The following is a 72,089-nucleotide window of genomic DNA, read 5'->3' on the forward strand; positions in this document are numbered from 1 at the left end:
TTTTACCCCTACGCTATCCAACGCTTTTCCTACTGTTGCACTCCCTGGAGTGGGAATAGTAAATTTTGCCCCCACGCTAGCCAACGCTTTCCCTACTTTTGCACTCTCTGGAGTGGGAATAGTAATTTTTACCCCTACGCTATCCAACGCTTTCCCTACTGTTGAACTCTCTGGAGTGGGAATAGTAATTTTTACCCCTACGCTATCCAACGCTTTCCCTACTGTTGCACTCTCTGGAGTGATAATAGTAATTTTTACCCCTACGCTATCCAACGCTTTCCCTACTGTTGCACTCTCTGGAGTGGGAATAGTAATTTTTACCCCTAGGCTATCCAACGCTTTCCCTACTGTTGCACTCTCTGGAGTGGGAATAGTAATTTTTACCCCTACGCTATCCAACGCTTTCCCTACTGTTGCACTCTTTGGAGTGGGAATAGTAATTTTTACCCCTACGCTGTCCAACGCTTTTCCTACTGTTGCACTCTTTGGAGTGGGAATAGTCATTTTTACCCCTACGCTATCCAACGATTTCCTTACTGTTGCACTTCCAGGAGTGGGAATGGTAATTTTTACACGCTCGCTATTCTACGGTAATAATATTGTGTATTTTTTATTAATATTATGTTAATATATATATATATATATATATATATATATATATATATATATATATATATATATATATATATATATATATATATATATGTTTTAACAGATATGATTGTATATTTTTTTATAAGGTAAATTAATTAATAATTTTAAGGTAATTTAAGTATTTTAAAGTACATTTTAGCTATTTATTTTTTATATTTTTTAATTTTACATAATTTTTAAGAAATTCGATATTTTTGCAAAGTGTATATATTTAAACGATATTTTGGATTTGATATTTTGGTACTTACCTGTTTGTATATAGGAATTCGATATTTTGTCTGTCGATATTTTGGGATCGATATTTTGGGTAGTATATAGTGTCTGTCGATATTTAGTCAGTGATCCGTTTTTTACCTAGGACAATTAGGCCTGCCACAGTGAAAATAGCTTGTAGGGTATTATCGCTGTAGGGACATGGTAATAATAAATATCTACTTATCTCTTGAGGGCTTCATAGCCTACAAATGGGAGACATAATATTTAAAAGAGAGTTTTTGACTGTTCAAAACAGGTGATTTTGACAGTTCCCAGTGCAGGTTTAACAATGCAGCAGTCAGACTGCGCAGGTTTGTCCGAAAGCCATGTTTGCACTGCTGCTGTAGTGCATGGTACAAAAAGTGCTGTAGTTCACAATAACATTTAACTTCCAGGTCCTGAGTGCGCTTTCTACATTTAAAGACATTTCCCGAAAGATAACACTGAGAAAGACACCTTATGTGGTACGCAAACGGCCTCCACAGTATTGTGTGCAGCAGACTTATAGACAAGTTAAATTTACCAATTAGAAAAGGCAATTAAACCATGTTTACAGGGGGAGCACATATACTTTACTCATGGTTAGCAAGGATAAAGAGCACAGAGCTCTAAAACCAGCAAAATATAGAGTCCAGAAAATCTGAGGTGACCATGAGGAAAAGGTGGATTTCCTAAACAGACAAAATCTAGCCGACAGCGGGATGTGATTTTGTGCAGGAGAGGGGCAAGATGGCGGGCGTCTAGCTGGACGTGAGCAACACTAGCAGGTTGCGGTCCGACAGCATCTATGTCACCCTGTCGGAGAAGGCTTCCGCATGCTAAAGAATATATCTATCCCCCGCCCAGGATGAATGCTGCTCCCCTGTAAGGGAATTCGGCCCAATACCTCGGTACGATCTTCTCCCTCGTGAGGTGGTGTGTGGAGTGGTTTAGTTTTCCAGCTTGCTGGTGAAGAGGCGTTCATGGCGCCGAAAGTGGCTACGGGCGGCGCTGCCTCGCAAGGCTCGAAGTGAGGCACTGGCATTGACCGCAGCCACCGAGATTCGGCTCCCAGGGGAGTGCGACCCGGTATCTGGGGAAGGCTCCCCCGGCCGCCCGCAACGATTACGCCAACCCAATCCGCTGAGGAAAGGAAAGGGCGGGCCGCAGCTGTAACGGCTGGAAGCGAACCGGATGAAAACAGCGGAATTTACCCCGGTAGGGGAGCAGAAGCCAGGTGCATGGTGGTGAGTCCAGGGAATATGGGACTGACATCGCAGTTGGCTAGAAAGGCTCAGAAGGCAATAAGCCCAATGGATATGGGTCTGACTGTGGCAGTTGGTGAGAACTGCAGGGATGTTGCATCTCAGGAACAATATGCTGAGAATGACCCAGAGTTGAAAAATGCACCAATCATTAATATTGAAGACTCTGGTAATACAGTCAGCAGTGACAATAGGGGCAATGGAGATAGGTCTTGTAATGCGCAAATACCTGACCCCACTTGGCCACCTATGATTAATGATGCTATGAATCAGTCCGGGAGGCAAAATGCAAATACTATACTGGCAACTAAGATCCCTTTGGAAGATAAAAATAATGTCAAGACGAAGAAGGATTCCAGCGAATGTTTTTTCTCTGTGTCAGAAGAGGCAGAATGGTGAGAGGACGCATTAAGTACCTCGCAAGGGGCAAGCAGTTTGACATCAGACCCCCAGGAAAGTGAGGAGGACCATCCTTTATCAATTAAGAAAACGTTGGCCCAAAAGGGAAAGGAAAATAGAGAAAAAAGGATCTTTCATGGGACTACTCCGCAACTACTCCACCCTCAGGGTCTTCTGTAAAAACAAATCCAGGACTAATGGTTGAATCTCCCCCTACATTAGAGATTAATCACCAGGCTATCCTTACTCACACGGAAGAGGATCGACAGGATAGTCGCAAAGCACAGGCAGGGAAAAATGTAGGGGGTGGTAAGGAAGCTTTCGAAGGCATTTTCTAATAAGGGAGAAAGAGTGGTAACTCTTGAGGAAAGAATGATGGTCGTAGAAGCCAGCACAGCTAATGTGCTAACCTTGGTGGAGTCTCATGAAGCACAGATTAAGGACATCCAATGGAAATTAGAAGAGTCTGGAAAGAGACAAAGAAGAAACAACTTAAGAGTTCTGGGAGTCCAGGAGGGCTTGGAGGGGTCTGATACTAGGGCCTACATGGTTACCCTCTTCTCGGCAACTTTCCCAGGACTATCCGAGTGGAATTGGGCATCTGAGATTCAGAGAGCACATCGCATTCCCTTCAAACAAAGACTACCAGCAAAGGAGGGTGACAAACCACGTGCTATATTGATCTTTCTTGGAAACTTTTTGCAGCGGCAGACCTATCAGATAAAGCTAGGCCGGATGCTAGGAGGACAATGGGGGGTTTCATTCTTTCTAAGACCAGATTTCTGCCATGTAACGGTAGAAAGGCGATGGAGGTTAAGGCAGCTGTTGAAACCCTTCCAGGATAAAAAGATCCAAGCGTATCTGGTTAATCCGGCACAGCTCAAAATCATCAAACAGGGAACCACTCAATACTTCTCTTCAGAGATTAAGGCAAAGGAATATCTGGACTCCTTAGAACAATAATCTGTCCAAATTCGGACATGATCAAGTGGGGGGATGAGAGGGAAAGGGGGGATGATGGAAGTTATCATTAATGGGTTTAATGAAGAAATAGCGTGTGGGGGTGGTTTCGGGTAGGGAATGGGGAAGGGTAAGCTTTCATTTTTTGAGAAACTTCCATATGTATAGGAGAATTGTTGCTTTACCTCTCCTTTTTTCTTTCAGGTATAATGGGTTCACTGGAATTTTAGTTTTCGACGAGGTTTAAAGGATCCGTAGCCAGCTAGGATTGTGTACATCATATGCACAGACTTAGGTCTGAGTGTCCTGACGGGGAAGGCCGACTCAAGAAGGGGTGGGTTCACGGAGGGGGAAAAGGAGGGCGAGAGGGGGGTGGTGGCAGGGCCTTCAAGGGGTGAGGAGAGGTTAAAGCTGGGGCAAAAAAAAGGAAAAGTAAATTATATCTGGTGCACCGTTGCTATTGGTAAGAGATATGTAGTGTTACTAACTGCCTGTGCTCTGTGCTGGGACCGGCTGCGAGCTTTAAGACAAAAGAACGATGATGAGAAAACTTAAGATATGTACAGTGAATATTGGGGGGATAAATGATTGGCATAAAAGGCAAAGACTAGGGCACTTTGATGAGGTGAACCATTTAGACATTATATGCATACAGGAAACCCATTTGCTCTAATCTAAGAAACATCTCTTAAATGTTAAGGGGTTTGAGGTACTGTATGCTCTACGCAGACAGCCACCGTTAGGGGGGTGGCAATCTTGGCCAGAAATAGCCTGGGTGGTAGCAAGCGCTTTTTAGCAGACACTTTGTTTAGGTGGGAGATTGTGGAATTGAAGATAGGGATAGCACTGTGTACAATTTATGGATCAAATCAAGACAAACCTTATTTATTTGATAAATTAGAGGTGGAATTACTGAATTGCCCGCATCCCCTAATATTCTGTGGGGATTTTAACATCTCTGCAGATTGTATGGGTGGTAATAACAGGCTAGTATATACTGGGCAGAAACCCAAGGTTTTTAGAACTCAGTCTGCTTTAATTAGCTCACACAGCTTGTTGGATGTGTGGGGATATAAGGAACCTTGTAACCCGGTGTTCGACCTGTCAGCCCTTTGGGTGGTCCCTTCTAATTATTATTTTTTTTATTCCCTTTTTGTCTTCTGCATTTTTCTTGTGTGTCCACTACATTTTTTTTCTTTTTGGTGTTGACCCTAGGTCTCTGGGCGCCTCATTATTACCTATTAGTAATGCAGCGCAGGTGCTCTTGTAAAATAGAGAAAGGGCAGGTACCCTCACAAAATTGTAGCCTGCCAACTTTCAAAGTTTTACTTCAGAGCTTGGCCCATAGGTTAGTATTAGAGGGATCTAGAACCTTCCGGCCCATTCTAGTGACCTGGGCCTAGGGTATATAAGGTCAGAACCTGGGCGGCCATTTTGAGCATTGTAGGGCTGGCTGGAGTGCAGGCTGTGGCATCAGGGGGGATAGGGCCCTGAGAGGGTTGACTTCTCTTGAGGGTTGCTTCCTTGCCACTGTCATCGCCCCTCTACCCGTAGACCTGGCCCTGCCTAGATATTTTCCTGTTGAACCCTGCCCCGGTGTCTTCACGAAAAAGGAGGAACTGTCCCTTCACTGAGTGGTTTTGAGTAAAGGTTGGGGCTCGTGCTGAGTGTAAAGTATTGCCCCTTTGATCTGTGGGAAAGAGAGCTGCCCTGAGGACTCTAGATAGCTCCGGGGGTAAAGAAGAGACTGTCAAAACTTGCTCCCCCTCCTTCTTCTCTAGCGATCCCCCCTCCTGTGCTGGCCTGCCCCCTCTCACCTGTGTCGAGGAGCGCTGGGCAGAGGTCACCCCCCTTTTTGGGGCGATTTTGCTGGGGAACCGCTGAGGTGTGGAGGTCGCCCGACCTGCGACATTGGGGCTACAGGTGCCCATGTGGGTGTTGCGACTCCCTCCCAGGGTGAGGAGCCGGTGGTAGATTCGCCACCTGTACTGCTGCCTCTCGCTGAGGTGAATGTTGCTGAAGTGGAGGTGCAGCATTGAGGCATCGTGTCCCTAGCGCAGGCCCAGTGGAGGGCTCGTCATCTTCACTAAGGGGCGGAGTGGCATTGAGGCGCCCCTTCCTACACGCAGGCCCAGAGGAGGGCTTGACGGCTTCCCTGAGGGGGCGGCGCCGCATCGCAGATGCCTCTCTCCCGCGCAGGCCCAGTGGAGCGCGGCTGTTCGAAAGGAAAGCAGTGGCTGTCTTCGTAGGTGGCCGAACCAAGTCAATTTCAGTTGTGCAGTGTAGCGGAAGCGTCCTCTCCTCTGCGCAGGCCCAGCGTGTAAGTCGGCCTTGCCTGCGAAGAAGGAAACGCTGAATCAAGAGACTGCTGGAGATGGTATATTCTTTCCCAGCTGCCTGTGACGGCTGAATCTGAAACTAATACCGTCAAGCCCACAAGTAAGCAGGGATCTGTGGGCTGGTGCGGGACACGAAATTGGAGAAATCTCCACGGGGCTAGTGGATAGCCTACTCTCTTGAACCCTGGTGACAGAGGTCATGTAGGCCAAGGGAGCCTAAACGGACAAAACTACTTTACTGGAACTAGGGATCTGCCATCCATAGAAACTGCTGCTGGCTCAACATTAAAGCTAAACAGAAGCCAGGGCATTACAGGTTACTAGATCAAATGCATGATACTGACTGAATATAATGCCCGTTCTTGTTTTACCAGGAGTATAGAGTTCTGGCACCTGCTACATCAACGCGTAGACCAAATTTACTAAGAGAGATATGCAATAGGGTTTCTTTGCTGTAGTAATGCACAATCTTGCTTCAATGAATAGATGTATTGTGTTTATTTCCTGCTTAATTTTATGTAAAATGCTAATGTAACTGCCTGAAATTTAGAGTATTAAGTGGTTTTGCTGAATTAATTTCCTCTGGGGAACAAGATTCTTGGACTAAATGCAATGTTGGGTTCTAAATAATGAAGGTAATCAAATGTGGAAGTGCTTGATGTGTTTAAGTGATACATGCTTAACAGAATAAGTTAACTTAAGGAATTTTTATAAAGCATTTCTAATTTTTTCTAACAAGGTGAGGTGTCATTTTTGGTAGATGGGCGCTGGGTTACTGTGGTGAGTGTGACACAAGCATAGCACAATTGCCTAAGAGATAGGTCTATCACTCTGTGCCAGGCTACCCTTGGTAGACCGGTGAGCCCGGGTCCAACACCCGATCTTTACCTACTTCTCTTGTCCCTTCAAAAAGTATACCAAGTTAGACTATTTTCTTATATCATCCTCAGAGGCGGGCAAGGTTGGGATCACTAAAATGCCAAAGACAATCTCCAATCATAGCCCCTTAATTTTAGTCTATGAGTATGACTTGGTTAATAATCCCCGGTTTAAATGGACGTTTGAGAGAAGACTGTTACTTGATCATGAATTTGTAGACCACCTTAAGAGCTGGGCTCAAAGCTATTTTGATATGAATAGCCATAGCGCCCCTCAAAACTGTGTGTGGGACTCCTGCTGCTGGGTGAAACAATCAGCTTCTCTGCAAGTCAGAGGAAAAAACACGAAAGGTGCATGAAGTGCTAATGATGCAGTTTGCCCAGGCAGAGGAGCAACATATAAGAGACATTGCAGGAGGGAAAGAGGCTGAGCAGAGCTTATGTAAGATCTTGGCTTTCAAGGCGGACATTTATAAGGCAACAGCTCAGAGAAGTGCTGATGATTATCAGATACAGAAGGGCAGAATGTATGAGACAGGAGAGCAGACAGGAAAGTTATTAGCATTAAGGATTAGGCAGAGTTTTAGCAGAAATATGATAGACAAAATTCAGCTGGCAAACCAGGAGTATACAGAGATAGAAGATATTAGAAGGGTGTTTAAGGACTTCTACCAAAAGCTGTATCAGGAAGAGGATAGGGCAGAACTTTCCAGTCTGGCCTTTGAAGATCTGGGCCATAGTTTGGTCGACAAGGAGAAAGCTGAGTTAGATAATGACTTGGAAGTGGTGCGTGTTTTGGAGGATTTAGCTGCAGGCAAGGCCACAAGGCCGGATAGTATCCCACTGGAAGTACATAAATGCCTTCAGACAGTGATAGCACCTGTTTTAATAGATCTATTCACTGGTATAATATGTTCAGGAGAAGTGCCAGATTCCTGGAAAGAGACGAACCTAGTTGTCTTTCATAAGAAGGGTAAAGTCAGAGAGGACCCCGGGTCGTATCACCCGATATCCCTCATAAACGCAGATACCAAAATATATGCCAAGGTTCTCGCAAACAGGCTGGGATGGGTCATTGGCGGTCTGGTGTCCCCTTAGCAGCATGGTAGCGGAACAACAGACCATATAAGCCGAGCTACCACGCTCTTTTATGCGCATGCTGTCACGGGGGGCCGGATCGCCATGATCCTTCTCGATGCCGAAAAGGCCTTAGATCGTGTTACTTGGTTGTATTTGTGGGGGATGCTGGAGCAAAGGGGCTTTGGACCTAAAATAATAAAGGCTTTCAAGGCAATGTATATGGATCCCTGTGCTAGAATTCAGTTAATGGGTAGGAGGTCGGATAAAATATATATCTCCCGGGGGACGCGTCAAGGGTGCCCCTGTTCCCCAATCCTATGTGCCCTTTATATTGACCCGCTAATTAGGAAGATACTGAGGCATGAGGGAATTAAACCAGTGCTTTGTAACGGATTCAAAACCAAAGTACTGACATATGCTGTTGATCTGGCAATAACAACTCCTGATCCGGAGGCGGCTATGCTCGTCCTGAGGGTAATAACTTATGAGTTTGGACGGTGCTCAGGGTACCGTCTGAATGAAAATAAGACACAAATAATATGTTCCAGTAATATCATAAAACTGGATGGAAGATACACGGACTCAGCAATATACCTCGGGGTCAGGATTAGCCCTATGATGGAGTCTATAATCAAAGAAAATGTTGAGCCATTGGTTGACTCAATGTCAACTGAGCTAAAAGACTCTATTCATCTGTCCATAATAGGGAGAGCTAATGTGCTAAAAATGACCATGCTCCCGAAAGTAATATATCTCTTTTGTTCGATCCCGCTTATGGTGGGTGAAAACATGGTAAAATCTATTGAGTCTGTTTTCATAAAGTTTATCTGGCAGTATAGGAAAACAAGAAGATCTCTTAAATACCTATCTTTACCACAAGACAGAGGAGGACTAGGGGTCCCGAATATTCGGTTGTATCTGGTGGCATGTCTTTTTAGTCAGATGGCGATACTTCTGGATACTGCCACAGATATGACAAATAGTGCACTTGGGAATATTTATCCCCCATCTATCTTTGAACTACTGCTAGGGAAGGAAGCCTTGGGGCTCTTACTACGTAAAACAGAGCGATACTATAATAAAAAAAGATACAAGGTACTGGATAGCGTTTGGAGGGTGTGGAAGGTGATCCAAAAAACTCTAGGAATTCCCAAGTATAACTATTATACACCTCTCTGGAAATCAAATCTCTTCCCTCATTTGAGTAGTGATAGATGGTGGACATCCTGGGAGGTCCAAGCGATCAGAAGAATAGGGAATCTCTGGGAAGGGACTGACCCGTTGAGCTTCGTAGATGTACAGCAGAAATTTGGAATAGAATCAAATCAAAGCTTTAAGTATATACAAATATCCCAAACTCTAGTAAGTATCAGGCCCCGGATCATCCCAGGAGGTAAAATTAATATTGTGGAGTATATTTTGGTGGGTGGTACTAAGATTGGTACGATTTATGGAGGCTTGATCCCTATATTACGGGATGATATGGATAAGGTGGAGGCCTCTTGCGCCCTGAAACAAGGTGACCCTGATATTGATCTTGATAAAGCATTATTGATGGCAGGCAATTTATTTCGCTCCTCAAACCTCAGGGCTCAACATTACAAGACATTATATAATCTATATTATACTCCAGCCAAGCTCTTTGAGTGGGGGAAAAAGATGATGATAAGTGTCCAAGATGTTCCCAGGGGTCTGCAAACTTGGTACATATGTTTTTTCAATGTAGTACGCTTAGGGAGATAGGCACAGAGATTGAAAAATTCTGGGAGGGGCTGCTAGGGGTTAAAATCACCCTATACACGGTTTTAATGATTTTGAGAACTGATTCAAATTTGAGGTTGAAAAAGGAGGAGGAAGCCTTTGTATTTATCTGTGTCTCTGTGTTAAAAATAATATTGGCTGCAGGCTGGAAAGACTCTACGGCTCCCTCATTTCAGACGAGGCTGTCAAGATTGTTGGGGATTCATAATATGGAAGCATCTTTATATTCCCGAAGGGGTAAAAGGATGAAGGAGCTAGGGCAGAACATCTGGGCCCCCCTCAGGGAAGCTAGAGTATAAATTATTTTTATGTCTTTTAATCAGCCTTGGATAATTAGATTCTTTGTATATTGATGTGTATTTTTGTGTTTCTGATTAATTTATCGCTATTTATCTTCAAATGTACTGTATTGTAAACATAGTGTTGTTTAAATGGAATATTGATTACTTATCTAACCTTTGTATTGCCCAGATATTTAATAAAAAAAAAAAGAACAAAAAAATCCAGCCGACAGCTAGGGTAGAATGATCAATACTCTGAAGGACTTTGCCGCTCTGGCATTAGAAAAATGACAATTTGCTGCCTCTGCAGTAGCATTTGTTGAGGGTATGCCTCTCTATGCCCTTCTGTTATTATCTGCCCTAGCCACTAATCCACATTTTGTAGAGCGCGAACAATCACCCGTAAGGGTCTCCAGGCTTTGGGGTCATCAGGAAGATTAGGCAAGCTATTGCCCAGAGTCACATGGTGCTGGGCTAATCTGCCGCTGGCGCCGGGGATCGAACCGTGATCCCCAGATTCCAGCGTCAGTCGCCCTGGCCGCGTCGCCACACCTCTCCCTAACACTCTCCAAGGTGAACCTTTCTTCTCTGGGGGCCTCATAGGGGATATAAATAACCCTAGCTTGCCAACGGATATGTCCCAGTAGGCGAACAGTACCATCATGGCCAACAAAATTATGTTACCCATTCTGCCCCCTAGGTCAGACTTCTGTCCCCAACCCATGGCAAGTTCTGCTCCAGTGTTCAACAACCAAAGAAGGCCACTCAGCACTGACAGTGTCAGGAACCAGGCCTGTGGCACCCACTGCAGGTGAATGCTCCATTATGATGCCTTTGATAGGTCTCACTTTCAGCATTTGAGAAGGCAAGGAGACCCCCACCTGCTCCAGATGTCCCTTATTCCTCTTAGTTTTCTCGGAGTCTGGGCAAAAACGTCAGATTGAGAATACCCTCATTCGACAATTACTCCTTCCCTCTCAGGAATGAGACCAGCCTTCAGTTCAGGGACTGTACCCCAAAGCTGAACATGTGCCTTGCATTACTGAACTTTAAAGGGCAAACACACATTACCCTTAAGGGTAACTCACTCTGATGGCGTCATGTCTGCCTCTTTCTCAGAGACAATGCAGGCAGTGACCTCAGGCCAGATGTGGCCTAACAAAGGTCATTCTTGTTGTTATCTTCTCTCAGAAAAGGTTGCCCCTGACCATTTAGTTGTACCACCATTGATGGCACCCACCTCCTACCCCTTACTATTTGTCTGAGCCTCTATATCCTCGGTTAAAGGACAGTACCCCAAGGAATCACAGTTTTTGGGGGGCCATGAGTGGCCAGCCCTCCCAGCTCATTTATTTTTCACCACTGGGATCTCATTAACAAGGATGCAGTAATTTTTTGCCTAGGAGCTGATATTACACTGAGCTGGGCAAGTACTTTTCCCCATTTAAAGGATACCACAGCATAGGGTGGACAGCTTTGTGTCCATGGGCCTGTGTTGCCCTATATACTTGTCCTGATAGATACTGTTCTGAGGAATCCAGCTTTAATACCACCATGGTCTGGCTGGAGCAGGTATCCTGCCCAGCAGTAACAGCGATCATAGTCACTGTGACCGCTGGAAGTGATATCAGTTTAATACACTGGGCCCACCTCGGGAATTCTAGGCTATGCTCTACCTTCCCCTCCTGAGAATTATATACCTCTAGGGCTACTACGCTAATCACATCCATAGGTGGTGTATGTGTCAATGCAGAGTTCTCCCTCTTATGTCCTGTCTGTAGACAGTTGTGACAATAAACTTGGTGGTATGGCACCATGGGTGTCTATCCATCAAGAGAAGGTTTCTGTGTTATCCTGTCCTCCCTTTGCTCTCTGCACAGAGGAACATGGACCACTCGTGTTGCGATTATTCTTAGGTACCTTTCTGGACACGGTGGTGCTGAGCCAGAGGTACACTTCTTTCCCAAGCTGTCTGGGCACAGTGAGTTTTGATTCCATCAGACATTGATATGTTCTGTAAAGCAATTATTCAAATGTGTTTCTGCATAACTATATTATTACAGCTCATTATAATCCTTAACTTTACTGCCTTTAACCCAACCATCTACTTCTTTACTTCATAGATCTTTAAGATCCTAACAAAGGTTGGTATGTCTTTTTCTGGGCATCCCTGAACTTAATTAAACAACAGGGGGTGGTGATGGACAGAGTTTCTGAATTAAGCAGAATACTCTCACCCAGTCAAGAGATCAGGGCTTAATCCAACACCATTTTTTATCTCACTGCACCATCCCAGCTCAGAACCTGGCTATATGCAAATTAGTCTGTCCCTTACCCAGTGTATCATGGGAACAGGGCAAACCAAACTACCAAGCCAAGTCTTTCACTGGGAAGGAAACAAGCTACCGGGGACCGGTTCCTGGCATTTCAGCCGTCTTCGGCCCGGCTTGCTTGAATCCTGATGGTGCAATGAGCAAGGGACTCACGTCTGAGTATACCATTCCATGCTTATGGTGGACAAAATAATTAAACAACAGGGGGGGTGATGGACAGAGTTTCTGAATTAAGCAGAATACTCTCACCCAGTCAAGAGATCAGGGCTTAATCCAACACCGTTTTTTAGCTCACTGCACCATCCCAGCTCGGAACCTGGCTATATGCAAATTAGTCTGTCCCTGGCCCAGTGTATCATGGGAACAGGGCAAACCAAACTACCAAGCCAATTCTTTCACTGGGAAGGAAACAAGCTACAGGGTATAATTTGCATATAGCCAGGTTCTGAGCTGGGATGGTGCATTGAGCTAAAAAACGGTGTTGGATTAAGCCCTGATCTCTTGACTGGGTGAGAGGATTCTGCTTAATTCAGAAACTCTGTCCATCACCACCCCCTGTTGTTTAAATATTTTGTCCACCATAAGCGTGGAAGGGTATACTCAGACGTGAGTCCCTTGCTCATTGCACCATCAGGATTCAAGCAAGCCGGGCCGAAGACGGCTGAAATGCCAGAAACCGGTCCCGGAAGCTTGTTTCCTTCCTAGTGAAAGAATTGGCTTGGTAGTTTGGTTTGCCCTGTTCCCATGATGCACTGGGCCAGGGACAGACTAATTTGCATATAGCCAGGATCTGAGCTGGGATGGTGCAGTGAGCTCAAAAACGGTGTTGGATTAAGCCCTGATCTCTTGACTGGGTGAGAGTATTCTGCTTAATTCAGAAACTCTGACCATCACCACCCCCTGTTGTTTCATTATTTTGTCCACCATAAGCGTGGAAGGGTGTACTCAGACGTGAGTCCCTTGCTCATTGCACCATCAGGATTCAAGCAAGCCGGGCCGAAGACGGCTGAAATGCCAGAAACCAGTCCCCGGAAGCTTGTTTCCTTCCTAGTGAAAGAATTGGCTTGGCAGTTTGGTTTGCCCTGTTCCCATGATGCACTGGGCCAGGGACAGACTAATTTGCATATAGCCAGGTTCTGAGTTGGGATGGTGCAGTGAGCTAAAAAACGGTGTTGGATTAAGCTCTGATCTCTTGACTGGGTGAGAGTATTCTGCTTAATTCAGAAACTCTGTCCATCACCACCCCCTGTTGTTTAATTATTTTGTCCACCATAAGCGTGGAAGGGTATACTCAGACGTGAGTCCCTTGCTCATTGCACCATCAGGATTCAAGCAAGCCGGGCCGAAGACGGCTGAAATGCCAGAAACCGGTCCCCGGAAGCTTGTTTCCTTCCTAGTGAAAGAATTGGCTTGGTAGTTTGGTTTGCCCTGTTCCCATGATGCACTGGGCCAGGGACAGACTAATTTGCATATAGCCAGGTTCTGAGCTGGGATGGTGCAGTGAGCTAAAAAACGGTGTTGGATTAAGCCCTGATCTCTTGACTGGGTGAGAGTATTCTCCTTAATTCAGAAACTCTGTCCATCACCACCCCCTGTTGTTTAATTATCCCTGAACTTAAGGCAATACTTCTTTGAGGTTAAACCAAATCTTATTATGAGCGTCTCCTTAATGGGGGTATGCGTAACTTTGTCAGCTGCATCTGCGGCCAGTACTGAATCCCTTCAAGCATGTGACATTTACCTCCACAGGGTAACAACCCCAACTACTCTTCTGGCTTTCTATGCACTTATCACTGTCCTTCTCCGCCACATAACTAGGCACCAGGTACTTTGGGATGTGGACTTTTGGTTTACCTCTCCTAGACACCTCTGAATCGCTGCCACTATCATCATTGGACTCGGATGCTGCCCAGTGCCACAAGTCTATCTTGCACTAGCTCATATCAAGGGCCAGCAGAATCTTCTCTTTTTGAGGCCAATGTCAACCATTTCTCTGCATGGAATTTAACCTGACATTTCAAAAATGGACACTAAAAGCAAGGTTTATAGAATACTGCCTAAAAGCCAAACAAGCACAGGATAATTTGCTAATGTAGCTTATTTGGCAAATGATAAATGACCCTGGGTTAACTTGGCATGACTTTTTAACAAATTCTCTTGCTACACTGGCAGCCCGAGGAATACGATCCGCTCCCATACCCATATTGGCGGCAGGTAAACTTTTAACTTAACAAGTGAAAATAATGTTGGCGGACTGCGTTACAACAACCCTGAAAAAAAGTACGGAGGCTGGGCATCAGATCAATACTGCAGTGGGGGCCTGCCATATTACCGGTCTTCTCCCTTAAAGCCAGTAATGAAGTGTCACTTAATGAGGCTACGGTTCAGCCTGTTCCCATTAATGGCATATAAGTGGGGCCAATGGTACAAAGAAATGGCAAGCATACTGTGTCGAGCATGTGGGGAGAAGAGGAAACTCGAATACACATATAGGGGCATATTATGATTGCGGTTTTCCTGCATCCTCCGGGCCGGGGGAAGTCACCGCCGGCCCTGAGGATGCGGGAAAACCGCTGCCGATCCTCCACAGACCCATCGCCAAATTAGGATGGCTGGTGGGTCTGGTATTCCGTCCGCAGATTTTCCGCCGCAGTCGCCTTCCGACCGCGGCGGAAAAGCACTAACATGTCTGGCGGTGTCTATCAGACACTGCCAGGCATATTAGGATGTCTGCACTTCTATGCTTTTCCACGGCGGCTTTTCCACTGTGGAAAAGCATACGGACCTTCACTTCGGGGGCCCGTTGCGGGCCCCCTGGGTGAAGGGGTGGTGGGGGGTACACATCGGGGGTACCTACGGTACCCCCCTGCATTTGCATGCACAAAGAAGCAGGCACCGCATGGTGCCTGCCGCTTTGTGCACGCAAATGTTGTGCATGCATTTTTAACATTGCGGCAGGTGCAGCTTGAAGCTGCACCCGCCGCAATGATAAAGATTGGGGATGTGACCGCCACCCTGGCGGTCACATCCTAATCTGCACAGAGGGAACATCGCAGCCTATGCGGACATTCCCTCATACTCTGGGGTCGCAGACGGACTCAAGTCCGTCCGCGATCCTAATGACCCCCTTAATGTGAGAAATTATGCCCGAGAATATATTGGCTCCTCCCCATTTGGTGTATTTTAAATCTACAGACATGTCATTCAGCCCTGGTAGAGTGCATGAAACCCAACTCAGCACAGCTGGTGGCACGATTTATGAAATTCTTGACAGCCCCAATAGGTACTCTGGTTCACAACAACCCTACAGAACTATGACTCTATACACTGTGCTAATCATTTTAGCTTTCATGCCTTTATAGCTGACAACGTGATGTTTCAATATTTTTTTTTAATAGGATGCCACCCCATATTTTTTACTTTTGGAAATAATGCACTTTACACAGTTTTTTTGTAGTTGGATGGCAAAGATTTTAATTAATTGTGCAATAAATTATCTATCTATCTATCTATCTATCTATCTATCTATCTATCTATCTATCTATCTATCTATCTATCTATCTATCCATCCATCTATCTATCCTCCAGGGAGCTACAGCTGCCTTTCTCTTCTCTCCAGCCAACTTTTCTATTCAGCATTCATTGCCAGCTTCCCCCCTCCAAGGGCAAGGGAAGCCAGCTGCAATTTCAAGGCCCTCTCTGCCTACCTATACTCCAGTTGTAATAGGTATAAATTGTTTTGAGGACACATTGCTCCCTGCCCTGTACAAAGCAGGTGCTGCTGCTCCTGGGGTAGAACACTACCCAGGCACTAGGGACTCCTCAATGTCATCATCAGTTTCCTCTTCAACTTTATCCTCCACTGAGGAGGACTGTAAATGGCAGAACTCTCCCAGGCACTGAGGGCAATGTGGTGATTCTCTTTCTTGGAATGCTTGTTCAGTTCAGCATTAGTTGATTACGCATGCTCGTCCACTCTTCCATGCTAAGGGTCTCCATGTCAGTCAGACCTACCTCGATGTTCCCCAAAATTTAAGGTGCAAATAGTGAATGAAGGAGTCAATTAGTAAAAAATAAAATGGCTCAATAAAGAAACAAAAGCCAATTAAAAATTCAAAAAGTAAATTTTTGCTTCCAATTTAGAAATAGAGTTTTAATTTCTACTGAAATCACTGTGTGGTACTGCAAAACAAATGTAATACTGGAATATTATTTGGCCGGCTGACTGCCCAAATCAAGGAATAATTACAAGTCTTATCAGGATGAATACTCAAAGTCACTAAATTAAACTGAGCTCCTCCCCTTAGTAGGTATGGTACAAAGCAAAGAGGCTTAACGTACAGCAATGTGTAAAGAATTTATGTAGTACCAACCCAGTATTAAGACAAAACATATAGCAATAAAACTTTCAAACCAACTTCAAAAAATTATTAAACGAAAGGACACCAAAATATCAAAGATTCAATAAAGGCAATGGGAGACATGAGTTTCTAAAGTACTACGTTGAAAAAGTACCAAAAAACACAAAGTGCTAATGACAGTCTACAAAAGAGGTAAACCTAGGCGTGATTAGATGGAGACAGCAATGGAGACCTGGTAAAATACAACAAGCAGATTGGTCCAGGTGAAACTCATGAAGCCAAAAATGTAAAAAAATGTTTGAATCCCAATGCAGTGAGTTACTTTGTCACTTTACTGAAGAAAAAAAACATTGACATTTATTGAAAGTCTTAAGCACTCACAGGAGTACACTTCTATGGCCCCTAAGACCTCAGGGTAGGACACTCTCAGTACATCAGTCAGCTGGACACTTTAGGAAAAAGTTCCTTTGAATCTGGAACCACCTAGGAGGCAGGTACTGGCTCTTGAAGTCCACCTCTTTGTCCTGGGTACAAGAGGGAACAGGTCCAGTCCTTCGGGGCTCCTCTCAGGTCATAGAAAGCAGACCCAGTCCTCTTCTGTTATTCCACATGTCCATAAAGAGTTCTGACGGAGTTCCTTGGGGCATACATTTATGCTTGGAATTAGCTAGTTGGAGGATGACTCCACAGCACTCCTTAACCAATAGGGTAAAAGTTTCCAGGAGCAACCCTACCCACTTTTTCAGTAGTTCTTGTTTGCCTTACTGCAAACAGGCCCAAATTACCATATGCCAGAGCATTTTAATAATGGCAAAAGTCTTTGGCCACATTAAACCTAGACTCTGAGAAATTTGCTGTGCAGGGGAGGGCACTGTGGTAATCACCGTTATCTTCTCAATTCTAATGCTAAAACCCAGTTTGAATCACAATCAGTATCCATAATCAATCCAGAGACAGATATCTGCTGTCACAAAAGCATGGTTCTTTAGCAAAGAGACAGGAGATACACAAATATTGTCCTGGCATCCTGTTATCTTTAATTCTAGTGTGTCAAAGTGTTACATATGACTCAACAGACCTACCACTGGGCTGTCAACAGAATGATCATAGCACCAACCATGCATTTTATTTTCTATTGAGCTTAGAGAATCTTTTCTGGCCATTCAACTCAGGCTATTGTGTAATCCTGACAAGAATTTCACCCCTCTTGCTGGCCTGAGCACAGGCTGGGAGTTTTAGAGATTTAAAGCTGGAACTTAATGCAGGGAGAAAGAAACTTCTTAAAAGTTACCTTTCCTTAATTTTTATTAAAAATCCAACTTCACCAATGAACGTTTAATAACTACTAACAATAGTTGTTTCATAACTTTTCTTGCTGGTCCCTTTCATGAGTATTAGAGTTTTAATTATCAGCACTTCGGTATTCTACATAATGAAGCTAGGCCTGCCACAGTGAAAAATTGCTTTTAGGGCCTTAACACTGTAGGAACATGGTAATATTAATGTTCTACTTGTCCCACTTTTAACCACCATGCACCCCGTCTTGTGAACTACAATTTTTCTAGAAGGCATGTTTTACCTGGTGAAAAGGATTATTTTGACGGTTGCACTGCATTTTTTACACTTCAACCGTAGGATTTTACAGGATAGGCCTGCAGTCATGATTGAACTGTCCCTGTGGTGGATGGTATAACAGGTGTTGCAGTCCAAAAGTAGCATTTAACTTCCAGGTCTTGGGTACACTTTCTACAACATACACTACAGAGTTATAGGCAAGTTAAATGTACCAATTAGGAATAACCCAATTTAACCATATTTAGAGGGGGAGTAAAGACAAATTAATCTGGGTTATCAGGGGTAAAGTGCGCAGAGTTCTAAAGCCAGCAAAATGAAGGTCCAGAAAAATGTGAAAAATCTGGGATGACTGCACAAATTTCCTAAACAAGGCTTCTCAAGTTAGTAAGGTAATTGTTAATGGCAGAATTGGGTTGCTCTATAAATTAAACAGTATTTTGCAAATGTTAAAGTTCTAGACAATCAAAGCCATCAGAAGATTGAAACAAATTGCTCTTATATATTATTTCTCATTTATAAATTGTATGGTAGAAGTATATTGTCATGTCTTTAGCTATTTATACATTCAGGGGTTTTATAAATGGATATATTTCAAGAGACTGCATCAACTACATCCAGAGCAAAAATCTATTCTGTTCAAAATACACAGTCGTACATGGATTTGTCACTGAAGCTTTTAACATCTCTTTTCATACAGTGTTCAACTCTTTTCAAAATACAATACAAATATTGACAAAATATGACATTATTTTTATCAGAGTGGCAAAAACTATGTTTCCCAGAAATGACAAACTGAAAGTCTCAGAATGCTTTCAGTATATTTTATTTTCTTGCATATTTTATCATATATCTCTAGTAGCAACCCTATTGGTTTCCTCACATACTAAATGGCAACATTTACAGCATAGTCAAATAAAAAATGTCACTGTTATGTAGATAGAACATCATAACACTCCAATTAGGTGCCCTTTATGTTAACCCTTTATCATGACAGTGGTCTTCAACATCAAAAGGTGGATTGCACATATTCTCTTTGGGAAGGTTCATATTTAATTGCGAACAATTAAGAAAAATCCTACAGCTCATCGAGTTTGTCAGAACATATTAAAGATAGCCTTTCTTTGATTCCCATATCCCAAAGCCCTACACGACCAAGGCCCGAGCTACCTCAACAGCCGAGTCAACTTCTACGCTCCCAAACGCCACCTCCGATCAGCCAACCACGCCCTCGCCGCCGTCCCCCGCATCCGAAGAGCGACTACAGGAGGAAGGTCCTTCTCCTACCTGGCCGCCAAGACCTGGAACTCCCTCCCGTCCGACCTGCGCCTGACCCAAGACCACCTCGCCTTCAGGAAGAAGCTGAAGACCTGGCTGTTCGAGCAGTAGCGGCACCCCCCCCCCCCCCCCAGCGCCTTGAGACCCTACGGGTATGTAGCGCGCTTTATAAGTGTCAATGATTGATTGATTGATATCTATCGCTGAAAGATAAATTGGTTTAGGGTATTCTGTGTGGACAAGAGCTCCTGTAAAGGTTCAGTCAGAGAATGTAAGGCTTATGAAATGTGATGCACAGCGTAATCTTTATTTGTGAATCACCTTCCTTTGAGGAGGAAGAAGTACAAAGAGCACACTATTTGAGATCAAATTCCCTTTGACAAACAAATGTGATTGTAGTTAATCTCCAATATTTTTTTTCCACTGGGCAGTGCCCACTCAAGCCTCAAGACACAAAGACTGAGCAAGTTCATCGCAATGTTCTAGAAAAGATTAGCCTACTCTCTTCCATCCAACTGAACACCTTCTGGATGAGTCGACAAGTGCACCTACATAGCACATTTGCACTTCTGTGGAGAAGTGTGGCTCAATGGTTAGAGCAGCAGACCCTGATGCAGAGGTCTGCCCTGGGACCAGGGTTCAATTCCAGCTTCAGTGGGTCTTGGGCTCAATTTCCTTGGACCTGATCATAATCGCCTCGGTGCCTATTCTAATCATGCGTCCCGTTGTGCAACTTTTGGAAATAGCTTGCTTAATCTCCACAATGGCCTCAACAGCGCTGGGATTTCTGGCTTCACCTTGGGGGTGTCCAGGAGTGGGCATTTCACAGGGAAAAGCCTGGAAGGGTTCCACAGTGGTATGCTTACAGCGCCAAGACACCTCAGGGTATAAGTGAGCTATACAAGTACGAACTCATTTCATTTCTTGCATGTATCTGTACTTTCTAATTTACACCTAAATGAATCAGGCCTAAATGGTGCAGTATACCATTATAATCTATTTCCATGGGGCAAGAGGGTAGGGAAAGGAAAAATATTTCTTGGAAATTATTTCCATAAATAAAGGAATGCAAGCTATGTTTTCCTATCCCTACAAACACATATTTTCAAATTTGACAAAATACACATGTAGAACAACAGGTGTTTACAAAGTTATGCAAGTCTGATGTTTCTTTAATATCTACCTTGTCTTAAAAGAGAATGTTTAACAGGTGTAAAGAACAATAATACCTAGGCTTTCACCTACCCATCCAAGATCTATGCCATTGTTTTATAAATCAAGTTACTGTTTGCACCTGTTCCTCTTATGCCTATTTCATGGCACATGATCATCTGTGTGGCAAGATCAGCTACTACTCAATGTAAAGGATTTGTATATTAATAAGGTCAGTGGATGATTGGTTTGCATACATGCAGGAATACAATGCCTAGCACTAGTGTTCTTCTGCGGAGTTCTACCGCCACACCATTTCTGCAGTTAAACAACACTACCTAATACAGTCTGAGTAGACCCAAATATCTATCTAGGTTGAAGAGGCTTAACAGGAAAGTGTTGTGGAAATTTGACCAATAAAAGACCATCTTGAATAGTGTTTTTCAAGCCCAGTAACATTTCACTAATGTTGAGTGGCATTTGTTTCATACTGGTGTGGAATCATATGGGCTTGTTGCAACATTTGATGTAAATGTCTGCCTAATTGCATGAAGAGCTCACACAGAGTTCCAGAGGTTTCCTGTAATATCCTGTACTTAGTATATCACAATCATGCGCCAAAGACATACTAAGAACGCCACACCTTTTAAAGCATTATACACTACCACGTTTTGTCGGTTGTTGCATTTCAATTTGGGTCACAAAGGATGCCTTGGTTTGCATGGTGATAGTTTGATATATTATTCATGAAAACAGATTGTGTTTTTTAAACATGGTGCTTGGCATGGGTAAGATTATCATCAAAATGCATCTTTATGTGCAATTGATGACTCTTTCTGTGCTGAACAAAATTCCCTTTTGTGAATCAAAAGCAACCACTTTCAATAAGTCCTTTCAGAGCACACCATTTAGTAATTTTGCAGGGTTTCAGCCTCAGACATACTGTGAATGTTGGTAAGCACATTTTCATGGTATGATATCAAATACACGGTCAAATACATATAAACAGTTTCAAAGCTCACTTTGTAAGGAAATGCTGTACAAAGTCCAAACAAGGTACAGTAGAAAATACTATACATTTCAAAGCAAAGGGGCATTTGCTTGGGGTTCCAGACCAACAGTATATGTTTACTGACATGTTCCATTACATACATGTAACATATTTAATTATCATGGAATGTAAGACCATATTCACTGAAGGGTTTCTCCCAATGTGTGTACAGTGTACCAGTGAACAATTCATTGTTCAATTACATAACGTGTATTTTACACTTTCGAAAAGATAGTTCTTAAAAAGTACTTACCATACTTAGATTAACACTTTGAAAAAAGACGTATGGAATCAAAGTCTCCATTTAAAAAAAAATCAAGCAAGTGGACTTAAAAAAAAAAAAAGTATTTCACACTGTTGAGTTAAGGATTTTCTATGTCCTCTGTGCTTCATATCCTTCCACAACATATTGTTTTAATTGCACTCATTTCTAGCTGTGTGATGTAAATGAATCAGTTTTTGTAGTCATTTCATTAAAAGCTTACATATTATGTTGGAATGCCATGTCCTTGTTTTTCACGTTTTCCATGAATTTGCATGTGGCATATTTAGTAACCTACTGCATTCGCACAAAGACAGAACAGTATTGTGCATTGAGTTTCTCATTTAATAGCAGATATCATTAAGGCCAACCATTTGGATGAGTACATTTACTTGTAAATTACATTACAAACAGCTGCTATGAAAGCATGTAGTGAGAAAAGGTGTGTAGGATAACACATTTTGAAATTTAGAAGAAAAGTATGCCCACTTTAAGCACACTGGGACAAATACTATAGGGTAATTGTATCGTAATTTTGCATTTAATTCTCAAGTTCTAGAATTATTTCAAACCAGTAACCAATGTTTAAACTAATCATTAAATAATAACTGAAACTGAAAATTACTGAAACTCTCCCTAAGGTGTCATGATATACAATTCATTCCACAACAGAGGTTAGTGGCAGGATCAAGGAATAGTTTGCATAGCAATAGATTTTGTAAATGTCATAATGCTAGTTGGTAGAAGGTATTAGCACTACTGTCAATATGCACAGCTAGTACTGTTGATTTCGAAGACATTTATAAAATTGCTTTTGCATGCATATCTTTCCCTGGTATAGAGCTTGGCAGCAAAATATAGAAATTGTGCTCACCAAAAGAGTTTCTATTTTCAATTTCAACTATAACACTTTTTTTGTTTTTGAGAAACTGTATGATTCACTTGTCTGGGGATTTACCTAAATGGATTGCCACTTTCTAGTGTTGAAAGGAGCTATGTGATGTGATGAAGAGGTTCGGAGGATCAACTATTAGACTGCAAATTTCTAAGCTGAGCCTTCTTTCATTCTAAGCAGATGCAAATCATTGATTTTCAAAGTCAATTCCATATTTGTCTGGCTTGAGAAATATGCATTGGATTATAAATACAGTGTTTTGCTGGAACAATATTGATATACCACATTTCTCAGCAGAGTTTGCTCATAAATGTATTATCTTTAAAACTTAAAGGCAGACTTTCTTCAAAAACATTCTCATAGTTCCTTGAGGCTACACACTACTTCTATTCAAGCCCTTGTTTTAACTCTCTTCACAAATCAATATGATATTTGTTTGCTGTAGCAAAATGATATCTTCAAGCTATTCATACAGAGAATCACAAGTAGAACACTTATACATATGTCAGATGATATAGACAAAAAACTTCTTGCAATAGTCTTTGGATTGATTTGTGTATTTCCTGTCCCTAGCTCATGAAAAGTGGCTGGATTCTCACAAGAGACGATTTCTGGTACAGTGTGAAGCCACAGCATCCATTAAATGGCCAAAACTCCACTAGTACATATATGTTAATACTCTCAACATCAGTGATGTCTTCATAAAAGATTCTGCATACTGTTGCTGCTGAAGTTTACATAAAAATGTACTTTTCTGACTATGTAGACTGCAAAAGAATATAAATCATTCATGACATATCTGTTGCACTTCTTTACAACTTCTCAACAAAGTCATGTTTGTTGTTGGCATTTCACAGTGCACATAAACTGTGATCTTCCATTTTGATAATTCAATTCAGTCTTAAAGAAACATTGTTTGTTACAAGCTTTTAAACACACATTGCAAAGAAAAAATAAATTGATCCTTGCCTATGGAAACACTGCTTAAGGTCCAAGCCATTTCTGCTCTACTAACCATCACACAACATGTGCCACTTTGCAATTTGTCGCCTTGGATGCTCGCATATTTCTTTCCAGTGCTCTCCACTTGTTCCTTCTGCAGTAGCTCCCAACACTAATCGGCCAACAGTCTCATTTCTAGAGCCCCTCTCGGAATCCAAAACTAAAAATTCAACACTGATGTCTTCCAGACCTTCACATGGAATGTCAAAGACAAACAATTCATTGAACACTGCATTTGGAGTGCATTTCTTGACATGAGTCTTCTTTTTGGAAATTCTTTTCTTGGCATAGTAGAGGTTTACCTTCACATATGGATCTGCAATGAGAGATGAATAAAAAAAATTAGTTTTGCAAATGCTGAACTTTATTTTAGTATTTTGGCAAAGATTAAGCAAACTTTTCTTCTTATAAGACATTAAGAATTGTAAATGTATTTTGGTCAAGGAATCAATTGTTTTCCTTCAAATTAAGACATCACCTTTGCAACTCTAGCATGAAAATCTTTAATAGACAATGATTTCTATTTTCTTGTACTAATCTTTGCAGCAAGCATGTGTAATAGTGAGTTGAGTGAGATAGTACACTTCATCTGGGGTTGTGCCATGCATTTTGGTTCTCCACTGATTTCTGCAACTATTACAAAATGCCACTAAATGGTATGCTTCATATAGAATATTTTATGTGACATGTCAGTTGCAGGTAAAGAGCAATGAGCCCTGGTTGTATAATCAGGACGGAAATGTGTGTCTGTTCCAACTTGAATATTTATTAAGAAATACATAATTCAGTTGCTTCTGTTAGACACAACTTTGACCTCCTGTGAACTCATGATCCTCTTTCTGTTTTCTCATCAATAGCCCATGTAATTCCTGCACAGCAGTCTTGACTATTTAGAGCATCTATGGCAGCGCAATGGGAGATACAATGATGAATTTCATAGTAAGTTATATCACCACGTATTATTTGTTACTGGCATGGAAACATATCAATGACAGTCTCTGACAATATCCCAGATGTTACAATTATGACTGTATCTTCACTAAGATGCTACAAAAGATCATACATAGATCATGTGTAGATCATACATTGACATGCATACTTGCACCCCTACCAATTCAGAAACCCCACCTGTGTGCTAGAATGGGAAAAACCATGAAGCAGTATAGACTCTGTCAATAAACATTCTTTGGTGTAGGAAAAGGCCATGTCTAAAATTTGGGCTTAGGTGACAACCAGTACTTTGTAAAGAACTTTTTATAAGATGATTTTTTTGTGGTGTTGAGTGGTGTTTGCTGGCCTATGCAGTTGGATACTGAATAACATTTTATACCATTGCATTTGGAGAGCTTGAGGCAATTTATATATGAAAATCTGTGCTGTCCAGAGTTGCTTTGATTAAAATTATTGTAGTTGATTTAGCAAAGGTCCCAAAGATATCTGGACAAGGCTTGGTATCTGTTATCTGTAGACATTTTGGAGCTTTGCAAAACATTCAGTTTATGTCACAATTTTTAAGTCCAGTCACTCAGGTTTTTTTTTTACATGACTAAAACGTGGGAGTGATTAGTACTATACCACGTAAATGGTGTTATTGGTTGTGTCGCTATCTATTACGCTTACTGGTATTATGTTTTAAATAGCTAGTAGATAAATAAAAACACGCTAAATGGCATCACAAATTGCTACACTACTATATCATGTTTATTTTACTTTCCAATAATATTTATATATTGAAATAGTAGCATTTAGTTTTACAACCAAATGTCAGTATAGAACATGAACATGAATACTGAATCCTGAATCATAATCTAGACATTAGTATTTTCCCGTCTCTTATGTGACTTGAATTCGCCTTTTAAGATCAGTGAGCCAAATGTGACAAAATAAGGTATAAATTTAAGGGGTCAGAGTTAAGTATAATACAAAATAGGAAATATGCTCTTCTTTTGTGATGTGTCTTTGCTGTGTTTTTGATAGGTTGGTGTCCACTGAAAGCTATATAGGTACTTGTCATACAAAATGTTCTTCATTTACAGAGAGAACAGAATCAGTGACAGAATATCAGAAACACAAATATGGTGTGGACAGAATATTGTGTCAAATAGTATTTAGGGCAAGAATATCGAAAAGGTAAGTCCAAATAGGTAAGTATAAATTTAATTTTCTTAACTCCAGATCTGCATACCTTGAAGTTATGTACCAATGTACATATGTGGAGCTGTACATATAGTAAAACTTTACTTACCCATAGAAAATTGCCTTCACAATATTCTTGTCCTCAATATTTTCGACATGGTGTTCTGTCCATGGGCATTTTTGTTTCTGATATTTTGTTCAAACACCGACAGAATCTACTGACACCTAACCTCGAATTCTTGTACTTCTTCTGGTTCAGCCCACTACATGAAATATATCATACACCAGTGGTTCTTAACCTGTGGTACAAGAACCCCTGGGGGTCCACAAGGACTACTCAGGGAAGTTCACAATTGTGTTACAAAATTAAATAATATTAAAATGACTCCTTTAGAAATATTAAAGTATACCCATGTAAACCAAAATTTAAAAAGGTAAAAGCTTTTTCTACATTTGACTGTAAATTAAACAAACTATTTCAATATTTCAGTTTTTGCTTGGTTTATACTTATTTTTTTATATTGTTTTGAAGTGCAAATCTTAGAGATTGCCTACACTAGGGGTCCTGAGCTTCCAATAATGACTTACTGGAGGTTTCCAGATACCAGTAGTCAGTGGGTGTCAATAGAAGAGACAAAATAAAGAAATGAGGTCATACAATACTATTAAAATTAATACTTTAAAAGGATTAAAGTATAGCCAAGTAAACCAAAATTGAAAAAGTGAAAACATTGTCTATATTTGATAGTGAATTAAACTGAATATTTCAATATTTGAGTATTTGTTTGGTGTATACTTATGTTTGCAGTACAATTCTTAGAGATTGCCTAGGGGTCCTGAGCTTCCAATAATGACTTAGAGGGGGTGTCCGGATTACAGGAAGGATTCAGTGAGGGTCAACAGAAGACACAAGGATACCAACCACCGTAATACAATATTTATATGTCTCCACAACTGCCCATTACCTTTAATGACTTTCCAAACTTTATATGTTTAATAAATCACCTAAGCTCTAGTTTTCAACCGTATGACTCTCATCTAACAAATTTTTGGTCATTGTATTCCAGCTCCAATAGTCCACTCCACATAAACATTTACTTAGAGGTACAGTGATAGCCAAAACATGGTTTCTTCAAATATTTTGAACAATACCTTTTTTTTAGAAGTTATTAATCATAGAATAAAGTAATTCCTTTGGCAAAGTTACATACAAATTAAAACAAATATAAATACAAAAGAAAATTTGTTAGGAGCCTGTCAATGGGGGTAAATATTACTTATCAACATTAATCCAACTGGCCCTTAGATCAATCTTTTATTCAATATAGTTTGATACCTAATGAATATATAGGCCACAGGAAGCTTAAAACTCATGTTTCTCAGGCAATAAGCCATGTTTTGAGTAAACCTAGCCCATCCCTTCAGAACTACAAAATCATAGCTGGTCATTAGTTCACACTTTGCTCTGTTGTTTTAATGTCTTAAAACAGCTCATCAGTAGGATAATTAATACATAAAAATATCCTCTGATTCTGACTTTATTACTGTTTGTAAAAGAAAAGAGTCATTAAGAAACTGTATTAAAACATAGTACAACGAAATACTCTGAACGTGTTTTGTGACCCCAGAAAAGCCTTTTTGAAGCTAACATAATGTTTAAGTTCACCAACCAAATAAAGCTCATTGTATTGACTTCAAAAGGCTTACACAATGGAGAATCTGCAATCTTATGTACCAACGTTACAGTTAAATTCATCCCCTTTAAATACTCAGGGATTTTAGTTAGTGCTGTCATATAATTGCTTAATACAAATATGATGGAATAGTCTGAAGTTGAATGAATACAGACTGCCTGTGCCATGGATGCACCTTCTTAAGGCAGATTCAGATGGTTTGAGGTGTATTGTTGTAAATTTGATTCATGGTGTTGTGCAAAGGAATTCTCAGCAAATTAAAATCAAGTCATAAGACAAATGCAAAAAAAAATTTAAAAACTGCACTGACTGCCTCATCAATTTACCCAAAAAATGGCAGTACTAGAGTCATACTGGACCACTGAAAAGTCCTACTTAGTTGTTTCTAAAATAAGCACTGTTGATGATGTACTCATTAACAATCACCAACCTTTTCAAAGAATACTCTACTTTACTCAATGAGGTATTTTAGGACAATCATTTTGAACCCAGACTTAACACTCAAAGACACATTATGAAGTTTAACAATTAGATGTTAAGAAAAGAACACTATAATCAAAATATTGTCCACTAGAAATTTTGTCAACTAAAAACTTATTAAAAAAACAACACTCCTTTGGATGTAATTTACACCCAATGGAATTATATTTTTGTAAACAATATGTAGGTCAAAATAGTTCAGTCAGATGATATTTTTGCTAATAATATTCGCGTTGCAATTTAAGAGATTCGGTCCTTCCTTTCTTAGCCAGTATAAAAATGTCTACATTTACAATGAGGAATATTTGATAGAATGATGTACAAATGTAGCTAGTTGTTGACAGTCTTAGAACAAGGAAGTGAAGGATTCTAGAACACTGTAAGATCATGTAGCACCCTATAATTCATAGATATAGTACCATTAACAAAAACATTTATGAGTACCTGAATATAACTTCTGGTGTTCTACTTGGGGAACTGAAAAATGCCTTTATGAATACGCTCCATAATTGTCATGCTACATTTTGATAAGGAAGAATATCCATGTTGTGGTGGATTACTTTAGAACCCTCAAGGTAAAGAGAAGTGTTTTGTTAATTTCAATATTTAAATGTATTTGGAAAAATGTATTGAATTACTGACCCCACATGAACACCGGCTAAGGTTAGATTTGCATATCCTGCACATCACAAGTGTAAGTAACGGAAGGTACCCCTCTTCTATTCGAATGTCAATCAGTATCACCAAATCTGAGTTAGGTATTATAATGCTTAATACTGAGTGTCAGAAAAAAAAAGGCAGCAAATCACTTTCTTTGGGTGGCTAATATTTTTTTGATACTTGAGTTTTAATGTTTTTTCCAGTTCAATTTTATACGATTTCAAATAATGCAATACTGATAATATTAGAGTGCAAATGACCATCAATCAACAGCATATGTAGAAACCAATTTATGGTTTTAAATATTCTTATGTAATACTTGTTTTCTCAATCTGAAACTAAGTCAATGTTGGTAAAATAAGTATTTCTTTGTATAAAGCATTTTCAAAAACTACTGCACGAACAGAATGTTGCCACATAAAAAAAATCTTTTCCAATGAGCATGGATGTTATTGAAGGGTTTCTGGTGGATGAAATCACCAGCACTAAGATGATTTGTCTACTGGTGCCTACGAGTGGAGAGGCAAACTTTTTTGTCCAGTACCAATATTTTGTAGTTTACTGTTTGTCTATTTCCTGCCATTTTATGTAGCTCATATACATATCAATGTTTATTTGAGAACACATTTTCTCATTGAGTAGTTCAAGTAATTAATTGTAAGGTGCAGAAACTTATGATGCTGCTCTGATGCCAATTAGGGGCTCCCTCATCAAGTTTTACTTCACCAGGGAGTACATGCATCTTTTTATTGTTGCTAGAATTGGGATATATGCTATTTAAAAGATATCTAGGAGAACAACAAAGTCATGTCTTAAGTTTTTTATAGCGTAAACTAGACCCAAAGGTATCAAAGCACTTCACATGAGCACCAGTTGCATCACAGACAGACACATTCATTTTTTTTAGTTTGTTAAATATGGGGATATTAAGTGATTCGCTCAGAATAGCAGGATGTTGAGTGTCCCCCAGGAGACTGGAACCCGGTTCCCCAGCTTCAAGGTTGAGCGCTCTAGCCAGTAGGCCACATCCTCTCCCCCAAACTGTATTATTCTTGTGTAAGAGACATGTTGCTTTCTTATGATTCGGTTAGGCCATAGACGTTTTGTGAATGGATGAATGAATGAATGAAATAATGAGTGAATAGGAGGATGGATGAATTAATGAATCTTAAAGCATCTCCATTAACACATTTATAAAGGCAAGAAAAGGGATTATAGAGTATCTTACGTTGAAAAACTGACAAAGCCTACGAAAGGAGCTTACAGAAGATCTTGCAGAAGAAGTAAGTCCTACACGGGTTATTTATCTACATTCAAGCAGTAAATAACGTTTAAATGCATAGATGTCTCGCTGAGTCTAATGTCCACTTCTAGCATCTGCAGTGATGTAGGCCATATATTAGAAACAATACATTTCTCACAAATAAGGGCAGGCACTCTTTCCTACATAACATCTGGGAGTGTAAGTAGAATACAGTAATGAGGATTCTGAGACCAAACAAGTTTCTTATTTAATTTATACATGCCACTCAACCACAAATGAACACAGCTTAAAACATAGTGGCATATTATATATGTTGAAACTTCATTCTATTGGGAAAGGACTGTGATTCTGTCTTAATGATTCTACAATAAATGTCTGTGGTCGGTATATCAATTATCACCTCTATTGTTTTTTTTGTAGTCAATATAATATATGACTGCATTTTAGAGATATATAAGTGCGTTTGTGGCAGGGGACTGCATAAATTTAAAACAGTCACTGAATTTAAGAGCATAATGTTACATAGCTTCACTCACTTAATTAGATGATTTATTGTGCAAGTTCCTTCTGTGATGGAAATCATTTGTGGTTGTCACATAACATATACATATTAAAGAAAATATGGAGAATCCACCTGCTTTAGGAACCCTGACTTGTCGGTGTAGAAACAGCTGAAGTGCAGTATAAAACCCTACATTAAAATCACATTAATTGATTAGGGAAAATCAGAGCTACCCTTCACTCTAAAATGGAAAACATATAGAATGAGAATGAGTATGTGCCATATGGAAAACTATTTCAAAACACTGAATCTACTATTCCACAGCACATGATAATTCCACAGAAATTTCTGGAAATCAAACTATGTTGACAACTTATCTGTCCTGCTTTGCAAATGCAGTTAATTATGATAGGTCAGAAAACAAATTGCTCACATTTCTAGGAATGCTCTATGCAGTAAAAGAGGCTTATTGACTTTAGTTTTATTTAACTATAACCTGTTGACATGACCTTAGCACCAATTGGGTTAGGCTACCATATCGACATCAGCTGTGTCAAAGCTGACCTTGCTAACCACTGCATGTTTAGGGCAAACACATGGGAAATCAATCTAATATTAAATAGATGAGACTCAACCATTTCTCACACTGCATTACCTACAAAATGACATTGCCTTTTTCTTCCTCTGGTTACAGGTAGAGTTATATTGACTACAGCAGCATTAAAAGGTTTCTTTTTTAAAAAATATGTGCTTGTTAGAGAACTAGATTAAAATGCAGAATAGACCACTCGATAAGGAAATATTTAATCCTACTTCAGATAACAAAAAAATTGGTTATTTTATGCTACGTAAAAAATGTAGGATTGATAGGGGATTCTTTGTTTAGGTTATTTGCCACCTAAATAAAATTATGGTAATATGTAATATAGGAGAGCAATATTGAACATGCATATCTTTAAATTAAACCTATCATCAAACTACTACTACAATGTTTGAGATATTTTAGAATTGCCGTGGGTGAATGGGTCTGCACCACTCTCTGTACTTGATATATAATTAATTTCCATGTTTTTCTGTATCTTTGATAGCATATTAAATAAGTAAGTGTCTTTCGTATACTGTTAAAGTCTTGAATCTAACACTTTATTTAAAATATGTACTCAATGTATTTTGTTTACCCTACGAATGGCTTGATTAGATGCACTATTGCTCCTTAAAATTAATCTGGATTATATTTTGAGTATTTGTGCTGTGTGTACTTAGCTTGGGAAGCAGTGGTGTGGTGTATGTAAAGTGTGGCGACATATGGAGTACAGATTTATATTGTGTTAGGTTGGACTACTTGTCATTGGTCAAAAACTGGGATATTTCAGGTGGCTTTGCATGAGGCTAAAAGAATGGTTTGTGGCTGGTGAGCTGAACTGTAATGGTGATACAGGCATCATATAAGAGAAACAGCATTCAAAATGAGAATAATAATGATGCAGCAGTGTGTAGGCAACCTACATTGTGAGGTAGAAATCATCAGAACAAGTGTTAAGTGCAGGAGCATCTTAATGTCAACACAGGAGGCCAATATGTTTTCCTACAACTCGCTGCTTGTTAATTCTAAGCCAGGTAGAGGTTATGGTCAAAGTTGGTATCCTTTCATGAAAGTAATTGTTTAGCTTTTCCTCTCTCTCTCTAAATGGCAGTTAGTATCTCTTCTCCCTTAAATCTTTATAATAATAGCACTGTTTGTATTCAATCATCTTATATTGTCTTGCTCCTCTAGTAACCTGCTCTATCCCCTTCCATCTGGCTGCTGTAGAATTCATTCTCCTTACGCAGCACTCACAAGTTTCTAACATCATCACAGCTGTCCATTACCATCACCTACTGTTCATTCTCATCTCATTGACATTTCATACTTGCCTTCACAAACACCCAACACACCACTGTCTGCCATAAACTGTTTTTCTGCCCTTTTTCTAAATCAGCCCTTTTCAGTTACCTGTCACTCAAAAAAGGGTTGGTCTTCGGGATCCTGTGATCCTGCCATTAGGTGGTGCTATGTGAGACCTTCTGTAAGTCTGCTTCTGTCAATAATACTAGTTTAGAACCTGTGCTGAATTTCAGTTTTCAGCCCCTCTTGTAAATCAGATCCACTCTAGATTCCATTTCAAGGTTTACTTTTCTACTACTCATGTATTATGGTACTTGTATGCCTCACCTAGCCATGGGAGCTGGAGAGGGGACTTTTGGTGAATATATTATACTTGGAACCCTGTCTCACATCTTCCAGCTGGCGCTCCCTTGCATGAATTCCGGTAATATCATGAAAGTAGATCCAGTTCATTTTCAACTTAGAATTTTTGTTCTGCCTGCTGGTTGCTTACTGGAACGTCTGAGAACTCCTTCAGGCAGAGAGTTGGAGTAGGGACTTTGACTGCTCTCACCTGCACTCCACTGCAATCTGTTCAACCCTATTTGAATTCAAATCATCCTGTGTGGCTGTAAGCTGGAAGGACAGATTTAAGTCTGGCTTTTGCATTCAGAACTTGTGCTTCAACTTCTGTTGCTGGGAGCTTCTGCTTTCTTTTCCAGTTGCCTGAAATATTGAATCATTAAAACCTTGAGATGGGTTCTTGATTCCTGCTACTGATGTTTGCAGTCTCCTGCTTTCCGGTGGCTGCCCTGAGCAGCGTTGTGCTTATGTGCTTCCCTTGTTTCTCAGTCTTACCTTTCTTTCTGCCTTTCCTTTCTAACCAGATATCCTGTTTATGTGTTTTTCCAGTTGGGCTTCTTTATTTGCTTCTTCTAAATATATGTTCTGTCCTTTTTTGAATATATTTGTATTTATTAATATTAGGGTTATCATTAGTATTATGTGCATGACAAATATTACATTGCAACAGTTCGCATTACATCTGAAACCTCAGAAATCCAATGCAAGTTACATATCAACTTTGTAGAATGCATGTAGATACAGTTGTACATTTTATAGTCAATTTATGTTGGCATGGAGACAGTTTGTTGTTAGCTGAAGTAATCGTTTATATGTTGAACTATCATATCCAAGTAAACTCACAAACCGTGAACCATAACAGTTGTACCCTCCTCTTCAAGCCATTGAATACCTTATCTGCACATGTCTAGAATCAGCACAGTTTTCGCCACCACCCCATGTTGAATGTGTTCTTGATTTCTGAAGCCCTGTTCTTACTTCCTTGGTTTGTTTTTCTCCTTGTCTGATTGCTGTCTTGTCTGTTCTGTATTCTCTCTGTTGCTGCCCATATCCATTTACAGTGTGACCTCTGCCTGGTCTCCATTCTGATCAGGTAAGGCAAAGACTTTGGAGTCTTACCTGTCTTAGAAAGATATTCCTGACTTGAAGGTTTCTTCCTAGAAAGCTTAAATAAGTGTTGAGCGGGTCTCAACTACACAGTGGCCCACTTGGCAATCGCTGTGATGAAAGGGCATGCAATGGATCAGCAGATGCACTTTCATCACAGAGATCACTGCCAGTAAGGCAGGGTTCTTTCAACATGGAAGGCAGTACTCTTCCAGTGGGACATTTATGTACTTACTTTTGTAGAAATATTGAACAAACCAAAGGAAATCACTTTCTGAATCTTGGCATTGGCTAGTGAGTTATTGGATCTCATTTTTTTGTAGTCTGTAACATATATCTTTTCTTTAAATTCCTAATTTACAGAGCATTCTCTTGCAAAGTCCTTCATCACCTTTAGTTTCAAACCATCTAGAGGTGGACGTGTGAGCATTAGCATTCAATGTGCCACTGAAAAGGTTTGATTTGTTGTGCAGAACAAGACAAATGTGTCTTTAAGCCGTGTATCTCTGCCTTGCCTGGAGGAATATCCCGATGAAATCATTAATCTTGATGAGTCTGACTGTCTCTTCCCATGTGTCTCTGTAATGAATCCAATGCCCTCCCACGGCCGTCCATACCATTTTCTCTATTTATTTCACTCCTGTGTATTCATTTCAGTGCAGGCAATCATGAAGTACTACAAATAAAAAAGGTAAATTTAGAGGGACTCACCAGAGAGGCCTGAGACGTCGGTTTTGGGCAGGTGCCGGGCCTTTAATACAACCACTGTTAAAGTATTGGTGGTTGACTGGTAACACAGAGAAATCAGCAGCTCCCCACGTCCTGATGACTTCTAATTGAATAAGCATATGGATAAGTATCAATAGTACAATCATGTTATAAATATTCATGAGAACATAGAGTAAATATTTAAACTGGCCATCAATGATGTATATAACATTAGTACAAACCATTAACAGAAGTTGTCACTGCATTGCCAATGAAGTAAACCAGGTAAGTGCATTCAAAAACTGCCAATAGTGCACAGAGGCTTAAACCAATTACTTCAATATCTATATTCTCAGCAACATATGTATATAATTTACGTTTTAAGGTATATAATATACAGAATATCATTTCTGTTTCAAAGGCATCCCTTATTCAACTCCGTTCAAATTATTAATGTATCACTCAAACTATGAAAAGTACTTTTCTTGTATGGCTTACGGGTTGAGATTGTGTACATGTCATTTCTGAATGTCAATGGTGAAAGGAATTTAAACATTTCTTGTGAACTTTAGAAATAAATAATGCTTTCGTGAAAGAGAATGACAGTTTATACAATAAAATGTTTGTTTATTTATAAGACATAGAATGAAATGCAATCCCAAGCTCGATGTTACATGTGTAAATGATTAATGTTTCTCTTGTCCTCTAAAGTGTACTAAACTTATTAAATTTGGTCTTTGGTATTTCAGTGTATCAACTCGAAATAGTACAGTTATGTCTTAATAATGTATGGTTTGGAATCTATAATTGTAGGAATTATGTTAGTACATATGTTTAAATAGTTCGGTGGTGCAATTTGGCCCTTTGGTCTTCAGGTAAATAGCTCTACGTTCTACAATGTTTAGTCTTTCAAGATGCTCTTTGTGTGTAAAAATAAACTTTAAAAAATGGGGACAAGGATATCCACTTGAAAAATGTAATCACAGTGGACGTATTGTGATTGTTTTTCTTCACACTGAGTTGTGACTTACTATTATAGTTTAATGTGTCTGACTCGCAAAGCTTTTTCTCCATGAGTAAATATATTTTACAGCTTCAAAACTATGTGCAAGTCAAATTTACATTAAGGCATCAAAGCTCACAAAATTTTTTGTAAACTGAGCCCAGACTGTGTATAAGGATGATGAGGAAGGTGATCAATAGAAGGAAAAGAAGGATGAAAAAGTAGACAATGGAGATGACGGACATAGAAAAGGAAAAAAAGACAGAAGAGAAGGTGAAGTAGAATGGGAAGGAAAAGGAGAAAGAGAAACAAGCTGGAGCCAAAGAGGAGTAGGGTGGAGAGGAGGAGGAGGAGAAAGAAAAGTATGAAGAGACACTGAAAAAAGGAGAAAGGAAACAAAAACTAAGAAGGAGGTAGTGGAGGTAGAGGAGGAGGTTGAGGTGGAGGTGGAAGGGGAGAAATAGGAAGAGAAGCAGAAAATGTAGAAAGGAACACAAAGAAGGAGAAGGCAGCCGTGGTCAGTAGAGGAGTACCTGCCGGGGCGGTGACGTGGAGAGGGGGAGGGGCATGGTGGGGGGTAGTATTGTATGGATAACGGAGGTTTGCAGGTAGGTAAACATATAAATAAATCAAACGAATTTCGTTTCGCGCACTGCATTGCATTTGGGGATGCAGTGCATGCAACAAAATTCATTTGATTTATTTATATGTTTACTTACCTGCAAACCTCCATTATACATACATTACTACCCCCCACCCTGCCACTCCCCCTCTCCACGTCACTGACCCGGCAGGTACTCCCCTACCGACCGCAGCTGGGAGAAGGGTTAAGGGAAGAGGCTGTAAAAGAATTGATGACTAGAAGAAAATGACAAGGACAGTGAGTACAATGAATGGAAGGGTAATACAGAAAAGATAACGAGCGAAGGCTTAGTAGTGTAGGATGTGGCATATGAAAAAGAAACAGAACTAGCAAAAATACAGGAGAAGAGAAGAAGTTTGGATGTAAAATAAAAATTGGCAAAAAATATAAATTGGCACAAATTTATGAAGAAAGACTGGAAAAAAGAATAATGAAAAATAGATGTACAAGAAGAATAGCGACATGGAGTTAGACGTGCAAACATAATAATACAATTAAGTTGTTTACAAAAAAAATAAGTATTGTATTATTTACCCTCACATTCCTTTTGTTTATTTCCCTATTCATAAGAACACGGCCATCAGACAATTCAACTCCCGAAAGAGGTATGTGGACTTCTCCAATGACATCATCTCTTGAAAATCTGTCAAAACTGAGAATCATGAAGTGAAGCACTAAGTCTTGTACTTGGCTGTAAGGGATCCCATAAAAAGTGAACGTCTCATCGAAAGCCGGATCTAAGGTCTTGCGCAGTACTCTGGTTTTTACTTTGTGCTTCTTTTCTGGTAGGATTGTCAGTTTAATATAAGGATCCGAGGTCATGGATTGCTCATCCATCGCTGGTAAACCCCTTGCCTCCTTTATGTTAACCACAAATGCTTTCTTCTCAAAGTTGTATTCTAGCGAGAAGAAAAGGGTCCCTAATGAATTATCTTTCTCAACAGAAGACAGCGAAGTGGTGGACTTCAGGCTTTCCGGTGAAATAGATCCTTTCTCGTTCTCGGAGAAGGTCTTCTGCGAAAAGTCCTCAAGATCTGGTGAGCTTCTCACTTTGGTGCCTATCTTAGGAATGTTGCCATTAAGATCTCTATTTTCAAGATCAAGGTGGAGTGAGCTCTTTGACAGGATTGAGGATTTTAGCTCTGTTTTTTCATCAGCGCCAAATTTTTTCTTGTTACTTAGGTTTTCTGGATATATGTCAACTCCCTTCAGCACGTGCACAAACTTATAGGGTGGAGTCTTGTTTGATTTTGATGACTTGCGCTGACAGCAGATCCAGGCAAAGAGGGAGACAGTGAAGACTAGTCCAAATGCACTGAAGATGCCCACAATGGTGGGGATTTCCTCTGCCAAAGTAAAAAAAGATAAATATGTATATGAAACAAGGACTATGTAAATGTTGAGTAAGGTATACAAAGAATTCATGGCAGGCATTCAGGTTCAAGCAGTTATGCATTATGCTAAGGTAGAGCATGCTTTCTTTGGCTAATATTGTAGACACCAACACCACCTATAGGTCTCTTTAATAAATACACTGCCAGGTATCTTGCAATATAGGCTGAAGATACTGCAAGTTATGCTAACTGATTTGAATTAAGCATATTTGTAGAAAAACAGACTGATTCTACTAAATAAGAATGTGGAAGGCAAACAGCATATGTACACAAGGGGTTCAAATAGCTATCATTGTTATTATATTTAAAAAAGTCTTTCCTGCAAAAGTGTAGTAGCATGGACTGGTAAGGTCCCACATGTGTTCTCCAATTGAGGGACCTGGATTAAAGTTGGTCGGTAATGGAAAAGCATCTGATTTCTTGTGGAATTGTTAAACCCAGAGAAAAATCCACCAAACATTCCTTATGCAGACTCCGGTCTGCCATGGCAGCCGCAGTATCAAATTAATGGCCAGTGGTGTATTCTTAAATGCCAAATAACGACCAAAAAGGCAATAATATAATTAACAATATTAATAATTAAAAAGATAATCATGTGTTTCCATAGTGTTTAGCACCATAAGTCTGCAGTTTAAATGAATAATAAACGGGAGAAGTTACTAGTGGATACATTTTGGTACTCAATTTACCTTGGAAGGATGGAAGTCGGAGTCTGTATTGCAACTATTCTACATTTTTAGTGGAGATGATACTATTGGTGGATTCCACTCAGAAGTTTGCACCTTCTCTACAAATCAGAGGACTTCCTTTTAACGCACAACTTTAAATTGCCCTAGACTGCAGATGCTGTTCATGATTTTAAAAGCTACTTGACTAAGACATTTATAGGTTAATTTTACTAAAATGTCCTTACCCACGCACATTTTTTGTAAATATACCACCTAATGAGCATCCCAGTGCACAAAGTTGGGAAATTACTGCTGGGGATTGGAAATCATCACCTGTGCCTGGATGAAATGTTCCAACTTTATGAAACTCACACATCTGGAAAGTTGTGCCAGGTACAAGTTTCCAGGAGTACATAAGGTCATGAGACCTGCGATCAAGGTCTTATGACATTCGCAGCATAGACCTCCAGAGAGGAGGATGGGATCTCTTGTGCAATTACAAAATTTTAAATTGTTTTTTCTCCATGCGGCAAATACATTTCTCCTTGGAGACAGTTCACCCGTTGCACTCCCAGCAAAGCTAAAGGTGAGCCGCATCCCTTCCCCCCATAAAGGGGAGATACGTCATTCGTGCGGCTGCCACAGATTAGTAAGGGTGAGTGGGGAGGGAAGGGATAGAGAAAAAAATTCACTTACCTGGCTGCCAGCCACCGCCTTTCCTCTGTCCTCTTCTGTTCCTCCCAGAAGCAGGAAGCACACAGACTCCCATAAGCCAATCATGATGCTGCTGTCACCAGAATGACAGCAGCATTGTGATTGGTAGGAGCACCGTGGTTCGGTGCTCAGAGAGGAAGTGGGAACCTGTGCATACTCTCGACCAAGTCTGTGCAACACAGCCAGGTGGAGAACATGCTAAGTACGCATGACTGTTTGGCCAGCCCATGACGGCGGGCCAAACCGTCATGAGCAGTTATGTGCCCCAAAAACTCCTCCCCCCGCTGGCAGTGACAACAGCCCAGCCCGCCCCATAAAAAGGCCTTGGAAGAATAAAATGATAATAATACTGAGTTATTTCATTTTTCCCTTAGCAGAGGTGCTGCCGCTGAATAAAATTCCGACCCTTTCCAGGGTGGAAATTCAAATGAATAAGAGTTGGATTACCTCAGAAAAACACATGTTCATGGGTGGTTCCCAAACTTCAAAGACAAACCACCCTTAGAATGCCCACTTCCCCACCCCTTGGGTTGGCTTAGGTCCGCAGAGATCTCCACACTCATAGCAGAGAGTTCTGCACCTAAAACGTGTTTAAACCGGCCATGGTAGGCATAAGAAATTTACATTGGGTCAGCTGTGGCCGGTGCAGGTAAGAGTGGTGGTTTGGTTGCGGGGTAAGGGGGGAGTCGAAATATGACAACGAGAGAGAATAACATTTATAAAAAGAAAAACACTCGCTGAGTCGGTGATGCAGCGAGAGCAAGGTAAGTGGTTTTCTTGTTTTTTATTTAATTTTCACTTGTTGACATCTGTCAACTTCCTCCCCACCCCACCCTACCGCTCTTACCGGCACCTGCCGCTGCTGCATTTGGTCATAAAAACATTTGTGAGCTACTTTGCCTTTGCAGAGAGTGTCCTTTTTGTCTTTTGCAAGATACAGAGTCTAAACCACTTGTTGAGGGCCAAGGCATGGTACATGTACATGTGCAGCCTCTTCTATACACTGAACAGTGTGCAGCAAAAGTTGTGGAACTGCTTACGTTGGACAGCACTGCTCAGGCTGGACACAAACGGCCTGGAGCCATGAATCATGGTGAACACATTCAACGAAATAGACTATTTGGCATGTAAAATTAATACAGATTGGCTTCAAGAGGGAATTTTCAAAGTAAACTGTACTGTGGTCAATTTAGGGATTACACGTTGTAGTGTTTCTAGAAAACATTTCATCTATGACGTTTTTCGAGCACTTCACCTAAAGGTTATCTGACAAATCCTAATTTACAAGAACTTCATAGCTTGAGAATGGATACCTTCAAATAGATATTTACCTACATACAAATAAATGGCATTCACTTCTGTTATAAACCATAAATAAAGGAGTCATCATCTCTAGAGAGAAAGGTAGGGTTGGGTCGATCGCACCAGGGAGCGGTAGAGGCATGTTACGGATAGTCCACAGCTGTGCATGTGCAATGAGATCTTTGGCTAGCATGGTCTGCTGGCACAATATTATAGTGCAACGTCATTACAACACTGATGGAAAGCCTTCCTGCATAGTAACTGTAGTAGTTGTAGTTTTACGGTCCTTACCTTTGATCTCTTACATTTGTGTCAATGTCTACCCAGCTATCTATTTTCCAGATTACAATTTGCAGAAATAATCCATACATTTACAACTGCTACAAGACAACGACCCATCCATTCATTATCTGTCTGCTTTTCTGTCTACCCATTCATTCATACTTCCATTCATGCACCCATCCATCCAGGAATCCATCCATACATCCAATGTCCACCCAATGTCCACCTAACAGACCATCTGTCCATCCATCTATCTCAACAACCTATCCATTCAAGACTGTTAATGCATCCATTCAACTATCCATCCATGCAGCCTTCTTTTCAGCCACCTTTTGCCCAGGAATCCATCCATACATCCAACTTCCATCCGTCAGACCATATGTCTGTTTGTCCATCCATCCATCCAATCCATCCCACCCAAATACTCATCCAACTATCCATCTCTGTTAGTCCATCCATTCATGCAACCATTCAACTATCCATCCATACATCCTTCCATCAGTCTATTTGCTTATCTGTCAGCCTGTCTGTCTATCCATTCACCCTTCTGTCTCATCATTCAACCACATATCCAGCCATCCGTCCATCCATCCATCCATCCATCCATCCATACATCCAACTTCCATCTGTGACACCATCTGTCTGTCTGTCCATCCATCCGTTTACCCACCCTTTCCATTTTTTCATCTCATCCAAATACTCATCCAACAACATATCGATCCATGCACCTGCTCAACTATCCATCCATCCATCCTTCCATCAGTCTATTTGCTAATCTGTCTGCTTGTCTGTCCATCCATCCACCCATCGTCTAGGCATTCACCCACACATCCAGCTGTCTGTCCATCAATCTGTCCATTCATACATCCAACTTCCATCCGTGACACCATCTGTCTGTCCATCCATCCATTCACCCATCCATCCTTCCATTCCATCCCACCCAACTACTCATCTAACAGCCCATCCATCCAACCACCCGCTCAACTATCGATCCATCCTTCTATCAGTCTATTTACTTATCAGTCTGCATGTCTGTCCATCCAGCCATATATTTATCAAAAAGGAGGGAGGAAGATTGATCTCTTGATCAACGGACACCAATTACCACTCAGAGTGGTGGAAGGTCCAGTAACAGCTTGTGTCCGTATCTAGTACAGAGGATGCAAGAGGGAGGTTGCTGTACTGTTCCTATGTAGAAGGGGGGAAAGTTTTAGCTGGCATGACCAAAGGTGTTTGAATGGTACCTTGGGGCATCCATTGTGTTGGATGTATTTGCCTCACACACCCCGAAGGATGTCATGCTTCATCATTGGCGTTTGCTCCTCGTCGGGGAGGCGGTGCAATCCCCGACGGGCTCAACAGATTAGGTTGAGTACCCGTATCCGCCGAACTCGAGCTCGGCGGATACGGGTAGGTCACACAGCAAGGATACAGGCATGCTGAGCCTCACCTAATGGGCTCACCCCTGATGTCCAATCCCGCCGACCCTCATGTGGCATTTAGTCCCTGACCTTTAGGCATAGGAGACCCCACAGAGGTAACATACAACACATACATGACACGAGCATGTTTTTCCTTTCCTCAATTTTTGTAAGGTCCTGATGAATCGCGGGTAACTTGACCCTATGCGAGAAACATGTCGACCACTTTGATCTCTAGTCTTCTCTAGTGTCACTCAACCTAATCTGTTGACATCTAGCAAGCTAGCCACACGTTTTAATTGCAGCCAGGGGACCCCCAGAATAAAGTGAATTCCGGCACCCCTAGCTACATTTTAGCAATCACATCATCATCACACACCATCCTGCCCACACACCCCCACTTCACCATAAGGCTGTTGGATAAAAGATCTCCGCCAAAGAGCCCCTCTTGAGGTGAGCCCGTCGGGGATTGCACCGCCTCCCCGACGAGGAGCAAACGCCAATGATGAAGCATGACATCCTTCGGGGTGTGTGAGGCAAATACATCCAACACAATGGATGCCCCAAGGTACCATTCAAACACCTTTGGTCATGCCAGCTAAAACTTTCCCCCCTTCTACATAGGAACAGTACAGCAACCTCCCTCTTGCATCCTCTGTCCATCCAGCCACCCATCCATCTAGGCATTCACCCATACATCCAGCTGGCCATCCATCAATCCATCCGTCCATTCATTCGTCCATCCATCCATATTTCTCTTACCAATACATACTTACTTTTTGAAAATCTAATGACTTATTTGGCTATCTACACATGTATCTGTAAGTCATTCTGCATTATCCGTCCACCGATCCATCAACTAAAACATCCACCCAATCAAACCACTCTGTTCTCTCACAAACACACATACATACACACTTTGTTTAAATCATACAGTATATATCAGTCCATGTACAACTATCCCTAAATCGCTCCAACCTTCTTCCTCTACAAATAGTTATCATTTTGCTCCGACCATCCATCCTCCTTTTATCTGGCGATGCATCCATCATTTCACATATACTTTTTATCCAATATACTGCTGCATATTTATACAGCGCGAGGTAGACCAGTAGGTATCGGAGCTCTTTGAATGAGGACTATTACCAGTGCATTATACTCTCTCTCTGACGCGCACGCCCTCGATCTATCTCTCGGGCACATCCACGCTTTCGCAGAATCAATCTATCTATCTATCTATCTATCTATCTATCTATCTATCTATCTATCTATAGATCTGTCTGTCTGTCCGTCTGTCTGTTTGTCCGTCTGTTTGTCCGTCTGTCCGTCTGTCTGTCGACCAATCCAGCTAGCATTTTTAGCGCTCGAACTACCTATCGGTCTCTTTTCTTTCTAGCCATACCTCTCTCAGGCAAATCGACAGTAAGACACTGGCGAGGTTCCTGGTTTGTACAAGTTATCACTATGGAAACGTTGTCAAATAAAGCGTGAATTCAGTGTGGTAAGGGTTAAAAAAAGAGATGCTTCTCTGTTTGCTTAGCAGCTATATGTTTGTCAATCGCATATGCGTCTCTCTTTACATCCACCTGTTTATTTAGTTAACATGTTGACCGAGCTACGCCTTCTCTTCTCAGGTCTGTATCCTAGCAGGGTCGGCTCAACCTTTCATCATTGCACTGCAGGTATAAATCACTTTAATTGTTTTGGTCCGTGCTAGCCCCTATGATTTAAAGTGCTTTAAATATGAAACTATGCTATTTGGTATGAATTACATGCAGAAGAATCTTGGCAGCAAGATCTACCCTTACTGGCCGGGATCTATGGATTTCCACCTATAATGAGTCAGGCCCTACAGAATGGGGAATAACTGTGCAAACACGGAATTATCATGTGGAATTCTGCTCGCCATTCCTTGCTCGGAAGGGTTTAACTCTTGCATCTTTCACCGCGGTAGGGGCTTCCTTGGGGGTTGGGGTGGAGTAAGCGGGTTTGAAGGATAGGGGGAGTGTTCAGGCCGAGGGGGCGCTGATCGATCTCCCCTTAGCGTAGAAAGATGCCTGGCGGGGACAGCGCACGGGCCTGTCCCGGGAGCCTCACGTCAGTGCCCCAGATGAAGTTTGCGGCTGGTTTCACCGGATCCGCTGTTCCTGAACATGGGAACACTGGACCCCTAATCCCGGGGGTCCTTGGTGCTTGGGCAGGGCAGATTTCTACGCAGGAATCTCGTTCCTTCCGACTCGTTGTAATCAGGCCCTGCGCAGTGTATCTGCAGATTATATTCCTTGTTGTGCCCGTGTTACTCTGTCGTCTCCCTGTCTCTCTGTTTAGTCATCTATCCATTTACCCATCTGTCTGTCAATCGCGGGCAAAATATGGAGTCTGGGGATTCATTAGTAGATTTCATAACGAGGAGACATAAGCGCCAACCCGTATTTCACCAAAGTGGGTGAACCGGGCAAATCAGTCATTCTCCGTTGCATCCGTTTTCTTGGACGCTAAATACGGAAGCCCTGGACGTTTTCCGGTTCACGCGGTGCCCGGTGTAATATCACCCATTCACGTGCACATCTTTCCAATGGTCTCTCTGCGTGTGCACCTCTTAGTATTTGCCTTTCTCTTTCCATTGATCCCAGTTCACACACCTCTGCCCGCCCGTGCTCGGTCTCTGTTATCTCGCTGTCCGCGTGAAGCGCTTCACTTGGAAGTCAAGCAGTCGGCGCGTCAGTGCAAACAACATTGCCAAAATTAATAATATTATTATTAATAGCAATAATAAAAAGAGGCAAGTGTTGTAACTGAGAACCTTATACTGCGCGTCTGCGGTCTCCATGGCGCGATATAACTGGAGGTGGTTTTCTTGCCCAATATTATCTCACTCTGCGCCACATCTGTCTTGTACACTTTCCTCGAATGTATTTGTAAATATGTTATGCAGAATTCCCTAAAATGTGTCAGGATGTCAGCCTGAGCCATACTTGAAGTACTGGTGCCTGGTACTGGTAAACAAATATCCATCAAGACCCGTCCCTCCAGTGCCTCAAATAAGGGCAACTTTGTATCTGTCCACACCCCATACGATCTCTTTCTCTCTGTCTGTCTGTCTCGCTCTCTCTGTCCCTCTCTCTTTCCCTCTGCTCGGCCTCCCCCTCTCTCCCACCCTGTCTGTCCGTCTGTCTGACATGATTTTTTTATCATGTCTGATTTCCTCCCGAACCCTCTGCCTGGGTCGCATTCTCTCTGTCTCTCGACAGTTACTGTCTCTTTCCCCAGCTCTCTGTCCCTCTCTCTGTGTATCTGTCATCCACAGATACAGCCACCCATTCATCCATAACACTCATATCTCTTTTAATCTATCCTTCCATCCTCAATGCTCTCTGCTTAGACGTGTCTTCACCCTTGTGCATACGTGTAGACTTCGACATGTGTGTCTACATGTTTGAGAGAGCGAGGGCGAAGCAGGATGCCTGTACAGACAGATAATTCAGACCCACTTCTTCGGCGTTTATTCTACTTCAATCAATAAATATCATTACGTCGTGAGTAATCAATTTCTGCCTCATCGCTTTAATAGGACAAACTGCACCTGAAGGATGGAGCGTATCAGTGTAATAAAAAGGGCTCACGTTGTATGCAGCCCTTCTGAAATTAGTATATGTCACACCCTGTGACGATGGACAGCGAGCGGTCACTACTCGCGACCATCGAAGAGGCTTCTAGGCACCCGGTGTGTGATCCGGGCACATTCACTTCATCGCCACCTCGTGCGTCCTCACACTTGAGACGTAGAAGAAGATACCCCTCCCCCCAATTACTTCAGACAGAGCTACACTGCTCACAGCCCCGGGGCTAACACCCACTCGTGTTTATGTCAGTTCAAAAGGAACACTCTCTTGGAAAATACAGACCGGCACCAGCCCACGTGGAATTACAAACGTCTTGAAAATCAATTCATTTTTCCATGAGGCGAAGTCAAACATTGCCCGTACGTGTACATGTTTCCAAATGTAATTTACTGTACGCGATATTCAACACCGACCTTCACTCGTGCTGGGCGTATAGTAGGAAGGTTATAGCACTTTGATTCCATGATATTGACTTAAAAAGCTGAATATTTCAAACATCTAAGACAAATTGACCGCATAGATTCTAGGCGTTTAATTGTGGGGGGCGCAAAACTTCTCCTACAGACGACAGTGCCATTTCAGAAACGTGCCACGTCACGGGAAGGCTGGGTATCACTGTAGCACCCTGGTAATACAATCCTACCTCAAAAACATGAAATACCAACTTTGGGGCTGTCCTTACTGACGCAGAGAACGCTGATAGTTTGGATTATTAGATACTAAAAACATTTCACCATTCAAGATTGGTGAATGCAAAAATGTCGTCTTTTACTGTCTCTCTTGCTTCTTAAAACACATGCCAAGAAACAGTTGATGAGCAACGAAAACATCGTAATTAAAGTGGTATTAAATGCAAAACTACATTCCCGATGTTTTTTTTTACATGTGAAAACATAGGTAGGGTCTTGTGAAGAGCTGTAAACCAACCCTTCCCATGGAAAGCATGCGCGCGCGAATGGGTATTCTGCCATAAGCACACCTTGGAGATAAGATAGCACCAGATAAGCCAAATGTACGCCCGGGAAACATTGTTTTATTAAAAATAATTTTTCACCAGGAAGAATATAAAACATATTAAATCATTTAAAAAAAATGACTAAATAAACCAGCCCTTATGACTTAAAAACACCCGGCAAGTTTGCTGGAGGGACCCTCGCTTACCAAAACCATCTCTGCTGAGGGAAATCGGAGCCATCTTGCTGCGCGCTGTCCGCGGTCCTGAAAAGCTCTGGCCCTGCTCCGCGGCGTCCCACGCCTTCCCGTCTCCGGCCGCTGAGGCAGATGTGCGGGCTGGTGATTTTCCACCGGACCCAGGGAACAGCAGCAGACAGGGGAGTCCCGGCAGCCAGCAGCGCCTCGTGAGTCAGGTGGAGCGTCTCCAGCGCTCCGTGTGCGCGCAGCTGCCTCCTCCCTGTTGTGGCTGCTCGGCCGCCCCAGCGCCCCGCCTGCAGACGTGCCGGGGAGCGGGGCTGACGCAACGCTGACGCTACAGCCTCGAATCAGCACCTTCCTCCCTCCCGGGAGCACGCAGCCAGCGCGTCCATTATTTTAACTGCTCTGCTGCAGGAAATTAGCTCACCTCTCCTCTCGGATTAAAAAATAGCGGAATCCGCCCAGCGCCTCTTCCTCAGAGCATATAGGAAGAAATCAGGGGCGCGGGGGCAGTGGGAGAAGGGCGATGGGTTGCAGGCTCAAAAAAATTCTATGGGGGAGTGAGTCTGTCAGAAGCTGGAAGTCTAGCCGAGGAAGTGATAACTGCTCCAAGGTGGGAGGGTAATAGTTCTTTATGGAAACGCTGCGCACCGCCTGAAACATTTGATTTTCTTCTTGAGGTTGAGGCAGAACCCGTGGTATGATACATTAGTGGGAGAACCAGGTGTTTGGCACGCATTGTGAAGATTTTAGGGCCTCTCAATTGATAGGTTTATGGGGTTAGTGTCCATCCATTTATTACACTTTTTTAATACGTAGCAAATGCCAGGGTTCGGCTGCTCGAGGCCGCAAACAGATGTGATTTACGGAACAGTTTCTTATGATAGCCATTTAAACACCGACAGCAGTAAACAATACAAGTATCATAGCCGAGGGGATGGACAGAGTGGTAAACTTATCATTGTTATTTCAGGGAAGCGTTTGCCTGAGTGGCCGGGGCAGAGTCCGTTGCAGGGCAGGCTAGTGGGCATAGGGCTGAGCAATTGCACCCCAGGGTGGCAGGGCTAGAACAGAGGCAGGCGCGTGGCAGGCCAATGGGCCTGGGGTAGGGTTATCACGTCCAGGGCAAAGATCTGGGCAAAGTCCATCACATTCTTGTCCATCATCGCATGACCAAAGCAAATTGCTTGCCTTTGCCAGTGGTAATGGTCAGAGTCAACCAGCCGCGACAGTGGGGCAGAGGCAGAAACAGCTTTAGGAGTATCCGATGGGACTGAACTAGAGCCAGTCACATCCAGGCATGCCAGGCGGCGGTGGAGCCAGGTTCTTATTAGTTCAAAGGAACTCGGGAAGAACCAATCGCATTTCAGGCTTTTCGATCTAGGGCGCAACCAGTCACATGCCAGGCCTGCTTGGCTTTGATGCAGCCAGTTGTTAGGAAGGTCAGTGGTATGGGGTCTGAGCCAGTAGTAAATCAGCAAGGCTGGGGCGGAAGTAGGTCTACTGGAGGCACCAGGGCTGAGGCAGAGGCAGTTGTGACTCATGCCAGTGGTACTGTGGCACAGCCAGTCAGACGTCAGACAGGAAAGGCAGACAGAACTAGTCATGCGCACAGTCTGAGTGGCTATAACATAGCCAGTTACATGCAAGGACATTAGGATTGGGGTAGGGTCAGGTGTTTCAGAAAAACAAGTTGGAGGGCAAGCATGTGAGGTTGGAGATGGGTCTGTAGCATGCCAGTTCAGTGTGGCTGGAGCAAAGGCTGTTGACGATGTGTCAGTAGGACTGTGATAGAGTCAGTCCCTTTTAATGGCAGTCAGGCTGCAGCAGAACCAGTATCTGGAAAAGGAATGGGGCTCCTGTATACAAGATGCACAAACCCTGATGGGGAATAAACACGAACTTGAAATGACACACCTGGGTAGGGTAAATATCACTTTGTGTAGGCAAACCAATCCCAATGCAAGAACAATACCGATTACACTATTTTTTCATGTACCTGATTTTCATCAGTATTTTTTACTTCATATATCTTTCTTGTATTTTTTTATATATTTATATCTCAAAGTATATAAGGTTCAATTGGTAGAGATACAGAAAGGTACGTGTGTAAATAAATACATATAACTTTTACATTAAAATCATCAAAGCATTATTTCAGTGATTATAATTATTTTTTCGATACAAGTTAGGGATAATGTAGATGTTGGACTAACATTCATAATGCATTTCAGTTATTTCTATTTAGATAATTTTTTATATATAAAAGATCAATCAATCAATCAGTGACACTTATAAAGCGCGCTACATACCCGTAGGGTCTCAAGGCGCTGGGGGGGGGGGGGGTGCCGCTACTGCTCGAACAGCCAGGTCTTCAGCTTCTTTCTGAAGGAGAGGTGGTCTTGGGTCAGGCGCAGGTCGGACGGGAGGGAGTTCCAGGTCTTGGCGGCCAGGTAGGAGAAGGACCTTCCTCCTGTAGTCGCTCTTCGGATGTGGGGGACGGCGGCGAGGGCGTGGTTGGCTGATCGGAGGTGGCGTCTGGGAGCGTAGAAGTTGACTCGGCTGTTGAGGTAGCTCGGGCCTTGGTCGTGCAGGGCTTTGTGTGCGTGGGTGAGGAGGCGGAAGGTGATTCTCTTGTTGACGGGGAGCCAGTGAAGGTCTCTCAGATGTCCGGAGATGTGGCTGGATCGTGGGATGTCGAGGATGAGTCTGGCTGAGGCGTTTTGGATCCGCTGGAGTCTCTTCTGGAGCTTGGCGGTGGTACCGGCGTAGAGGGCGTTGCCGTAGTCCAGTCGGCTGGTGACGAGGGCCTGGGTGACGGTCTTCCTGGTCTCTGTGGGGATCCACCAGAAGATCTTCCGTAGCATGCGTAGGATGTTGAAGCACGCCGAGGAGACGGTGTTGACTTGCCTGGTCATGGAGAGGGAGGAGTCCAGGATGAAGCCCAGGTTTCGTGCATGGTCTGTCGGTTTGGGTGCGGTGCCCAGGGCGGGGGGCCACCAGGAGTCGTCCCAGGCGGAGGGTGAGGAGCCCAGGATGAGGACCTCCGTCTTGTCCGAGTTCAGTTTCAGGCGGCTGGTCGTCATCCACTCGGCTACCTCTTTCATCCCTTCGTGCAGGTTGGCTCTGGCGGTGGTGGGATCGTTGGTCAGGGAGAGGATCAGCTGGGTGTCGTCGGCGTAGGAGATTATGCTGAGGTGGTGTTTGCGTACGATGGCCGCGAGGGGGCTCATGTAGACGTTGAAGAGGGTGGGGCTCAGGGATGATCCTTGGGGGACGCCGCAGATGACTTCGGAGGCCTCTGACTTGTACGGTGGTAGGCGGACTCTCTGTGTTCTTCCGTCGAGGAAGGAGATGATCCATTCCAGCGCCTTGTCCTGGATTCCGATGTTGCTGAGGCGCCGTACTAGGGTGCGGTGGCAGACCGTGTTGAAAGCCGCGGAGAGGTCTAGGAGGATGAGGGCCGCAGTTTCTCCATTGTCCATCAGGGCTCTGATGTCATCGGTGGCGGCGATGAGGGCGGTCTCGGTGCTGTGTTTGGCTCGGAAGCCGGACTGTGAGGGGTCGAGGGATCCGTTCGTCTCGAGGAAGGCGGCCATCTGCTTGTTGACGGTCTTCTCGATGACTTTGGCTGGAAACGGGAGAAGCGAGATGGGGCGGTAATTCTTGAGGTCGGTGGGGTCCGCTGTTGGTTTCTTGAGTAGAGCGCTGAGTTTGGCGTGTTTCCAGCTCTCAGGGAAGATGGCGGTGTCGAAGGAGGTGTTGATGATGTCTTGCAGGTGGGGTGCGATGACAGCGTCAGCCCTGTTGAAGACGTGGTGAGGGCAGGGGTCGGTCGGTGATCCGGAGTGGATGGAGTTCATCGTGCGGATGGTGTCTTCGGTGCTGATCGGGGTCCAGGCGTGGAGGGTGGTGGTGGGGGGGGTGGTTGGTCGGTCATGGTGTGCGTTGGTTGGTTGTTGAAACTGCTGTGTATGTCCGTGATCTTGTTGTGGAAGTATGAGGCGAGGGAGTTGCAGAGGTCTTGCGATGGGGTGATGTCGTTGTTTCCTGCGCTGGGGTTGGAAAGCTCTTTCACGATGTTGAAGAGTTCCTTGCAGTTGTGTGCGTTGTTGTCCAACCGGTCCTTGAATGCTGTTTTCTTGGCGGCGCGGATCAGCTGGTGGTGTTTCCGGGTGGCAGTTTTGTAGGAGGTCCTGTTGTCCGGTGTCGGTTCCCTTTTCCAGACTTTCTCGAGGGCTCAGCAGTTCTTCTTGGAGCTCTTGAGTTCGTCGGTGAACCATGGGGCCTTCTTGCTGCCGGGTCTGCTAGGCGGGGTCCTCAGCGGGGCGAGTTCGTCCGCGCAGTTGCTGATCCACTTCGTGAGGTTGTCGGCGGCCTGGCTGGGGTTCGCTGAGCTGGCAGGAGGGTGCTGGCTCAGGGAGGTGGCGAACTGGTCTGCTGTGATCTTGTTCCAGCTTCTGCGGGCGGTCTGTTGCTGGTGATGGTGGGACGTCGTTCTCTTGAAGGTGAAGTGGACGCAGCTGTGGTCCGTCCATTGAGGCTCTGTGGCGTGGCTGAAGTCGATGTCTGTGCTGGATGAGAAGACGGCGTCGAGTGTGTGTCCGGCGAGGTGGGTGGGGGTGGACACCAGTTGCTTGAGTCCCAGGTTGGCGAGGTTGTCGAGCAGGGTGCTGGTTTTGTGGTCGTTGTTGTTCTCCAGATGGAAGTTGAGGTCTCCCAGGAGGATGTAGTCGGCGGAGGGGAGGGCATGCGGGCTGATAAAGTCGGCGATGTCCTCGCTGAATTGCGTGCGTGGTCCAGGGGGTCGGTAGATCAGGGTGCCTCTGAGGGTGGTGTTCGGGTTGGCGTGGATCTGGAAATGTAGGTGTTCGGCGCTGGTCAGGGTGTTGTCGGTGCTGGTCGTGAGACGGATGGTGCTCCTGTGGACGATGGCGATGCCTCCTCCCATCTGGTTGGCGTTTCGGTCCCTCCGGACGATCTTGTAGCCCTCTGGGATAGCGATGGCGATGTCGGGAGCTGAGGAGGCGTTCATCCAGGTCTCTGTGAGGAAGGCAACGTCTGGAGCTGTGGTGTCGAGGAGGTTCCAGAGTTCGATGGCATGTCTGTGGACGGAGCGGGTGTTGATCAGGATGCACTTGAGGTGGGTGCTGCTGGTGTTCGGCTTGGTGGGTGCTGGTGCGAGGCAGGTCCGGATGCAGGTGAACTTGCAGGCGTGGCAGCTTAAGGGTCCGTGGGTGCGTCTTGGAGTGGCTTGGTGGCATTCTGGGAGTCGGCCGGTGTTGAGAGCGATGAGGGTGGTGGCTGAGTACGTCAGGTGGGTAGGTCGAGGTCTTCGAGGTCCAGGTCCAGGGGTCCTGGCGCTGGGCGCGATCCGGTCGCGGACGGGCGCAGACGGGCTTACCTTTGGCGCGCCTTTGGCGCACAATCGGCGCGCCCGCTGCGCGTTACCGCTGCGCGTTCGCACGGTCGCCATTTAAGGCGAAGTGCGCGGGTGGGCGGGGCAGCTGGGAGGCGGGAGCGGGGAGGGTTACAGAAGACAAAAGGGGCGGGGACAAGCGGCGGTGGCGGGAAGGGAGGGCGGGGGGCGACGAGGTAGGCGGACAACAAGGAAGGAGAGCAAACACGGAGAATACAATAAAACAGGCACTAATTAACGTGAAAACAGGGGAAAAAAGAAGGTTAGACTAAGCAAGCACAATATACCGTAAAAACAAAGGCAAAAAACACTCGCAGCGGCGGCAGCCGGCAAACGAGGCGGCAGCGAGGCAGAGGGCAGGCAGGGGGCACACGCAGCAGCTGGTGGCCGTGCGGCGCGGGGGTGTCCCACAAGTGGGTCACACTCACCTGCGTCGCACGGTCGCCATTTAAGGCCAAGTGCGCGGGTGGGCGGGGCAGCTGGGAGGCGGGAGCGGGGAGGGTTACAGAAGACAAAAGGGGCGGGGACAAGCGGCGGTGGCGGGAAGGGAGGGCGGGGGGCGACGAGGTAGGCGGACAACAAGGAAGGAGAGCAAACACGGAGAATACAATAAAACAGGCACTAATTAACGTGAAAACCGGGGAAAAAAGAAGGTTAGACTAAGCAAGCACAATATACCGTAAAAACAAAGGCAAAAAACACTCGCAGCGGCGGCAGCCGGCAAACGAGGCGGCAGCGAGGCAGAGGGCAGGCAGGGGGCACACGCAGCAGCTGGTGGCCGTGCGGCGCGGGGGTGTCCCACAAGTGGGTCACACTCACCTGCGTCGCACGGTCGCCATTTAAGGCCAAGTGCGCGGGTGGGCGGGGCAGCTGGGAGGCGGGAGCGGGGAGGGTTACAGAAGACAAAAGGGGCGGGGACAAGCGGCGGTGGCGGGAAGGGAGGGCGGGGGGCGACGAGGTAGGCGGACAACAAGGAAGGAGAGCAAACACGGAGAATACAATAAAACAGGCACTAATTAACGTGAAAACAGGGGAAAAAAGAAGGTTAGACTAAGCAAGCACAATATACCGTAAAAACAAAGGCAAAAAACACTCGCAGCGGCGGCAGCCGGCAAACGAGGCGTCAGCGAGGCAGAGGGCAGGCAGGGGGCACACGCAGCAGCTGGTGGCCGTGCGGCGCGGGGGTGTTCCACAAGTGGGTCACACTCACCTGCGTCGCACGGTCGCCATTTAAGGCGAAGTGCGCGGGTGGGCGGGGCAGCTGGGAGGCGGGAGCGGGGAGGGTTACAGAAGACAAAAGGGGCGGGGACAAGCGGCGGTGGCGGGAAGGGAGGGCGGGGGGCGACGAGGTAGGCGGACAACAAGGAAGGAGAGCAAACACGGAGAATACAATAAAACAGGCACTAATTAACGTGAAAACAGGGGAAAAAAGAAGGTTAGACTAAGCAAGCACAATATACCGTAAAAACAAAGGCAAAAAACACTCGCAGCGGCGGCAGCCGGCAAACGAGGCGGCAGCGAGGCAGAGGGCAGGCAGGGGGCACACGCAGCAGCTGGTGGCCGTGCGGCGCGGGGGTGTCCCACAAGTGGGTCACACTCACCTGCGTCGCACGGTCGCCATTTAAGGCCAAGTGCGCGGGTGGGCGGGGCAGCTGGGAGGCGGGAGCGGGGAGGGTTACAGAAGACAAAAGGGGCGGGGACAAGCGGCGGTGGCGGGAAGGGAGGGCGGGGGGCGACGAGGTAGGCGGACAACAAGGAAGGAGAGCAAACACGGAGAATACAATAAAACAGGCACTAATTAACGTGAAAACAGGGGAAAAAAGAAGGTTAGACTAAGCAAGCACAATATACCGTAAAAACAAAGGCAAAAAACACTCGCAGCGGCGGCAGCCGGCAAACGAGGCGGCAGCGAGGCAGAGGGCAGGCAGGGGGCACACGCAGCAGCTGGTGGCCGTGCGGCGCGGGGGTGTCCCACAAGTGGGTCACACTCACCTGCGTCGCACGGTCGCCATTTAAGGCCAAGTGCGCGGGTGGGCGGGGCAGCTCGGAGGCGGGAGCGGGGAGGGTTACAGAAGACAAAAGGGGCGGGGACAAGCAGCGGTGGCGGGAAGGGAGGGCGGGGGGCGACGAGGTAGGCGGACAACAAGGAAGGAGAGCAAACACGGAGAATACAATAAAACAGGCACTAATTAACGTGAAAACAGGGGAAAAAAGAAGGTTAGACTAAGCAAGCACAATATACCGTAAAAACAAAGGCAAAAAACACTCGCAGCGGCGGCAGCCGGCAAACGAGGCGGCAGCGAGGCAGAGGGCAGGCAGGGGGCACACGCAGCAGCTGGTGGCCGTGCGGCGCGGGGATGTCCCACAAGTGGGTCATGTTAAAAAAATGTTAAAAAAAGAAAGCGTCAGTTAACATTTCAGACCATGAGGACTTGTTGTGCAGAAACTGGATGATTGTTGGCACACTACACGCGTTTCGTCGTAGCCTTCATCAGGACTCATCCTAAAAATCACTGTAAACTCAAAGGTGTGGAAAAAAGTGATTGCCAACCTTTGGTCAGGTTAGGAAAATTGAAAGGTCTCTATACTTTAATTTATTCTTTCCAAGTGTTGATGAGACTATATGGACAAGTTCTCCTGTTGGTTGAATGAATAGGGCATAAAGATTCTTTGCCACTCTTCTTCTTGTTAAGGTCCACCATTGTAGGGGCGGAGGGCTCTTTTTTACTTGGTGGAAAGACCTTGTGGGTTTTGGTGCAAACTCGATTTAAACTGTAATAAATGGTTTCAATTTACATGGAAATCGGCATCTGCGGCGGTAGATAAATAGGTGGTTTTGATAGGGCATATATCGATCATCCAAGCCTTGATTTACGGTGCTTTTGTTTTGCTCCATTGACTGCTGGTGACTTCAGGTTGCAGTGCCTCTGTACACTGGTTTCAGATTTGTTTGGATATATAGTTCAGCATAACCGCTGAGATATTGTGGGTCCCTCTGCATTGGGATCAGAGGCAGTAGTAAATCAGCCAGGCTGGGTCAGAAGTACGTCTACTGGAGGCACCAGGGCCGAGGCAGAGTCAGTTGTGATCCATGCCAGTGGTACTGTGGCACAGCCAGTCAGACGTCAGATAGTAAAGGCTGACAGAACTAGTCATACGCAGTCTGAGTGGCTACTTTTTTTAGCAATATATTTTACCTTATGCATGGCTAATTTAATTGTTTTAAAGAAATTGTTTCATAACTAACTAACATGTGTTTTACCCTTAGTGACATTGAGCTGTGGGCTTTTGGAATGTTAAATAAAATCATAAGGTTAAGTGGTTTATGTATATTGTCATTAAAGGTCTCATTACAAGTTGTCTGCTTTTTGGTGTGGGAATAACGGACGGGCACAACAGGGAAGTGAAATGCTGGGGGGTGTATCCACTCCCTCTTTGGTGCAGAAGGCTGGCAAGCAAGAGCCTCTGCCTACAGCTCCTGATCAGAGTCTTTCATGGTTTGACTGGAAACTGGATCTGGTGTTTCTGGACCCAGGTTTATCAGCTCCGGAAACATGGGGTAACCCGGGGTTGCCCGGAGTCGTATACACAAAGAGATGCTGCTTTGGCATCTCAAAAAGATGTCCTAAGTAATGGTTTAGATGATTTGCACCACAGCATACCTGCAAAACAGACCTAAAGAACATGCAACACCAAAATATGCATTCTATCAAGTGGGAGGTTTATCTCAAGAGCAAATGGAAAACGAGGAAATAAACAACTGTTTATATTTATTATCTTGTGATCCCACTGCTTAGTGCGATCTAGTGAAGAAATAACAGATTGCACTAGAAGAAAAATGCACAGATAACTGTATAGCTAAGCAGTTACTCATGGTAATGCAAACAAAACGAAAGAAAAATTCCTTAAAAGAAGACGCAGCAATCTAATTCTGATTATCTGAACGCTGTGTTCCATAGAACACGTTGCTTCCACACAAGAAAGCTCAACAAATCTGTCTGGATGGAGAAGAGTCATCAGATGCCTTATTGGTTGGACTGGAGTAGAGCCAATGACATGTCAGGTGAGTGAGACACTGACAAAGACAGTCACATGGTGGTTCAGTGGGTGGATGAAAGCCAATCAAATGCCCCAGCCGAGAGGCTGTGAAACAGCCAACACAGCTGCCTGTAGAGTTAAGGCAGATTATGTGACACAGCTGTGGAGTACGTTCAAACAAAACAAATAAACTGGATGGTCAGTAGGTCTGAGGTAGAACCACTTGCATTCTATGCCAGGAGGTTTCAGCAAAGCAGGTTATGCGGAAAGGCCCAGAGACTGGTGCAGAGCCAGCCCCAAACTGTGCTTGCTGTTTTGGGGAAGAGCACATTGGCTTAAATCACAGCATATCCCAGGCAAATTCAGAGATGCTGGTGCAGAGCCATTTATATGCAGGTCAGTGAGGCTGGGACCCAGCCAAATACAACAAAGGCCAAAGGGTTGGACCATAGAATGTTACATGTAGGGTCAGAGTTAATCATTCAAATACCAGGTAAGTGAACCTGTGCCAGAGCCAGTGACATGCCAGATCAGCCAGAGCCGAGCCAGCCTGAAAGGCATGCGAGTAGGGTTGAGGTAGAGACAGTAGCAATTCACAGAGCCAACTACATGATAGAAAAGTGTGGGTATGTGAAAAGCCAGGCACATTCCAGCACTGTACACTTGGGTGCGATGTTCCTAGGCGTAACCTACACATTGGTGCTTGTGTAGAGTTTGAAAGTGTATCGGGTATTTCCACAGAATCATGGGCATTACATACTATGTCATAATGATTTTAACTTTTAATTGATTATATTGCCTACTTAAATATACCCTTTTTGCAAAGTGTACTTAATATTGTCGCTCCTTCTCACATATAAGAGATAGATAAGAGATAGGGCATAAAGAAAATAAGATACATGAGCAGTGCAACAGACCAGTGAAAGTCATATCCTAACATCTTATTGCGAAAGGCGTTTATCTTCAACGTCTCCATCTTATAGATATTTTGCAATGTATTGAAATGTTTTTTGACAATTTGCTCAAACGTGGTAGTTCTGGTGCGATGTAGGAATATACGTTTATTCAAACAGTGTTTTGTGGCAACATCAGATGTTTAAAGTGGGTATGTTATGTTATGTTAATGAGCTTTTATAAAGCGCACAACTCACCAAGGGGCATCTTAGCGCTGATCCTAAAAGGGGAAACACTGACATGTGGAGGTAGGATATCAGCAACCTTTAATAGGGAAACAATGTGCTAAAATAAAAAGGCTTTAAGATGCTTCCTAAAATCAGGTAGGAAGTGACTTTGCGTAGAGCCTCAGGAAGCGTGTTCCAGTACTGGGGGCTATGTATGAAAAAGAATTACCCCCTGTGCGACTGAGGCGGATGCGTGGTACCTTCAACAATGCCCGAAAGTTTGATCTAAGATTACACCTAGAGTTTTGTTTGAAGCACAACTGATAGACATTGGGCATGCATTGGACCCTCACACTGCCACTCATACATTTGTATTGCTGGTAACTGCTCTTTCTTTGTTCCTGCAACTCCATCCCCATCAGGGAGAGCTAAGAGTGTCATTGTGGTGCTAATTGCGGTAAAATATAGACCTACAGTAGCTAAATGTGTAAGTGTATCCCCTTGGTACCAATTGGATAATGATCTCGCATCTGGCTATATTGGTACCACAACATTTTTAACAAAGGAGACCATCAAGTAATTGAGTCTTTGCAAGCGCAAATATGCCAAACCAATATGAAGTGGCAACCACTATGTATTTTATGGGTTAGAGATTTTAATTGTACAATCTGTAAGTTCAGCTCTCATTGGGTGTGCCTGCTGGAGGACAACGAGGGTCGCCCCCTGACTCATCTCATTCACTCTCCTCAGGGCGAAGCTTTAAACTCTATTTTCGTGGCAAATGATTTAAGTTTGTTAAACAATTATGACTGCAACTCTCTCGCACAGTACCCAACATTTACTGGGGTGGTAGGGCTAGCTCCACTGACTTCATGTTAATGACAAAGAATTTTACCCCTCTTCTCCAGGATTTCAAGGTCAAACCAAATTGTGCAAGTGAGCATCATCCCCTTATTGCCACTTTTAACTTGAAATAAAAATGGAGCATAGAGATGAACACCTTTTCCATTTTAACCCTAACAAAGGAATTGGACTGAATTGGGGACAGGTCAAACAGTTAAAATTTGAGAAAAATATTATTGTTGGAAATGGCCCTTTTTGCAGAGTTATTCCCAAACATTTTGCTTCTTCCTCATATTTAGTCTGACCCTTTGTTGTTGGCTATAGGACTCTGGGCACTTTACCACTGACGATCAGCGCTAAAGTGCATATGCTCTCTGTGTAAATTGTTATTGTGATTGGTTAGAAATGATTGGCATATTTGATTTACCCCCTAGGTCCCTAGTAAGCTGCACTGAGTGTGCCAGTGCTGGTAAATCAACTGCTACTAGTGGGCTTGCAGCACCGATTGTGCGACCCCCATGAGTAGGTTCTGAAAAGATGTCTCAGGCCTGCTACCGCAGTCCCTGCGCTCAGTTTGTTAACTGCCTTGTGGACTTGGCAACTGCACCCACTTGCCAGGCCCTAACCTTCCCTTTTCTGACATATAGGGCACCCCTATGGTAGGCCCAAGATACCCCTCTGGGCAGGGTGCAGTGTATGTGAAAGGTAGGACATGTACTGGTGTGTGTCACATTTCCTGATAGTGACATACTGCCAATTTCATCTTTCACAGTTGAAAGACTATTTTGCCCCATAGGACTGAATGGGGAATGTTTTTCAACATTTTACAAGCATATCATCCCATATAGAAAAGATGGAAAAGTTGAGTTTGGCATCCCTAAGCTCAGGATTTAATAACACATCTTTTAGTAAAGATGGTTTTTAAATTGTTTGTTTGAAAATACCACTTTTAGAAAGTGGCTATTTTCTTGTTCAACCATCCTGTGTGACTCTGCCTGTTTGTGGATTGACTGTCTTACTTTGGAGTAACAGGGGCTAAGGAGGTGAAGTGGCTCCAGGAGTCTGGATGAGTCAGCACTAGGCTGAATAGACCTGGTCTGCATTTGGAGTGGTGGAAGGAGCAGCACCTGTACCCGAATAAGGCTGTGCCTGCCTTCCACAATGCTGGCTCCGCCCCCTGTGGTATGTCTGGAGCCAAGGCTCACACTGACAATGGATGTTATTGTGCACATGCAGAGTGCCCTCCCAGTACTGGTTTGAACTGGGCTGAGAGCCCCTTGCATAAAGAGAACAAAGACATTTTGGGGTATAACTATCAGACCCAAAACCCCAGACTTTAGATCGTTTCTGGAATTCAAGAGGAACCTTTGCCAAGGAGAAGAGCTGGAGAGACTGAGGAGAAGTACTGTCCTTGCTGTGTGTCTGGGGTTGGCCTGCAGTTGCTGTTTCTGCCAAGGAAAGGAGAAGGACTTTGCTGTGTGCTATATCCGCTGCTTGAAGGAGATCTCCAAGGACCAAGAAGTGCCTGTGCCAGTTTTGGGCCTCTGGAGGTTGTTGCTGCTGTTTGTGAGCTGGGAGAAAGAAGAAACCTGAAGAACTGCTAAGATCAACGCATCGAGGAATCGCACCTGAAAAGGACCAACGCAGTGCCGCTCGACGCCTCCGCATTGATCGCCTACGCATCCCGGATTTCCCGGCACCGTACCTGTGCAGCACGCTTTCCCGACACATCACTTGCGAACCGGAACTGTCACGAAGAATCAATGCATCACTCCCCATACAGACCGGATTCAACACCACTCACCCTCTGCGTGTTGCAGAGCTGTTGCATCACCTCCCCAAGGTCTCACTAGTGTCGCATCTCTTTGTTTTCCGACTCTGCAGCTTTTTGACTTTGAAACATTGACGCATCTACAGGTACTTTGGTTAAAAGTCAGGCATCCATAGTTTTCTATGGCACAAGTTCTTGAAACCGTTTTAAAGTCATATTTTTAAATGTGTGTTTTGGATTTTTTTTCGTTTTGTTCTTGTTTAGTTTAGATAAATATATTTTCTTTTTCTAAACTGATGTGGTGTGCTTTTGTGGTGTTTTCACTGTGTTACTGTGAGTGTTGGTACAAATACGTTTACACATTGCCTTTAAGATAAGCCTTTTCTGCTTGTGCCAACCTCTGCCCAATTGAGACCCCCATTTCTAATAATTATTATTAGCAACTATAACTTAATAGATGTAGGCTTGCAGCCTGATTTATCCTCAGTAGAACTGGTTTGGGCATTGGAGCTACTGTGTTTTGATGTATCCCAGAGTTTGACCAGGAAGGCTACCCAAAAGCAACTGCCAGAGGGGCGATCGTTCAATTCTGAATGCTCCAAGGCCCATAAGGAATTAAAAGATGCGTTATGCTCTTGATAGAGAGCTTATTAAAATCATGAGGGACAAATATAACATTTTGATTGAAGATAGAACAAAGAACCTGAGGAGGAGGACGTGGGAGGACCCGAAGAAAGCATGCACTCTCAAAGATTCCCATAAATTCTGGGAAATCATAAATCACCCATTGTTTACTGAAAAAGTGAGGCAGATGGACTTTTTGATCCTAGGTGAGACATATGAAGCCCATTTTTATTGTATTTTTAATGCCTTACACAAGGTGCTAGAGGAGGAAACAGGGGTATTACCCATTCATCTAACCTTAGCCACAACTTAGTTTATCAATCACAATTGAGGAGGTGGAGGTGGCCTTAACACAGGGCATACTTAATCTTAAGATGTGGGCACTAATGCTAACAAATGTTTTTAAGCAGCCATTATTGACCCATTGCCAGAGTCATGGAAGGAAACAATTGTGGTCCTGGTCTTCAAAAAAGGTGACAGAAGTGACCCAGCATGCTGTAGGCCCTTCTCATTGATTGACGCCACCGTAGCAGTTTTCAACAGGATCCCTTTTGCACGCCTGGAAGAATGGACAAATGAACAGTGTCTTAACCTATCCTTAATCATTAATAAGCACATTAGGTCCATGAAGAGCTCTATTCAAGTGGCCTTCATGGACTTATCTAGCACCTTCAATACTGTCAAAAGAGATAAACTATGGGCCATTATGGAAGGTGTTAGAACTGGGGGTCTCTAGTTGGCAGAGTTAGGTACCACTGTCCAACTAGAGACCCTTGCTTCTAGTCAGGGTAAGAAGGATGCACTCTTTAGATAACCCCTGCTCACCCCCTTGGTAGCTTGGCACGAGCAGTCAGGCTTATCAAAGGCAATGTGCTAAGTATTTGTACCATTACTCACAGTAACACAGTGAAAACACCACAAACTGACTCCACAACACCCCCTTGGTAGCTTGGCACGAGCAGTCAGGCTTATCAAAGGCAATGTGCTAAGTATTTGTACCATTACTCACAGTAACACAGTGAAAACACCACAAACTGACTCCACAACAGTTTAGAAAAATAAAGGTATTTTAATCTAAACTATTCAAGACCAAAATGACAAAAATTCAACATGCACAGTTCAAGAATATGGTTTCAAATGAGCTCTTAAAGTTGCATTAAAATAATCCACAGTTGCTTCACGTTTTAGCCAACAGTACCTTTAGATGCAACAAAAGTTCCAAGTGAAAGTTGTAGCTTTGAAAAGCATGCAATGCGTCACTCCTGAGACCCTGGGGAGGTGACGCGACAACCCAGCTGGATGTAGCGGGCGTGTTGCTGGGACCCCGGTCTGTATGGGGAGGGATGCAATACCTTGCGTGGATTCCGGTGCACAGGATTCAGTGGAAGCGGCTTGCAAAAGGTACGATGCGACAATCGTCGGGGCGCCGACGATCTCCGGTACAATGACAATGCGCAGCTCAGCGGCGATCTTCTCCTCTTGCGGCCCCTCGATGCGATGTCTCTGCGACGACTCTCGCAGCGACGTGATGTGGTCTGCAAGCAAGCAGTGCAATGATCTCACCCAGTGACGACAGGCTCTGCGACGATACTCGCAGCGATGGTAATCTTCCCGCACCGGACTGGTGCATCCCGCAAACAAAGGATCAGACGGCTCTGGCAGTGGCAACAGGCGCTCTGATGATCTAGGCCTTCGTAGCAGCGGGAATTTCCTCGCACTGACGAGAATGCGCTCCGCAAGCGAGCGATGCATTAAAACTTGCAGCAAGTCTTTAAAATCTTGGTTTCCAGCTTCCCAACACAGGTACAACTTCCAGAGGCACCACAACTGGCCCAAGCACTCTAGGAAGGACAGAACTCTCTCAGTAGAGTTCAGGGAAGCTGGGGTGAAGTCCTTTTGTTCCTGGGTCTCCTTAACAGGGAGCCAGATCTCTCTCAGGCCCTTGGAGATTCCTTCAAGCAAGGGGACACAGCACAAAGCAAAGTCATTCCCCCCTCCTTAGCAGCAAAGCAACTGCAGGTCAGTCCATTAACAGATGTTTTTATCGCGGTCGATTTAAAGCCTGAAACAAGTCTACTGTGCATTATTTACAAGCACCTTTGATTGGAGGATGTAAGTATATCGTCCCCACTGGTAAATACCAGCTCAATGTCATTAATATATAGGATTATAAGCTGATGGAGAACTATTCTCTCCTCTTTTCTTTCTCTCCATAGAGGAGTGTGGAATACATTCGGCCATTTTCCCAGTCTGAGTAAAACCTATTTTAACGTGACTACGTTTGGACTAGTGAGCTAGGTATACCTTGAGACCTTTAATTGAGAATTTGATTTCTAAAATATAGACCTAATCTATAAGTGCCTAAATGCGCTCTCTATGTGGTTGTGCTATTATTTCCTCTAGATCTGTATGCTCCGTCCATTTCATATGAATTTCTCTATAATTGCTGGCCGAGAACATTTTAAAGAGGAGGCATATACCCCTCGGTCTGAATGGCCTTAACTAAATTGGATTAGAGGTATGTCTTTGTGAAATTATGTCATAGAGACCAGTATACTGAAATTAGTGCGTGCGCTCATGATGTTAACCCCATGGTGCCAATAACTCACTATGATGAACTATATAAATGCGTTAATGGAGGTACCAGTCTAATGTTACAGTTTAGAACATTAAGATAGCAAAATGTATGGGATATATTGTTTGCTATGCTAACTAAATATATTAGAATCAGTATGCTGGAACCTTGAACCAATGAATACTGGGTGCTATTCATTATCCCAAAAGGTTTTCAAATGAACTAAAACTTGTTGTGCAATATGATGACCATTCGGATCAAATATAGATTTGCTATCTGGATCAGTGGTAATGGTTCAACTTTATTTAAATGTAAAAAATGCTTAATTTTCATAAATGTCTAAGTTAGTCTGTGAAAGGTCCAAATGGAAGGTTGTGTTTATGTCTTAACATGTCTGCTGTGTAAGCAATGTAAATAGAAGTCACACTGCATAGGTTAGTTTTTGTACACTATTTTTAACTCAATGAATTCTGGTTTTTAAAATAAATGTTGTTTAAATTTCAGAACTATTGGGGTGACATTATATGTTAATCCTGATGAAGGTGGTCATATATCTGTATCCACCGAATTGCGTCGATGCTAAAGGAGAAATTCACCGTACATGAACTGAGGATAATTCTGACCTTTTGGCTGAATTAATTTTCTGTTTTGTATCTCCTTTTTTACTGATAGGAAATTTGTGATTTTTTGTATGTAACTTTCCTCATATTAATGTCTGTCTCCCAATTTTTTATTGAATTTTAATTATGTATGAATAAAATGTGCAGGACTATTTTTTAACAGTTATGTTATATTTGTTGCATTGCTTTTACAGTTTTGTATAAGTGTTTGTTCGATATATTTGTTTTATGTGGATGAGAGGATTGTTATTTCAAGTACAAGGTGCCCAAAGGGAATCTTTTTTGACAATAGCTTCTAGGTTCTCCTGCGCAAGTTTCCTGAAGCGTTGTGTCTGGTTGCGGAAGGCCAGCACGTAGTGGAACACATCCTGGGGTGTCTTCCCACAGGATTTCTCCCACCCCTCCTTCACCAGTGTGAGAGGTCCTCTAACAGGGTGGCCATACAGGAGTTCAAAGGGACTGAACCCTAAGGACTTCTGAGGCACTTCCCTGTAGGTAAACAACAGGCATGATAGAAAGACGTCCCACTTCTGTCTCATGGGCTCCGCTAGGCCCATAATCATACCTATCAGGTTGCGGTTGAACCTTTCAACCAACCCATTTCCTTGAGGGTGGTAAGGAGTGGTGAACTTATAAGTTAACCCACACTCCTCCCACAGAGACTTCATGTACCTAGAGATGAAGATGGTACCCCAGTCGGAGACCACCTCTCTGGGGAACCCCACACGAGAAAAGATCCCCATCAATGCAAGGCCCACCACGGATGCTGTGATTGTCCTGAGAGGGACTGCTCCCGGGTACCGGGTGGCATAGTCCAACAAGACCAGGATGAACCTGTTGCCTAAGGCCCCACGATGTTGATGCCAACCCACTCGAAAGGGTTGCTCACCACAGGAAAGGGTTGGAGGGGTGCCTTGCACTTCCCTCCGCTCTTGCCACTGGGCTGACATGTTTGGCAAGTTCTACAAAATGTACCGACATGCTTCTTCATCTGGGGCCAGTAGAAATGGGTGACAAGCCTATGGAAGGTCTTGTCTTGCCCCAGATGTTCTGTGAGAGGCACGTCATGAGCCAGACCCATCAGTAAGTTCCTGAAGCATGCGGGTACCACCAGCACACAGGCTGCACCGGGCTCAGCAAACTTAGGCTCACTATACAATAACTCATCTTGCCAGTAATGGAAATTATTTGTGGATGCTCCACCTGCTGCCTGGTCTGCAGTCTGTTGCTGCACACCAATGAGGGAAGGGCAGTCCTTCTGCGCCTTGGAGATTTTCTCTCTGGAGGGCCCACCTTCTTGCTGCCAATGGGTCAGCTCAGGTAGGTCACCCAGTTCGGCCACCTGTTCCCCTGTAGGTTCCAGAGCATCCCGCTCAGGTTCTGCTCCTTCCTGGACCATGGAAACTGACAGGAATAGCCAAGGCGCCTGCCTAAAAGGTAAAAAACTACATCTCCCAGAAGCCCTGGAGGTGGGCGTGGTCCTATATAAGGCTGGGTGGGACCATTCCTCACTGTTCGTGATTTGTGACAAACAGTGCTTTTGGATTCATTCGTTTGGTTACAGGCAATCGTTTTCCCCCTGTTCTTGCGAGGGGAAACTCCAGACGTCCCTTGGTTTGTTACCGCTGAGCGGAGGAGACGCTTTTCTGATTGCTTCCTGCTGACTCGGGGTTTTACCGAGTAACTTTTATGTTTATTTGAGCGTCTTGTGGCAAAGTCCTTCCTCATAGACGCTGGGAGTCCGTGAGCGGAGGAGCGGAGATCGAGAGGGTGAGCGGACCCTTGACAGCAAATCAAGTCCTGTAAGTAGCAGGCAGCGCGTGGCTTAACGCGCTATCTGTGTGTATATAAAACGTACTCTTGGCTAAGATAAAGAGACATGCTGTGGATTTAGAGACTGACACAGCGGTGTTCAGCAATTGTCTATTTTGGCTACAGAGAGAGCAGAGTGTAGTGGAGATACCATATCTACACACTACCGCTACGAAGAAAGGCACTAGTGTTTCTTGGTTTAAGTGCCAAAGCGGAAGGTAGTGGGGTTCTACACCTTGCCGTGTTTCATTGAGGATCCCGTGGATATCTATATTGTAGAGCGGAGGACAGTAGTAGGAGGCTACGTCTTGCCGTGTCTATTTAGGAACCTTTTTTGTACATTTTAAGGAATTACTTTCAGTTCTCACGTAACAAGTTATTTGGATTGGATTCACTTGGATTTGTGGGGTGCAGTACACTTATCTTATGGATATGAACTAACACAAGGCGGGGTACGTTACAAGCAGAACTAAGACATTTCTATAGGTGTTCTCTATGGTATATGAGTTTAACCTGTTTTTGTATTCCTTAGGGACCAGAGGTTCTGTTATTCAATACATAATACAACAGGGAAGAGGTGGAGCACACTTTCTTCACAAAGGTGAATCAGTTGATCAGTTTAGTGAGAATGAAATGAGTGTAGGGTTAAGCTGTGTACATTTATAACCGTGTATTCATTTTCTTGTCTTTCAGCTATCCCTTCCCTGCAGTCCCCTTCTGTCCCCTCCTTTTTCTGTTTATTTTCCCTCGCCCTATCCCTCGAACACACTGTGTTTTAAGCAACAGTGTGTTGGTGAGGTCGGGAGGTGGAGTTTTATGTGCATCAACCGGATCCTGCAGCGTGGAGTCTGACAGAATCACGAACCCACGAATTGCATTCTGCCTGGTCCGGTTGAGGTACATATGGCCACCTTGGAGGATGTGTTACATGCTCTGGTTCAACAAGAATTGGCTTCTTCCAAGGCTGAGACGGCTGCGCTTAAGGATAGGGTAGAGCAGTTATCTAAGAATCCTTTTTCCGCTAGTCCTTCTCAGATACAGGTCACTGTCCCCCCCCCCCTATTCCATTGGCTACCCCAGAAAGATATGCGGGTCATCCGCGCAAAACGCAAGTGTTTTTGACACAGGTAATGCTCCATTTCTCATGTAAACCGGCCTCTTTCCCTACAAACCATTCCAGGGTTGCATTTGCTATCTCTTATTTAGTGGGGGATGCGGCTAATTGGGCAGTACCCCTGATAAAGAGAGATGATGCTATATTGTCTAATTGGACAGCATTCAGGGATGAATTTGAAAAGGTGTTTGATCGAAGGGCCACAAACTTTAGCGCAGATAAAGAGTTGTTAAATTTGCGCCAAGGCTGAAGTGACTTAATAACCTATTTAACGGCTTTTAATCGTTTGGTGGCTGAAGCAGAGTGGCCGGAAGGAAAGAGGATGTCTTTGTTTTATCAGGGATTAAGGGATGAACTAAAAGATGTGGTGGCACAGATAGACCCCCAACCCACTACGTGTGTAGACATGGTGAATCTGGTTTTAAGGCTGGATGGTAGACTGACTGAGCGGAGTGGAGATAGGAGAATATGGGACAGGGGCTATAACCGTATAGCGAGTTCCCCTCCTAGAGCTATAGATACAGCGGAGGATAGTTCGGAACCTATGGAAATAGGAGCTATTAGACCCCCTTTGTCTAAAGATGAGAAAGAAAGTAGAAGAGTACAAGGCCTTTGTATGTATTGTGGCAAAAAAGGGCAGTACGTACGTGAGTGCCCTTCCAAGTCCAAGAATCCCATTAGCTGGAACAAGAATAAGAGAATAACTGTTTCCTCTATAGCTAGGGAGATCAACAATTTGTTAGTGCCTTCACCCAGAGAGATAGAGACACCTGATTGGAAACTCACTTCCCTATCTTCACCTGGGATAGGAGAGAATGAGTCACATTTGGTTCTTACTATGTCCTTAGAGTATGAGCAGAAAATCCATCAAGTAATGGTTATGTTGGACTCAGGAGCTACAGGTAATTTTATTGATAATGGGTTGGTGTCTTGGTTGGCTATACCCAGAGTACCTAGAGACAAACCAGAGGAGGTTTTGGCAGTAGATGGACAGCCCATAAAATCAGGTCTAATAGTTGAGAAAACAGCTGAGGTGGTGTTATCAATAGAAGTGTCAGAAGGGAGACATGTGGAAAAGATAGCATTGAACATTATAGATGCTCCTCAATATGAGATCATATTGGGGATGCCGTGGTTTACGTACCACAACCCTTCTATTGACTGGAAAACCCGAACTGTGCATTTTTTGTCTGGGTATTGCCAGGAACATCTAGTGCCTTATGCATCCTCACCTGTAGCGGTGTTAGCGTGTCAGTTTAAGGTGGCTACATTGGCAGAGAAAGGGGTGGTCACTTTCCGCCCTGGGTCGGAAAACCGGAAGACTGATGCCTCATCCTGACAGTCACTGCCAATCACGGAGGGAGCGGAAGATAAACAGGCTATCATTCCTATAGGGAAGGATCCTTGTGTGGTGAGGGCTGTGCTGGCCTACAATAATGCGTGGCATAGTTCCACAGGAATGTATCCCTCTATAGCTAATTTCGGATTTGGCGCAATTACATCGCCTGTTGATATTCCTGTCGATCTCCACAATCAGCCTTCTGTTAAGGAAAAGGTCTTATTGCTGAGGAGGGTTCACAAGGGGGTGCAGGTGCATTTGAACACAGATAAGGAGGTGTACAAGAAACGGGAGTATTGTTCTGATGTACATGCTCCTGGGGCGGTGAGGTCTTTTCACAGAAGGTTTCCTGCTAAGCCTGGCCCTAGGAGGCGCTAGGGACGGGGACATACTGTCAGGAATAGCCAAGGCGCTTGCCTAAAAGGTAAAAAACTACATCTCCCAGAAGCCCTGGAGGTGGGCGTGGTCCTATATAAGGCTGGGTGGGACCATTCCTCACTGTTCGTGATTTGTGACAAACAGTGCTTTTGGATTCATTCGTTTGGTTACAGGCAATCGTTTTCCCCCTGTTCTTGCGAGGGAAACTCTAGACGTCCCTTGGTTTGTTACCGCTGAGCGGAGGAGCCGCTTTTCTGATTGCTTCCTGCTGACTCGGGGTTTTACCGAGTAACTTTTATGTTTATTTGAGCGTCTTGTTTCAAAGTCCTTCCTGATAGACGCTGGGAGTCCGTGAGCGGAGGAGCGGAGATCGAGAGGGTAAGCGGACCCTTGACAGCTAATCAAGTCCTGTAAGTAGCAGGCAGCGCGTGGCTTAACGCGATATCTGTGTGTATATAAAACGTACTCTTGGCTAAGATAAAGAGACATGCTGTGGATTTAGAGACTGACACGGCGGTGTTCAGCAATTGTCTATTTTGGCTACAGAGAGAGCGGAGTGTAGTGAAGATACCATATCTACACACTACCACTACGAAGAAAGGCACTAGTGTTTCTTGGTTTAAGTGCCAAAGCGGAAGGTAGTGGGGTTCTACACCTTGCCGTGTTTGGAGCAAGTTTCATTGAGGATCCCGTGGATATCTATATTGTAGAGCGGAGGACAGTAGTAGGAGGCTACGTCTTGCCGTGTCTATTTAGGAACCTTTTTTGTACATTTTAAGGAATTACTTTCAGTTCTCACGTAACAAGTTATTTGTATTGGATTCACTTGGATTTGTGGGGTGCAGTACACTTATCTTATGGATATGAACTAACACAAGGCGGGGTACGTTACAAGCAGAACTAAGACATTTCTATAGGTGTTCTCTATGGTATATGAGTTTAACCTGTTTTTGTATTCCTTAGGGACCAGAGGTTCTGTTATTCAATACATAATACAACAGGGAAGAGGTGGAGCACACTTTCTTCACAAAGGTGAATCAGTTGATCAGTTTAGTGAGAATGAAATGAGTGTAGGGTTAAGCTGTGTACATTTATAACCGTGTATTCATTTTCTTGTCTTTCAGCTATCCCTTCCCTGCAGTCCCCTTCCGTCCCCTCCTTGTTCTGTTTATTTTCCCTCGCCCTATCCCTCAAACACACTGTGTTTTAAGCAACAGTGTGTTGGTGAGGTCGGGAGGTGGAGTTTTATGTGCATCAACCAGATCCTGCAGCGTGGAGTCTGACAGGAACAGCTGGAGTTGGTTTCCCATGACCCCTGCCTCTTCCTCTCCTGGCAGGTCTCTGGGCCACTGTTTTAGGCTCCAGTTCTGCTGAATCACCCTTACTGGCTGCCATAGCATGCGTGGTCACACAGATCTATGCAGGCAAACCCATCATCTCCAAATGAGTTTGTTGTTCCACATCCTGCCATGGAGAACTCTCTAGGTCATTACCTAGCAGACAGTCTACAGGCAAGGCATCACTGACAACAACTTCCAAGCGACAAGGGACCCCTCCCCATTCAAAGGGAACATGCGCCACTTTGCAGAGGCGCACTGAGCTGTCAGCTGCCACTACAGGGCGGAGTACATTGGGAATGACCTGCTCTTCAGACACCCACTGACACCTCACTGATGTCACGCTGGCTCCTGTGTCTCTCAGAGCCTCTATCTCGCTCCCATTGATGATCACCTTCTGCCCGTATTTCTTAGTGTTAGGGGCAGTAAGGTTTCCTGGACCATCTCTTGGTTTCCTAAAGAGACAAGGGTTATAACTGCTCGTCCCTTCTCCCCACTGGAAATCAAATCCCCTACCTAAGCTACACTTGCTAACCCTGGGGCTGGAGCACCAGTGGGTGCTGGAGTTTTCTTGGGACATTTAGAAGCAAAGTGGCCCACCTCAGTGCAGTGATAGCAGATAGGGGGACTCTTGTTGTCCCTGTTGTCTCTATTGTCCCGGCTGCCCCTAGGCGTCCATGGCTGTCTAGGTCTGAAGAGTTGGGATTCCTTTCCCTGGGAACTATTTTGGGGCCCTTGCGAGAACTCCTATTGGTTACCCTTGTCCCCCCCCACTCTTCTGCTGGGGACTCTGTCCACCTTTGGCTGTGGTACCCACAATTCCTCTGTGGACCCTGGTACTGGTCCAGCCGTCCGCCTCCGTAGCAAGCTCAATGAGGTCTGTCAGCTTGCTGTCTAAATGATGCTGGCGCAGCTCCGGAACACAAAGACTACTCAAGTGCTCCCAACTAATTAAAAGCAACAACCCCTTATAATCAGTTACTTTGCTGCCCTTCATCCAACCTTCCAGTGCACGTGAGTACAAATTCACACACTCCATCCACGTCTCAGACTCTCTCTTGTTAGAGTTCCTTAACTGCAGTCTGTACTGCTCTGGAGTAAGTCCATACCTGAGACATAAGGTCTCCTTCATATTGGGGTAGGTCATGGTACCTGCTAACTCTAAGGGCTCTAGAGAACTCCTCCCAGAAGCCTCAAAATGTTTCCACAGGCCCGCTCCCCAATGCTGTTCAGGGACACCATTCATTCTCAATGCAATCTCATAAGTAGTAAACCAGGCATAAATATCCTCACTCCTATGGTAATTCTGTACCAGATCCTTGGGAATATATACTTTACCCCCCTGCACTGGCTGTGCGCTGCCACCATTTGAACTGGAATCCACCTACTTGGCCTTGATATCCAGTTCTCTCATGCTCACTTCATGAGCCAAAAGCAAATTCTTCTCCTCCAGGGAATGGGCATTTTTGCTCTTCTCCGCCGCCTTCTCTACTTCCAATTGCTTCATTTTCATTCTCATAACTTCCAAGTCTCTTTGATTCTCCTCTAACTCTTCTGGGGTCAGACCCTGGCTGGAGTGGTTGTTGCAAGCCCTTGAATCTGGTCTGCCCATGGGCAATTCATGGGGCTGAACCCCCCCCCCCTTTCCACCTGCATCATTTCCTTTTTGGGCCTCCCAATAGGCCTTTAAGATGCCCCGCAGGCCCTCCTACCTGAGGCTGCTCTTTATGGGGCACTCAAACTGGTTGCAGAATTGTTTAAGCTGTGTAACCCTGTAGGAATACAAATCCTCAATGTAAAACTCCAATTCTGCCTCTTCACTTCTGGGTGCCTTTCCATTCACAGACATGATGCTTTGAGTAGTTACTCAAAAATAGAGCCAACCAAAATAAAATGTAACCGTAGTATGCGGTGATCTAGTGGTCTGCACTCACTAGTGATGTACACCAATCACTGTGGGTCTAGTACAAATACAAGTTCAAATCCCACCGCTGACCACCAATGTTAGAATTGGAGGTCTCTAGTTGGCAGAGGTAGGTACCACTGTCCAAATAGGGACCCATGCTTCTAGTCAGGGTAAGGAGGATACCCTCTTTAGATAACAAGCAGTCAAGACTTATCAAAGGCAATGTGTAAAGTATTTGTACCAACACTCACAGTAACACAGTGAAAACACCACAAACTGACTCCACAACAGTTATGAAAAATAAAGATATTTTAATCTAAACTACACAAGACATAAATGATAAAAATCCAACATACACAGTTCAAGAATATAGTTTCAAAATAGTTCTTAAAGTTGCGATAGAATAATCCACAGTTGCGTGAAAAGTTCACAGTTGCGTCACATTTAACCAACAG

General features: G+C 43.9%; 1 protein-coding gene across 1 annotated transcript; it reads right to left on the reverse strand.

Moving 5' to 3' along the window:
- Window positions 1–22,184: 22,184 nt before the first annotated feature.
- Window positions 22,185–47,003, reverse strand: SYT4 (synaptotagmin 4). The gene is made up of 4 exons (XM_086960328.1): window positions 46,747–47,003; window positions 36,716–37,527; window positions 34,539–34,659; window positions 22,185–24,073 (listed from the first exon to the last, which is right to left on the reverse strand). The coding sequence occupies exons 1-4, from the start codon at window positions 46,778–46,780 to the stop codon at window positions 23,766–23,768; spliced, it is 1,275 nt and encodes a 424-aa protein (XP_086816454.1). The 5' UTR covers window positions 46,781–47,003; the 3' UTR covers window positions 22,185–23,765.
- Window positions 47,004–72,089: the final 25,086 nt, after the last annotated feature.

This window comes from Lissotriton vulgaris, chromosome 3_1 (genome assembly GCF_964263255.1).
Source record: "Lissotriton vulgaris chromosome 3_1, aLisVul1.2, whole genome shotgun sequence".
NCBI classification, from domain to species: Eukaryota; Metazoa; Chordata; class Amphibia; order Caudata; family Salamandridae; genus Lissotriton; species Lissotriton vulgaris.

Bases quoted from the DNA above. Each gene is read 5' to 3' on its own strand.
- SYT4 (XM_086960328.1), bottom strand. From the start codon at position 46,780: ATGGCTCCGATTTCCCTCAGCAGAGATGGTTTTG. The intron at 37,528-46,746 runs GTAAGCGAGGGT...TTACTTTGGCAG, and splicing joins CCTCAGCAGAGATGGTTTTG to AGGAAATCCCCACCATTGTG. The intron at 24,074-34,538 runs GTGAGTCCCTCT...CTCTCATTGCAG, and splicing joins CGACGTCTCAGGCCTCTCTG to ATCCATATGTGAAGGTAAAC.